Genomic DNA, 72,089 nt, shown 5'->3' with positions numbered 1-72,089 from the left:
CCCGACTGAGGAGAGCATTAATCATTGGAAAATACTTTGAGATTCTAGCAAATTTGCTAGAGCAAGCTGGGAGTAATGGAAAGAGCATGGACTTTGAAGCCCAACCCACAGCCTGCCACTTTCTATTTGTGTGATCTTGGTCTATGACCTCTACCTTGTAGTATCTACCTTGCAGGGTGGTAGTAAAGGGTAAAGTAAACATAGAAAGTATTCCTAGTTCATAGTAGTAGTCATTAAATATAAGCTTCCTGAGGAAAAGAATGAGTCTTCCACATCTTTTAATTCCCCGTACGATAGCATCTTAGTGCACATTGATTGAGAAGTACCAAATGACTAGGTATTGCATTTTACAGTTCTTACTACACACTTTAAAGAAGTATGGAAATATATTGAGTAGAAACTAGAATACACAGAGAAAACATCCCTCCCCCAAAAGTTGTTTCCACAACTACCAAGTGAGACCCTCTAAAACCACACTCATCCTTTGCAATATCAAGTCAATTCTGATATTATAAGAAATATTTAATAAATAGTCATGGTCTAATGATATCAACCCTGGATTAAATGATTTAATTCTGTGTCATTTGGCAATGCAAAGATAATGAATATTGTGAATATAAAACTCAAACAAGAGAAGAAAAAATGGTCAGATACAAAAACCCAGCCACTAAGCAATGTTTCTGTTCATTGTTGAGTCATGCAGTCTCGTTTCCAAATTGTCTCAAACCCCATTCACTGCTTTCGAGTTCCTTTTGTCCTTGGGCCCCATGGCAATCAGACAGCTCTTCATCATCCATAACAATTAGGGTAGAAGTGTCTCTTAATTACTCTAGTTTACCTTTAATAGTCCTTCTCTCTTACTCACTTGTCCCTAATTGGGAAGAGGCTGTTTCCTGCCCAAGAATTCTCATTAAGTGGTCTTTTCTGTTCTGTCAAGAAGAGAGGAAAAATAAGGCTTCCTGTCTCAGAAATTAAAGTAGAACATTGAGATCCAACTTCTGCCCTCGAAGATAGGGTTCAAGCTCCAGCGCGCAGATGAGCAGGGCATGTGCAGGGCAAAGAAGGCATTGGATTCTAATCAATAAGCATTAATGGAAGGGTCTCCGCCTCTCTCTTTGGGTTTCAGCCTTGCCTGTAGGGAAAAGAGAACTTTCATCCCACTTCATCCCCTTAGTGGCCCCTTCACTGGGGAGAAATGGTGAACCTGGTGGTTGGGAGGGAGCCTTCATTATTTCCTTGATAACTTTCACCAGTGAGTGGGGTCAATCTAATGAATCACATCCTATCTCTCACCCACCCTTGATCTGGCTTCCCTGCCTGTGACCTGGTGGCTGGAAGAAGATGGCTCAACCTTCAGAATCTGCTCTGAAGGGCCAGCATTTTAAATTCAAGCCTTCTTTGGTCCTGTTTCTTAGTCTATTCAGGCTACTGAAACAAAATGCCATAGGCTGGGTGGCTTATAAATAGAAATTACTTCTCACAGTTCTGGAGGCTAGGAAGTCCAAGATCAGGGCACTGGCAGATTCAATGTTTGATGATGGGCTGTTTCCTCATAGACATCTTTTCTCTGTGTCTTCACATGGCAGAAAGGGACAAGGAAGTTTTCCCAGGCCTCTTTTATAAGGGCACTAATCCCATTCATAAAGGCTCTGCCCTTGTGACCTAATCACCTCACAAGGCCCCACCTCCCAATACCATCACCTTGGGGGTTAGAATTCAACATATGAATTGTGTTTGGGGGGACACAAACATTCAATCTATAGCATCTTGGGCTACATCTCTTCTCCAATCTGGCTTTTATCAGAGCCCTGTATTGTACAGCAAACTGGCCCCATCATGATTTGAAGTAGATATTGTTTCCCACTGGCTATTATTCCTTATGTGTATGTGTCTTTGCTTGTTTGGAAAAGTACTCTGAAGGAAAAGAATGGGGGAGGGGGAGGATTCAGATATCAAAAGTTCACCCTCACTGAATGGATCCTCCCTGTCAGATTTGCTCACACTGCTGTCTTCCCCCAACTCAGGGAAGGGCCAGTCCAACCTTTCAGTTGCTTAAGGCCCCACGGAATCTTCTTTGACTTTTCTTCTTTTCTATTCCACCTCTAATCTATCAGAAAAACTCATTGGTTTTATCTTCAAAAGATATCCAGGGGCTTCCCTGGTGGCGCAGTGATTAAGAATCCGCCTGCCAATTCAGGGGGCATGTGTTCAAGCCCTGGTCCGGGAAGATCCCACATGCCGCAGAGCAGCTAAGCCCGTGCGCCATAACTACTGAGCCTGCGCTCTAGAGCCCGTGAGCCACAACTACTGAGCCCACGTGCCACAACTACTGAAGCCCGAGCGCCTAGAGCCTGTGCTCCACAATGAGAAGCCACCTCAATGAGAAGCCCGTGCACCGCAATGAAGAATAGCCCCTACTCACCGCAACTAGAGTAGCCCCTACTCTTAGTTGCTGCGCTCACCACGCGCAGCAACTAAGACCCAACACAGCCAAAAATAAATAAATAATTTAAAAAAAAAAAGATATCCAGAAGCAGACCTCCGTCCACCACCTCCACAGTTACCACCCTGGTCCAGCCACAAATACCTGCAGCCTGGAACACTGCAATAGCTTCCTACCTGGTCCCCGTGCTTCCTCCCTGCCCTGTGTTTGTTTTATTCTCAATACAGCCGCCAGTGTAATTCCCTTAAAATGTATGTTGCATTTCGTCACTCTGCTACTCAAAATCCTCCTGGGCCTTCCTTTCTTACTCAGAGTAAAAGCAGCACAAAGAAGCACTCCTTTATCTCTGACTTTGTCTCCCATTACCTTCCCCATGACAAATTCTGCTCCATCCACACTGCCCTCTTTGATTCCACAAATGCCAGGTAAGCTCCTACCTTTATACTTGCTGTGCCTTCTTCCAGGAACACTCGTTACTCAGAAACTTCAAGGCTTACTACCTCACATCCTTCAGGTCTTGACCAGAAGTCACCAGAGGGCCCCCCTTTCTGCTCTATTTAAAATTACAATCAACTGCCACCCCCAACAGTCCCTCTCCACATTCCCCGCTCGAATTTTCTCCATAGAATTTATCGCCATGTGATGTACAATATATACACTGCCTGTTTTCATTTTCTATGGCTGCTGTAACTAATTACCACAAACTTGGTGACTTAAAATAATACAAATTTATCTTACAGTTCTGGAACTTAGAAGTCCAAACTTAGGTCTCATTGGGCTAAAATCAAGGTGACAGCAGGGCTGCAATCCTCTTTTAAATCTATAGGGGAAAATCAGTTTCCTTGTTTTTACTAGCTTCTAGACGCCACCCGCATTCCTTGGCTCATAGTCTCTCTTCTCCATCTTCAAAACCAGCACAGGCAGGTCAAATCCTTCTCATATGGCATCACTCTCGTCTTTCTGCTTCCTTTCTTCTACTTATGGGGAAATGACACTGAACCCATCCAGGTAATCCAGGATTATCTTCTTTTTTTTTTTTTTAATTTATTTATTATTTATTTATTATTTTTATTTTTGGCTGTTGGGTCTTCGTGTCTGTGTGAGGGCTTTCTCTAGTTGCGGCAAGCGGGGGCCACTCTTCATCACGGTGCGCGGGCCTCTCACTATTGTGGCCTCTCTTGTTGCGGAGCACAGGCTCCAGGCGTGCAGGCTCAGTAGTTGTGGCTCATGGGCCTAGTTGCTCCGCGGCATATGGGATCTTCCCAGACCAGGGCTCGAACCCATGTCCCCTGCATTGGCAGGCAGATTCTCAACCACTGCGCCACCAGGGAAGCCCCAGGATTATCTTCTTATGTTAAAGTCAGCTGGTTAGCAATGTTAATTCCACCTGCAACCTAATTCCCCTTCGTAGAGTAACGTATTCACAGGTTAGGGAGATGAGGATGTGGACGTCTATGACAGCAATCATTCCCTCTACACACTGCCTTACTCTTTCCAGTAGAATATAAACTCCATGAGACAAAGATTTTTATTCTGTTTGGTTTATTGCTCTATCCCTAGACCAGCTCAATAAAAGTATAGAAAATGTATAGATACTTGCTATGGACTGAATTGTTGTCACCCACTCTGTGCCCATCTCTCCCCCCACCTACCGCCCAATTCATATGTTGATGGCCTAATGCTCAATGTGATAGTATTTGAAGATGTGGTCTTTGGGAGATAATTAGTGTTAGATGAGCCCTCATAGTGAGAGTAGTGGTTCACATGAAGAAAAAAGAAAAGACAGAGATTGCTGTCTCTCTGCCATGTGAGGACAACAGTGAGTAGGGGCCATCTGCAAGACAAGAAGAGATTCCTCACCAGGAATCAAATTGTCTGGCACTGTAATCTTTGACTCCTCAGCCTACAGAACTGTGAGAAGTAAACGTCTATTGTTTAAGTCATTCAGTGGTATGGTATTTTGTTGCAACAGCCTGAACAGACTAATACAGAACTCAATAAATATATATTGAAATAATTAATGAAAAGACCTCACTGTAGGCATTGCAAGTACTTAATATCTATTAAGCACCTACAATATGCCAGGTACTTGCTAAACACTTTACATGGAATATCTCATTTAATACTCAGAAGATCCCTATGTGGTAGGTACAGGTGAGGAAATTATAGACTAGAAAAGTTTGAATTAACTTGCCCAAGGTCATGTAGCTAGTACATCATGTAGGCAGGTTTTATAAATTTATTTATTTATTTATTTGGCTGTGTTGGGTCTTCATTTCTGTGCGAGGGCTTTCTCTAGTTGCGGCAAGTGGGGGCCACTCTTCATGATGGTGCGCGGGCCTCTCACTGTCGCGGCCTCTCTTGTTGCGGAGCACAGGCTCCAGACGCGCAGGCTCAGTAGTTGTGGCTCACGGGCCTAGTTGCTCCACGGCATGTGGGATCTTCCCAGACCAGGGCTCGAACCCGTGTCCCCTGCGTTGGCAGGCAGATTCTCAACCACTGCGCCACCAGGGAAGCCCTGTAGGCAGGTTTTAGACTGGGCAGTGTGACCGAAGCCCATGGACGTAACCCTCACACTCTCTTGCCACTATCACATGACAATGGGCAACCCTGGCTATTGCCCTCGAGATGCTTACAATCTAGTAAAAGTGACTAGAGAAACACAAATAGCAATAGCACTAAAAAAAGACTATGGGGGGGGGTAGTGTAGAACAGGCCAACACGATTTTGTGGAGCATAGAGATGGGATAGATTCATTCTGGGTGGAGCTGATTGTAGGGAGCTTCAGGGAGGATGCGGCATTTGAGCTGCACTTAGGATGGTGGACCTCGCTGCAGTCGGATGGAAAGGCTGTTTCAGATAGAGGGAACCACCGCAGTAAGGACACAAGAAGGGAGAAAATGCTAGGTGTGCTCTGGAAACCAAGATACATCTAGTTTTCATGCAGTTAGAGGATAAGGGCTGGGATCCCGAAAGCTAGGCTAGAGAGCAAAGGGATTTAATGATTTCTGTTAACGGTTCTTAATGAAGAAAAATTACCTCAAGGAGCTTCCAAAGTAATGTCTGAAGCTGTAACTCAAAAGGCAACAAGTAGAAGAGAAAAATGAACTTCCCGTTGAGCATAATGTTTTCATTAGACTGTTAATTCTGTTTGCTGCCTTATAAAAGGGCAATCATGGACCTATAAATCTGAGTCCAGGGCACAGCCTCAAATATCTGAGACTCAAAAGGTTCTAAAAGAGGGCAAAAATGGATAATGAGAGCAACCGGCCATTCCTGACCTCCGGACAAGTATGGTTTTCACCACTTGCATTTCACAGATAAAGTAACGAAGGCTAGAAGGATTAAGTGACTCACCCAAGATTACACAACTAGTAAAATTGGGACATTGATTCTGTGTCTCATGACCATTAGTGTTCTGTGTGTCCTGATACCTAAGTGGAAAAGGCCACAAGGGTGCATTTGTCCCAGATGACGTTGTCAGCTTTTCGGCTGTTTCAGATATTCCTCTCCAGGTTCCTATGGGACAAGACTGAGGAATTTGGATGGGACCACTCATGAATCTCACTTCCAAGCTTTTCTTGGAAAAAGAGAGAAGCCAGGATCATCTGAAGGATGAATTATAGAGAGACAAGGTGCATGGTAATTAAGAGAATAGTCTTCAGAGTCTGAACGATCCATATTAGCTGTGTCTAATCTCTCTGAGTCAGCTACTTCATTTTGTAAAACGGGGTAAGTAATATAAGTAATCGTATGGACTCAGTGAAGGGTTGCATGTAATGTGCTTGGCAGAGTGCCTGTCACTGTAAGTGCTGACAGATAAGTGCTCGAAAACACTACCTTCTTTTCTTTCCAGCATGTCGTTCTCACATCACCCTCATGTAGCCCCTCCCCCATGAGGGTAAGAGATCCTAGCACCCAGCATGTGTTATATTCCACACTGAATCCAAAAGACTCCCTGTCCCTTGGGATGACATCTCCTGGAATTGGGAACAAAAAGAGAATATTTCTGGTTAGGTTGATACAGGGTGAATAACATTCACATTCCTTGCTCAAGTCAGTGCAACTTATTTTTCATTTTCAGTTCACACTTTATACATTCCTGGTAAGAGGAAAGCCTTGCTGGTCTTCAATCGCATGTGAGGAAAGTCCCAGAAAGATTCTGTTGCCAAACCACTTTGTCACAGCTTCCTCTGAGAGGGTACCAAAAGAGCAAAGGGATATCGGTAAGGTGTCACCATAGCAACGTCATAACAGATTGCAATAGAGTAAAAATGGAGAAAGCATGTTTGCCTAGTCACTGATGAACTTAGACCCATAATCATGTTGCTCTGGAGAGCAGTACTCAGAGTTCAAGGGCTACTCCAGTTAGATCTGGTGAGAGGTAAAATTTTGTGAAAATTCTATTCATTTTGGCTGAGTCTGATTACCCAGTGTCATTGTGCCGCCATCTGCGATTATTACAGGCAGCTTACTAACAAACAGTAGATGTTCTCAGCGTCTTTCCTTTCATCCCAAGCAAGGACAGTTTGCAAATCTAAGTGTCTATGTAACAAATCAAAAGTAAGGACCACTTCCGGCTTACCTACTTTGATTTTGTTTTCAAAATTCTGACTAGTCACAAGGTTGGAGGGATTGTCTCAGAACTCTGTGGGATCTGTAATACTAGCATTTATGTTAATGAACTTTGGGTCCTAGAAATAAATGTGCATGGCTCCTCCTAAGCACTGAAATAATGGTAATTCAAACAATGTATATATTGGGTTGGCCAAAAAGTTCATTCGGATTTTTCCATACTATCTTATGGACAAACCCAAACAAATTTTTTTGGCCAACCCAATATTTCAAGCAATTTCAAACCATGGCAAGAATCCATGTTACACATGTTATCTTTATAATGACACTAGATGTCTATAGTCATTTTCTGTGAAATCCACATTAGACCAACCCCATTTTATAGGAGTGGGACTGAGGCATAGGAAGGTCATAGTTTGAGGACTGGGAAGAACCTATGATACTGTTCAGAGTTATATCAGTGTAGCTGAAACAATGATGCAGTTTGGAATCATAATGGACAGTTACCTGCAACTCCATATGAAAAGAGTGCGTATCCTTTCCCAAGTCATTTTAAGATCAATTTTATTGAAAGGAGACTGTGATCTTTCTTTCTGGTTTTAAGATCTGTTTGTACTTTTCACAGTGACCCAATACTCTTTCAGATCTTCCTAATAGACTGTGGGTTTGGGGTTTTTTAAATCATTTGAATCTTGAGTGAGGGACTCTTCTTCTCAGGAGATAAGCTTGATGTTTTTTGCTCTGGCCTGACACAAGCCAGGTGTGGTACATTTGCGGTTGGCCTCAGCACTTTGAGTAATTGAGAGGAACTGTCTCACCATTAAACAGGTCAGCTTAGATATGATCCAAGGAGGGAGAGTTGCCAGGAGCACCAGCATCTAACGTAGACTTATCTGAAGACACCGTACATAGTCTGGATCCCCAAAGTCAATTTAACAGTTAGATTTGAGTACCTTTCTCAAGTGGGAAAATCAGACTGTTGTGTGCTCAGTGGATCTGGGAAGTTGTGCTCTCACAGTAATTCATACAAAAGGGCACAGGAAGATAGAGAAGAGGCTGCTGTGTCATGGATGCTTCGAACTTGATCACACCCCCCTTCCCTCTTCCAAACAGGAACATAGCAAGGGTCTCAAATAGACTTTCTCTTGAAGGGGGGAAAACACTACCGTACCTTTGTGTTCAGTGCCTACCCACTACCATGGCTGATAAGTCAGTCATTAACTCCCAACTGCCCTGTATGGCAAACCAAGAAGCCGTTGGTGACTATTCAGCTCTCCTTGCATATCTGTGCAAAGAAATGAAAGAAGTAAACTTTCTACTGTCAAACTGAAGGTGCATGGAGGAACCTCTCCCAACCAACCCCTGCCCTCCTGGCATAAAAAATAAACAAGATTTTCCTTTTTACATCATAATTAAGGCAAAACACAAAAGTGAGGGCCTCACTCATCCTGCCCTACGTTAGCCCCCAGATGTTTTACCTACTCAGGACCCTATTTCCTCAAGATTCCAATTAGATACGATACACTGTTCAATATTAATTTCCTCCTAAGGAGCTACATCAACATTTGGAAAGCCCCTTGGGTTGAATAATTATTTAATTTCTGAATGGCCTCCAGCCAACCTCCAATGTGATAGTTTTCATGTCCAATTATATGAAAGAGACTTGCCCTGGGCATTGAACAGCCCTGATGATGCTCTTCTGAGGAAACACATCTCTCTGAAAGGTTTTCCGGAAAGTTTCATTTTAAACTGTCCCTGAGTCTTATGGTCTAATTCTCAGCAGAGTCCCTGCTGGATAATTTCCTTCCTTCTTTCTTTTATTTATTCTTTCCTACTTCCCTTGCCCTTATCCCTCCCTCTTCCCTTCCTCCTTTCTTTCTTTCCCTTCCTTCCTTTGTTACTTTGTTCCAGAGAGGATTTATGGCAGCTAGGTCACTCAGCAAGATTTCCACCCAACGTTCCAGAAGAACAAATCTCCTTTTTTATAAAATTGAATTACACTTTCATTCCCTTTCCTTGGCTTTTTTGCTTTCCTGCATTCTTTTCTGTTTATGTCAGCAGATGCTAAATCAGGTTTTCACTTGAAGTCGTTCCTCACTGCTACTCAGATTGGGGGTACAGTTCTCACCAGAAACCCAAAGGAAAGCACAAGTGAAGAGTTAGAAGGACCTTAGAGCTGGTTTGCCTCAGTGTCTAGTACAGCTCCAGAACTTTCACAGGAGGTGGAGGGCAGGGGATTCACATTTATTGAGTGCCTATTATGTGCTAGGAGCTGTGTTGGGCATTTTCAATTATATTAGCTCCTCTTACCCTCACAATGACCTTGGATGGTAGGTATGAGTCAGCTTTATGTTGGCTTTTCCTCTTTCTTCTCTCAGTCAGCCTGCTCTCTCATTCCTGCTTCTTGCAATCACCTCCCAAATAAACTGACTGCCCTCGAGTCCTTGTCTCAGGCTCTGATCTGGGGGAGATCCAACCAAGATCCTTGGGTTCCTGGTAGACTGGAAATGAAGACCATCTTGTGTGCTGATTAGTAAGGGAGAAGGTTATCGTTGTGAGGTCTGTAAGAAAATAGGCTAAACCAGAGAGAGACCGTGAAGCAGAGTAAACAATTCCAAGCCAGAAATTCTATTAGGAAAATTTCCCTTAAGTAGAGCTTTCTTTGTGAAAATCTATGCAGCGTGTTCATTCAACATGCCTGGGAGACCATACATCAAAACATTAACTGTTTTTCTCTTCTGAGTAAATCTTCAATAGAAGTTCCCCTGATTATCCTCACTTCTCTTTATCTGTCAGTCTTGACTGCACCCTGGGGAATCTCAATTCCCATCATTGGAGATAATGACCTTTTTTTCCTGCTCCTCACACCAGGTAGAAGACACAACCATCATTCTCTACCTGGAAGGTAGCACAGCATGTTAGTTAAAATAAGTTGTGGGCAATAGAGGCAGGTCAAGTTCTAGTCAGCTGGGTGACTAAGTCTAACAGGTGTTGCTGCAGAAACAATCTTCCAAATTCAGTGGCTTAAAACTGTAAGGTTAATGTCTTGCCCATGCACCATGCTCATGTTGGGTGGATGGGGGTGGGTGAGGGGGCTCTGCCCCCGTGGCTCCCACTGCAGGACCGAGGCTGTGGAACAACCACTTTCCAGAACGTTAATGGTCACTGTGACAGAGTGAAAAGGAGGCAAAGCTCACAGTGGTTTTCTTACCTTCCATCTGAAATCGACACACGTCTCTGGCTCAAATTTCATTGGCCATTCGGGTGGTCATGCCTGAGTTCCACGGAAGGGGAAAGTACTATCCAACTTCTCGGTGAGAAAAAAGAGAGAGAGAGAAAAAAGCAGAATACTTGTGAGAAATGTCTATCACATTTGGACAATCATTTAACCTAAGTTTCAGTGTCCTTGTGGTGGACCTTGGGGATACTCTATCTCCAAGGTCGTTGTGAGGGTTAAATGAGAAATTGGCACGTAGCCATTACTCAATAAATGTGGCTTATTTGACCACGATCCTTTGTATACCTGAAATATAGTATTAAGTTTTACTGCAAATAATAGCAAGTTCTTTAACCCTTTTCCATAAATTGCATTTTCTAGTCTTTAAAAATGATTCCTGTGCCCTTTCTCTGAATTTCTCCAAGTTCTGTCTGTTCTAAGGTATGGATTCTAACACTGTGCTCCCAGCATAGAAAGGACCTCACTACTACTAAGAAATGAGAAAGTACTTTTTTTTTCTTTTTGGAAGGGGAGCTATTCAAATATAAAATGATGATCACTGTATTTATTATTTATAGCAAGTATTGTTCTAGAACAGAGATGAAACTCTGCATAAGTTCATTAGAACAGTATGGGTCTCATTAGAAAGAACATATTATTATGATGCTCGAAAACTCAGGCTGGGTATGAAGTTACTATAAAAGGATGGGCTAAAAAAAAAAAAAAAAAGTATGGGCTTCTTTGACCAGTATGTTATTACAGTTTCAGTGGAACCATTATCTTGTCAACAGAACACATGGTAAAACCTGCAGGGTCTTCCTCTGACTTCATGAGAGTGAATAGCCTCTGACTTTCCCTAGGGAAGGCAGGGTCCTGGTAGGGTCTGAGCAAGGGCCTGAGGCACAGGCTGTACTCACCCCCCGCCCCCCAATCCCTCATCATTTTAGCTTTTGGTTTGGAAAGCTGGCATTTTGGGTATCTAGTCATGAGACTTTCTCATTTTCCCACCCCTCCCACCTCCCCCCCCTTTTTTTTCACATCATGGCCATCGACTCCTACTTTTATAAGGTATTTTTTATTCTGGAAGAATTTGGGCCAGGGACTCTTTCTGTTCAGCAAATGGCTTGGCTCACGTGGACTCTGGGGTTGTTTATGTTTTTAGGACCTGCTGTTGCGAAACCCTAGTTTATGTTATGTAGCTGGGTTGCTTTAACCAGAATGAATTCATTTGCTCAAGTTATTTTTAAAATGTGCTTTTTCCTTAGCTTATTAGAGAAGCTCTAGTCTCTTGTTTGTGTGGGTCTAGGCCAGAAAAAAATACCGAGTCTATTGATGGAAGCCAGAGAAAATGTCTAGCCAAAGTGAATCAAGGGACGTTCTCAGCTTTGAACAGAAAAGCCTCTCCTCCCTGAATGCTAGGTTGAAATACTGAGTGGTGCTGGTCCCGGGGCTGAAATCCTTGATGCTTCCAGAACCGAGAAGGTCCTGCAAATGAGTCTCAAACTGCTCCTACAGGTGTGTGGGAGGGGGCTTTCAGGTGGATATCCACGTGGCAAGAAACAGCCGCTGCAGCCAGGTGGAACCTCCACGGTCCAGCAGCAGGGAGACTGCTCGAGGCGGTGGGGCTGTAGAGACACAAGCCCTCTACCTCCTCGCGCCACATGGGCTTATTCATCAGACTACCTTGGAAACATCTTTTGTGCGTGCATGATTTTTCTCTCCTTCTTTCCTTTTTTTAAAACAAATTTATTGAAGTATAGTTGATTTACAATGTTGTGTTAATTTCTGCTGTACAGCAAAGCGACTCAGTAATATATAAATACACACATTCTTTTTCATATTTTTTCATTATGGTTTATCACAGGATATTGAATATAGTTCCCCATGCTATACAGTAGGACCTCGTTGTTTATCCATCCTGTATATAAGAGTTTGCATCTGCTAACCCCAAACTCCCAATCCATCCCTCCCCCTTGGCAACCACAAGTCTGTTCTCTGTATCTGTGAGTCTGTTTCTCTTTCATAGATCAGTTCATTTGTGTCATATTTTAGATTCCACATATAAGTGATATCATATGGTATTTGTCTCTTTCTGACTTACTTCACTTAATATGGTAATCTCTAGGTCCGTCCATGTTGCTGCAAATGGTATTTTCATTCTTACTTATGGCTGAGTAATATTCATATGTGTGTATATATATATATATATATATATACCACATCTTCTTTATCCATTCATCTTTTGATGGATGGTTAAGTTGTTTCCATGTCTTGGGGCTATTGTGAATAGTGCTGCTATTAACATACGGGTGCATGTATCTTTTTGAGTTATAGTATTGTCCAGATATATGGCCAGGAGGTGAATTGCTGGATCATATGGCAACTCTATTCTTAGTTTTTTGAGGAACCTCCATACCATTTTCCATAGTGGCTGCACCAATTTACATTCCCACCAACAGTGTAGGAGAGTTCCATCTTCCTCCACACTCTTTCCAGAATTTGTTATTTGTAGACTTTTTAAAGATGCCCATTCTGGGGACTTCCCTGGTGGTCTAGTGGGTAAGACTCTGTGCTCCCAGTGCAGCGGGCCCAGGTTCATTCCCTGGTCAGGGAACTAGATCCCACATGCAGGCCACAACTAAGTCTGCATGCTGCAACTAAGACCTGGCAGAGCCTAAATAATAAATTAAAAAAAGAAAAGAAAAGAAAAAGATGGCCATTCTGATCGGTGTGAGGTAGTACACACATTGTAGTTTTGATTCCTTGCAAACATTTTATTTCACAACTAGTTTTTACATATAACTCTTTAGGACATAGATTCCTACCTTTGAGGGGAATCAGAAACCCCTCTGAGAATCTGATAAAGGCTATGACCCCACCACCCAGAAAAATATACATATGTACAAACTTTTGCTTAAAATGTCAGTGGTATCATTGGGATAACACCCAAGAACTGCCAAGAGGGGTCCATAAATCCCATTGCTTCAGAATTTGGAGAAACTTCAAAACTGAGATTAACGGTATGTGGATACCATTCATTCTTTCAGAACTTGCTGAGTTCCTGTTTCATGGCAGGCACTATGCTGGAAGCTGGGGACACAATGATGTACAAGACAAGGACCCAACCTCGTGTGTGAAGCTCACAGTCTAATGGAGACAAACAAACCCATGATAATGGTGATAATAATGAGTTAAGTGTTTTGCTAGGCCTATAGGCATAGAGACCTACAAGAGCCCTGAACAGAGGGTAACTAACTCAACATATAGTTAATAAACGTATTAAGTGCCAGACAATTAGGTGTAACCTAGTGCACAGACATGGTCCTTGCCTCAAGGAGTTTAAAGTCTGGAGGCTCTAAATCCAAACTTGAGGGAAGGGACTGGAAAAACAGGACACGAGCCACAGGTAAATCCTGACGGACAAGTAAGTTCATCCAGGTGAAGGGCGTGAGTATTCCAGGCAGGGAGAGCAGTGATGAGAGGAAGGTGGGTGGGGAAGTACAAACTTCATCAGGGCCCCTGAATGAGGGGATGAGTGGTGAGAGAGAAGGGTGGAGAGGTTTGCTGCGGTCAGATCCCAAAGGCCCTTGTGTTTCACCCAAGGATGGCAGGCCTTACATTGTGTCAAAGCTTGTCCCGGAGGGTTTTTTTAAAGCAAGCGAGTGAGGTCAAAGAGGAGATGATATTAGAAAGATCACTCTGCCTTCTGTGGAGAAAACGGATTGGGGCGGGGGAAGGGCATGGAAAGGAGGGTGGTTAATGGGTGAAAAGATCAGAAGTGGGGAGCTGTTGATTTAATGTGGATGAGAAATAATGGCAGTGGAACTAGAGCGGAGAGATTTGAAAAACAGGGTGAATCGTCCGGATAGTACCTTTCATGGCCTAGAATAACCTTCTCCGTGGGCAATGCTCTGCTCTGTGCGATCACGCAGTGATGGGTTCACACTAATAAAATAATCTGGCTACTGAGGTGGTATCACCTCGAATCACAGCTGTAGAATTGTTGTGGTTTAAGAATCAGATATGGGAACTTTATATTCAGTTGCTTACTGATGCTGATAATGACACGGATACCATTGACAACAGCTGCAACTAGATTTTATTGTTCACTTGCTCTGTGCCCGTTACCCTTTCAGGCGTTCTGCATGTATCAACCCACTTATTTTTTCAAACAATCCTATGATGGAAGTTCTTTTATTCCTATGGAATAGAGGAGGATATTGAGGTAGCACAGAGACGTTCAATACCTTGCCCAAGGTCACACAGCCAAGAAGTGGAAAAACAGGGATTTGAGCCTTGAGGTCTGGTTCCAGGACTCACGCTCCTATCAACTCTACTCTCTGCCTACAATGACAGCTATAGTGTCTTTTCCCATAAAATTCAGTATGAGCATTAAAACGGAGTTTTTCAATTTGTTCTGAACACTGTAATCACAAAAAAAGGTTTCCATGACACTCATGTCCTCTAGAAATGTAGTAGAAGAGGTACATGAAACAAAATGCTGGGTGTGAACGTTTTTGCAGATTCAGGTTCCAAAGAACAGAAAAGCAGAAAAAAACAAACAATGGTGTTTTTAAACAATGAATGCTGTTTTCCTTTAGCCACAAGGGAGTTTTAAAACTTGACAAATCCATTCAGCTTTCAAAGCATTCCACATTCCCCACCCACAAGCAAATGCCAGAAGGTGCCAGTTTGAGCCAACTCTGAGCTCAGGAATGATTTTCTAAATACTGGATCAGATTTCTTGAATGTCCACGTTCCACAAATGGATACCTACCATTGTCCTAATGGGTCTGATGACAACTGCTTAGCAATTTATCAAGCTATTAATTTAAAAAGAACATTTCAGCAAGAGATGAGATAGTGAGACACAAATGCAGAAACAGAAAATGACACGGTCTTACTACTTTGAAGGGATTGAAAATCACTGCCTTAAGATCTTTGAAATTTTAGAGCTGGGTCATGCATAGGCTGAGTTTTAATGGACTCTCTGGGGGAAAAAAAAGCTTCTGATTACAAAAGGAAAGCAACTTCCTTATTTTGCAAGAACTAATTTTTTTGGAGAGGACAAAGAAAATAATATTTAATAAACTCATTATATTCATTGAAGTAACTTTTTAAAAAGCATGCCCTGTGCCCAATACCATGCTAGACACTGAGATACAAAAATGAAGAAGACATGTATCTTGTTGTGTAGCCTAAGTGGTGGAGAAAGAGAAGCAAAGAAATGGTGTATAATAGACACAACAAAAGAATGCACTAAGAAGTTAGAAGTAAGATAGTGAAAAGTGAGGTTAGAGGGATGAACAGAAACTGTGTTGCAAAGATTTTGGACTTAAATTTGTGAGTGATGTACAGCCACTAAACAGAAGTGATCATCAGATTTAATTTTAGAAGGATCATGCTGTTATCAATATGAAGAATGGGTTGCAGAGGGGAGACATCAAAGGCAGGATGAGTTCCAGTCTTCATAAATATCACTCCACTACATTCTGATACATCCCTTTCTGTTCTCCAATCCATTTCCTTTTATCCCCCAGATACATGATTTAGAAATTATCTAATCTTTTAAAAGTGCTATTTAGTTTCCAACTATTTGAGGTTTTCCCAGATATCTGTTATTGATTTCTAATTTATTTCCACTGTGGTCAAGAGAACATACTTTGCATGACTTGAATCCTTTTATGTTATGGAGACTTGTTTCATGGCTCAGAATGTGGTCTATCTTGGTACACATTCCATGTGCTCTTGAAAAGAATGTGTAATCTACCGTTGTTGGGTATGGCTATGTTCTATAAATGTCATTTTCATCAAGTTGGTTGATAGTCTTGTTCAAGTCTTCTATATCCTTACTAAGATTTTTTTTTCCTGTTAAGTCTTTCATTGAAATTGAGCCTATGCATAATCTAGCTCTAAAATCTGTGTCTTCTTATTCTATCAAACATTGAAAGAGGTTTTCAAATCTCCAACTATTATTGTAGATTTGTCAATTTCTCCTTACAGTTTTATCAGTTTTTACTTCAAGTATTTTGAAGCTGTTTTTAGGTGAACAAGCATTTAGGATTTTTGTGTCCTCGTGCTGAATTTGACTCCTTTAGCATTATGAAATAATCTTTATCCCTGATAAAGGGATTGCTCTGAAGTCTACTTTGCCTGATTTTTTTCTTAATTTGTTTTTATTGGGGTATAGTTGTCTTAAAATGTTGTTAGTTTCTACTGTACAGTGGAGTTCCCTGTGCTATACAGCAGGTTCATATTAGTTATCTATTTTATACATATTAGTGTATATATGTCAATCCCAATCTTCCAATTCATCTTCCCCCCTGCTGCTTTCCCCCCTTGGTGTCCATACATTTGCTCTCTACATCTGTGTCTCTATTTCTGCCTTGCAAACCGGTTCATCTGTACCACTTTGCCTGCTATTAATATAGCCACTCCTGCTTTCTTTTGATTGATGTTAATATGGTATATCTTTTTCTACCCTTTTACTTTCAATCTGTCCTTTACTTTCAACATGTGTTTTTTGTTGGTAGCATATAGTTGGAACTTTTTTTATCCAATCTGACAAGTTCTGCCTTTTAATTGGGGTATTTAGAATATTTATCTTTAAATCTCTTGAAAAGATAATTGACTGTTTAAGCAAAAATAGTAAGTGTGAAGCTTATAGCATATGTAGATGTAGAATGTGAGGCCCCAACAGCACAAAGGCAAGAAGAGAGAAATAGAAGTCTTTCATTGTAAGGTTCTTAAACTGTACGTCATGTGGTATATCACTTGAATGTAGACGGGTATGTTAAAGATGTATATACTATAACCCTAAAGCAATCACTGAAATAAAAGAGTTACAACTAATAAGCCAACAAAAGCCATAAAATGGAATCATGAAAAAAATACTCAATCTAAAAGAAAGTAGAAAAAGAAGAAAAAAAGAACAAAGAACAAATGGAACAAATAGAAAACAAATAGCAAGATGATAGATTGAATCTAACCATATCAATAATTACATTAAATGTAAATGTTCTACACACCCTGATTAAATGGTAATGATTGTCAGATTAGGTAAAAGAGCATATGAAACACTCATCAGGTACTGAGCTAAGTACCTTACATAGTCTCATTAAGTCCTCTTTTTTTTTTTTTAATTTATTTTAATTTATTTTTGGCCGTGTTGGGTCTTTGTTGCTGCGCGTGGGCTTTCTCAAGTTGCGGCGAGTGGGGGCTACTCTTCATTGCAGTGTGCAGGCTTCTCATTGTGGTGGCTTCTCTTGTTGTGCAGCATGGGCTTTAGGCGCATGGGTTTCAGTAGTTGTGGCATATGGGCTCAGTAGTTGTGGGTCACTGGCTCTAAAGCACAGGCTCGGTAGTTGTGGCACATGGGCTTAGTTGCTCCACGGCACGTGGGATCCTCCCAGACTAGGGCTCAAACCCGTGTCCCCTGCATTGGCAGGTGGATTCCCAACCACTGCGCCACCAGGGAAGCCCTCATTTAAGTCCTCTTAACAATCATGAGGTTATCATCGTGTCCTCATTTCAAATATTTAACAAATGAGCCTCAGAGAGGTTAAGTAACTTCTCCAAGTAGCAAAGCAGGGAATCACACTTGGGCACTGCAGAGTGCTAGTAAGCCTGTATGTAATACTTGCTTCCTTCCCCTCCCTCCAATTCAACAGCATTGAGTACCTGCTACATGGAGGAACTGTCCCAGGAGCTGTGCCACAGGACAACTCTGATAACTGTTTGGGATGAAATCCAGCTTAACCAACTGAGTGACCACAGGCTATGTATGATACTTCCTTAAGCTCTTGTCTCCTGATTTGTAAAATGGAATTAAGCATACCTGCCTCATAGTGTTGTTGCGACGATAGATTCAGAAAGTCCAGTGGATAGTGTGTGTCACGTGGGGGTGGTGAACTGCTTTTGGTACTTTAACCTGCACCCTGCAGATCACACAAGAAATATCAATTTGTACAATTCCATGTAAAAACCAAAATAGTATTAGAGAAGAGTGACATTCACTGTCTTCCTGTTTGACCTGCAGCATTACAGAAACAGACCATAGAGGTCTCATTTTTAATTTGCAGCATTATATGAAGTCTGGGTTTCTTTGAGAATCTTAGCAATGCAATGAATCAGTCTTCTTCTAGAGAAACCTTTCAACTCAACTATTACATTTATGAATTAATTTTGTTTTCCTGGAGTAAAAGTGTCAATCTTATTTGTTTTCCAGATTAAGGGGTTTAGATTCCTCACACTTTCACTTTCATACTGGACATCTATACTGGGGACCTGGAAGGAATAACTTCAACTTAGGTTGTATTAATACTATTATAACAATAATTTAAAAAAAGAATTTACACAAGCATTATCTTATATCTGATATATTAATATAGAAATTAAAAAATCAAAACGCAGTCCTGGGAGTTAAGCAGACAAAAAAATAAAAAACAAAACAATCAAACCACATATGATTCCAGCATCACACAGAACCTTTAAATATATTTTCTTTCAAAAGAGAAAATCAATAAAAAAAATTGTTTAGATACAACATGACTGTCAGCAAAGCAGGAAGCCAATCAGTCTTTCAATATCATAGCACTGCTTTTCTAAGCAAATAACTGAAAGACACAAAATTTCAAAGATATTTTATTCAAAATTCTCCATCTAGGAGAAAAGATATATAACAATGTGCACACATGCTTTAATAACTTATTTCACTGTACAACTTGCATCCCATACAATGGTACAATAAATCAGCAAAAGAAAATAATTAGCACTTAAATAATCTATCATGTAAATAGCACTGAATACGGGGTTCAACAAGGTGGAATCTGTACATTTTTTCATGACTGAGCCAGAGCATCTGTCAATCTAGTTGAGTATGTGTCTAAAAATCGAGATGTCTACACCTTTCTTATTAGTGATGTGAAAGGCTATTAGGACCTATGTTGGTTTTGGTTAAATTTGGTGGGTGAGGGCGGAGGGGCTCTATCACTTTTATCCCTTTCTTATAAATACTTTTTCCCTTTTATGTTACTTCCACAGTTTTAAATAAAAATATATTTTATGCTTGTGTATACTATTTTGTCAATACTGTTCTAGCACAGAATTATGTTAATTGGTTATTTTATAGCTAGCAAAATGGTCCAAACACATGAAGGAAACAAAAGAAATTGACCACTTAGTTCTGCCAAAGTAGCACCTAGTAAAACAGCACGTCAGTAACGTTTCTCCTGCTAGTCCTCCTACATGCAGGCAAAGAGACGTGGCAACAACTTCAAAAACACGGGCAGACATTTAAGGAAGAAGATACTATTCTTGTTCCTGAAAAAAAATCTTACTAGTTAGTATTTCTCTATTGCATTTAATAATCTCGGAGTTATAATGATTGCTGAATCAGAGGAAGACTATACAAGAGGAAAACAAGATAAAAAATGAGTGACTAGTGAAATCTGAACTTCTTCCAAGAGATTATATTTTCCAAGAAAAAAAAAAAGGCATAGGAGGTATACATTTCAATTTGGCTCAAAAATAATGAAAATTAACTGAAAAAAGTTGGCAATAACCACTGAAACATAAAATCCAATTCTCTACATTTTCTGTGACAGAGCTCAACAAACAAACAGAAAAACGCCCTGATTGTGGTTCACCATAATCGGGACTATACATACTGCCTGACGTTTCTACACAGACTGAATCCCAAGGACTAAGTCTGCAAAGTAGGATCGAACAATTGATTTCAATAAAACATCTGCTTGATCAATATTTTCTTTCTAAAACTTAACCTATGTTCAAGCTAACTTCCTTTTGTGGAACTGAAACGATTTAAATGCTCTAATTTTTAGCTGATTGTAAAAGTATTACAGTAATCCCACATACCGAGGAACACCAAGAGATGGAAAGTCAACTAGTATTATATCTGTGAAAGCTAACTCAGATTTCACTTGGATACTTGTAAACCATGAATCATAAGTTTCAAAAAAACAGTAGTTGTGGTCAAGTTTATATCCTATATCTTTAAAAGATACCAATAATATTTATTATAATTGTAAACATACGTCTGTCTCCCAAGAGAGCACATCCAGGAAAAGGTGCATTTATTGTAACTGCACCTAACATCCCCTTACAGGCTTTCTGTGACAACTGCAGTGTCACTAACTACCATTGCTGAGTAGGACTCTAGGCCACAACCCGAGGGAATCATGTTTCCCCAATACCACGGAGCTACTTTACCAGCAATTATGATCGTGACGCAACATTAACAAGTTACACATTTAAAAAGTCATTAGAACATCTCGTTCTTGGACACTAGTATAGAAAGGTCTTCCAAAGATAAAGGAATGGAGGCCTGGTTTAATTTTCTCAGCTAGAGCCATTATTATGTTAAGATCGCCCTCTGCTGTTAAATCAAGGTCTATCTTCAGGTTCCGAAGCGATTTAAAGGGCTTTTTCCCCTTCTGCCTACAAATAATAATAAAAAAGAAATTATAATACAGAAAATGTCCAAAGGGAACAAAACAAAAGCAACGTATGAAGGTTCTTCTTCCATTTAGGAGTCTGACTTACGTATCATCTTCTATATATTTTATTAGTGTCAAGGCTTTTCTGTGAAGGACGAGCAGAAACTGTGCAAGGAAAGTACTCCTGAGAGAGAGACCGGGTTTCAAATGAAAGACCTGCAGGAGAATGAAGCGTTTTTATAAATAATTTGCCCCGTTCTACTTATACACAGCATGTTTCTGTCTCAGCGCTGACAGTGCCTGGCAGATAACTCACGTTAGAGCAGCTAACCACTTCCACAGATGTGCCCTGACACACAGGAGGAGGCGGAGGTATGGGTCTGGGAGTCACCTAACAGTTCTGTTTTATCGTTAAGAATTGACTCAAATTTTTCCTTCTGCCTTAGACTATATCCGTGTTCATTTTATTTGTCATTAAAAATCATGATATAAGTTACTTCTAGCTGTGTTACTTAACTTTTCTCTGCCCACATCTTCAAATAAAATTGGAGCTACCAGAGGTGAGCCGTGCTTAGACTATGGGTTTTTTTTTGTTTTTTGTTTTTAATAAATTTATTTATTTATTTATTTATTTATTTTCGGCTGTGTTGGGTCTTTGTGGCTGCACGTGGGCTTTCTCTAGTTGCGGCGAGCAGGGGCTACTCTTCGTTGTCGTGTGTGGGCTTCTCATTGTGGTGGCTTGTCTTTGTTGCGAAGCACAGGCTCTAGGCGCGCGGGCTTCAGTAGTTGCGGCTCGCGGGCTCTAGAGCGCAGGCTCAGTAGTTGTGGCGCATGGGCTTAGTTGCTCCGCGGCATGTGGGATCTTCCTGGACCAGGGCTCGAACCCGTGTCCCCTGTGTTGGCAGGCGGACTCTTTACCACTGCGCCACCAGGGAAGTCCTAGACTATGGTTTTGAGATATTCATATTTTTCTATTCTGGGGGGGTGGGGGTACATGTGTAGTGGTAGAAGGATTTTATTTCTGCTTGGGAAGCATGGAATTACATGACTTGGGATTATCTTTGAACTCTGTAATATGTCACAGACCACATAGACCTGGATCCAAAATTCCTAGTCAACCTAACAATTATGTTATTTCAAAGCTGCATCTATGACACTGTTTCTTGGCCTAATCCCCAGAAAGATAATTATGACAAATCTCTGTTATCTTAAGAAATAAGACCCATATAATCTAAAATTTTCTTCAAAATCTAGATTTTTTTCAAAGGAATGAGACAATAGAGATGCTATCATGTAAATAAGTTTTAAAGACATTGTTTGCTCAATTAAGGCAAATAAACATTTGTACAATATCTCCCGTACCAAAAGAAAACACCCTTGGGTTATAAGTTAGTGCTTAGAATTAAAACATTTATTATTTGAACTGGGGGATGCTGCATCTTTGTTAATATACAGGCTACTCCCCTCTAACAATTCAGAAGAAAAATAATTTTGACACTTTAGAAAGATCAGAGACTCTACAAAAGGACTTAATTCTAAATTATATATATAGTATAGGCAGTGTGGGATATATGGAAAAAGAAAACATGTCATACCATTCACTCTGACAATCTCAGGTTTAACATTTACCTGATCCAGGAAGGCTTTTACTAGAGTGTCTCTGTGTAAGACATCTTGAAAAATATTCCTATGAAGAAAACAGGCCAAATGTTGAAATGATTTCCACAACCTCTCACACCAGCCAATAAATTAAATTCTTAGAAGTGGTATTATAAACATATTTATAAGAATTAGATATCTATATATTTGAAAATATAAAATACATACTCATTTTTTTTTTTTTTTTTTTACATACTCATTTTAACTCAAGGATACATTTGTCTATTACTGGAGTTTGTCAGGCCATAATGTAATTATTTTCTCTTAAACAGTATAAGCAGTCCCAGGAAGGGTATGTATGTATCTATCATACACATTATAAAAAAATACCACGAGCCTTAGGTGATTCATAAATATAATTACCAATCCCGCCATCTCAAAAATATAGAACAGCAACAAAAATAAACACATACCACTACCACCAAAAACCAAAACAAAATAAAAGGTTAACTTCACATACTAATAACTTCTAATAAGTAGTTTAGGAAGAAAAAAAGGTAAGAGGACGAATGCTGGGTAACATTCAAGTGGGATTAAGGAACACACACAGATGATTATCTGCAACGTTTTGACCACTGGGTTTGTATCCACAAGCCCATCATCTGGCAAGTAACATGAATCAGCTACCTAAGAAAATGTCAGCTACATTGGCAATGAGCAGAGTAAGAAGTTAAGTTGTAATTCACACTTGAGATAATGTTTATCTACCACACAACCTAGGATATAGTAGGTTCTTAAAAAAGACTGTCCCTTTCCCAACCCCCTTTGATCTTTTCTCTTCTTCCTTCCCCTTCCTTGCCTTCTACTTCCCTAAGGAATTTACTGGGATGCTAGGTTATACTCAAGTCAGAGGGTAATATAACATTTACTAAGGTAAGCAATTTTTAACTGAAAAGAAAGACTGAAAATAGTAGGGATCATCATATAACTGACAGGAGTAGCAGGGAAGGAGGTGTGTGCGCAGAGGTAATAGGAAAGTACCTAAAATTTCCTAGTTTTAGGAGATGGGTGTTCCCTACTACAGAAGAAGGAAACTCAGAAGGGGGAAAAAATCAGCATTTCACGATTACTGGCTGTCCAACTGGTGGCCAGTGTGGGCACTGACAACAACCTTTCTCTGGCTTTGGAGAGAGAATTCAGCTACTTAAGTCTAGTGTTCTGAACATATCTGTTTCATAAATTGATTGTATTGGTCATATGTGAATCAGGTGAAGCAAAGTGTTAAAAAATTCCCCCAAAAGCGCTCTCCAGGAACCCACCAAAAAAATGGAAAAAAAAAAACCCAAACACTTTGGGAAAGAAGAAAATGCTTGAAGGATCAGATTAATTTTGAGAATTTTGACGTGTGCGCCAAAATTACCTATATGTGGAAAACTTAGGGACCTGAAATTCTTATTTTGACCAATTTGTTTTCTAAACCAATTCCCCTAAATCTTTCAAAGGACCCAACAAGAACACCAGAGAGCTGGGAAAAGCTGGGTCCTAATGAAGCCATCTTTCTGCACCTAGAGACACATGAGGCTGGGGATCCCTTGGACATGGTGTTTCCTTGCTATGCTTTTGGGCAACACCTTCTGTCTGACTATTGGTGCTTCACATGTCTGTTGCCTCAGCTCAAAATTTTTCTTCAAGACACAGGACAGGGTTGCTTGCTCCAATTTTACTGCTGCCTTGTACACTCAAACCTGGATTATACTAGTTAACATTTATTGAGCACATTCTATGTGCCAGGCACTTTAAACTGAATAAAGAGAACCATGATAGTATACTACAATTTCTTTTCCTGATTTCAGAACATCATTTAAGTGTTTTATAATTCAGATTTATCATCTTTTTTTTTTTCTAGTTGAGTCCACATTCAACATGTTACTATCATTACTTTTTTACTTGTTAATTTACTGATCAGACTTTATGGTAAGAAATGAATAACAATATAAAATGCAAAGTAAAAGAATGCTCTATTAATATATTTTGACAGTTTTGCCATATTTTATATTTATATATCAAGGAAAAACAGACTTAGAATTACCTCTTTAGTTAATAAGGTTTAGTTAATAAGCCTTTTATGACTCTTACACACTAGTCTGTAAGCAATGTAAGGAGCTAGGGCTGTCTGGTTGGCCACTATTAACCTTAGCATCAAGTACTGCACCTAGGGGCTCAATATACATTTGTTAAATAAATACTTAAATACTTATTTTTAAGGACTAATCTGACCTATCTTATGGGAAACACAATTATATTAAGAAAAGCTGACATTTAAGAAAAAATGCTTGATTAACCAAATACTTCTTCCAGTATAATTCTCCTAGTAATATTTCTTTCCTTTTAAACACCAAATTGTTTGTTTTCTTTCTACTCATAAAAGATACAGTTTCCTAATATTGCTTAATGACAATATCAAAAAGCAGGGCACGACATACAAATCAGGAGTGAAGCTTTCGTCCGTGTAGATGATGGTATCCTGAGCCATGTCTTCTTCTGAAGTGGCTCTCCAGAATGCTGCCAGCTCTGATCTCATGTATCTACGCTGATTATAAATATGTTCGTGACAGGGTGGCATCTGCTTGACGGTGTTGACATCCACATCTATGTGCGTGGTGGGATAGGGCGCGTACATGACTTGCCGGAAGGGAAGCACAAAGCTTCCAGTGGAATCCTGTTATAAACGAAAAGAAAATTTACTGAGAGAGGAACCAAGATGGCAGAGTAGAAGGACGTGCTCTCACTCCCTCTTGCGAGAACACCAGAATCACAACTACCTGCTGGACAGTCATCGACAGGAAGACACTGGAACTCACCAAAAAACATACCCCACATCCAAAGCAAAGGAGAAGCCACAATGAGACGGTAGGAGGGGCTGAATCACAGTAAAATCAAATCCCATAACCGCTGGGTGGGTGACTCACAGACTGGAGAACACTTATACCACAGAAGTCCACCCACTGGAGTGAAGGTTCTGAGCCCCACGTCAGGTTCCCAACCTGGGGGGCTGGCAACGGGAGGAGGAATTCCTAGAGAATCAGACTTTGAAGCCTAGTGGGAATTGACTGCAGGGCTTCGACAGGACTGGGGGAAACTGAGACTCCACTCTTGGAGGGCACACACAAAGTAGTGTGCGCATCGGGACCCAGCGAAAGGAGCAGTGACCCCAGGGGAGACTGAACCAGACCTATCTGCTGGTGTTGGGGGGTCTCCTGCAGAGGCAGGGGGTGGCAGTGGCTCACCGTGGGGACAAGGACACTGGCAGCAGAAGTTCTGGGAAGTACTCCTTGGCGTGAGCCCTCCCAGAGTCTGCCATTAGCCCCAGCAAAGAGCCCAGGTAGGCTCCAGAGCTGGGTTGCCTCAGGCCAAACAACCAACAGGGAGGGAACCCAGCCCCACCCATCAGCAGTCAAGTGGATTAAAGTTTTACTGAGCTCTGCCCACCAGAGCAACAGCAAGCTCTACCCACCACCAGTCCCTCCCATCAAGCCTCTTAGATAGCCTCATCCACCAGAGGGCAGACAGCAGAAGCAAGAAGAACTACAACACTGCAGCCTGTGGAACAAAAACCACATTCACAGAAAGACAAGATGAAAAGGCAGAGGACTATGTACCAGATGAAGGAACAAGATAAAACCCCAGAAAAAGAAAATTTACTGTCTTTTATGCCAAAAGATATGAAGAACTATCTTTTAATTAAAAAAAAAAAACTGGCTTTAACTTAGCAAATCCAGCTCTAGAATTTTATCCTGGAAAATGAATCATGATTGTGTGCCAAATTCCAGTGATGTGTGTGTTACAGCACTGGGTTAGACAGTAAAATGCCAGAAACAACCTAAGTATCCAAAAAGAGAAATGATTAAATAAATAAAAATGGTTTATTGTTTAGCTGCTAAAAATTAAGTTGCCAATGTTTATGTGTTGATATTGAAAGATGTTCACAATACACTGTGAAAAAGGAAGTTAAAACATGTAAAGTGTAATCTAATTTTTTTGGGGGGAGGGGAAGATATGAAAAAAACACTAACAGAAGAAAAAAAGATCAGAAAGAAATATGCCAAATATTAACAGGGCTTATTCATTGGATTATGAGATTACAAGTGGCTTTTTACATTCTTCTTGATTATTCATGTATTCTGTTAAGTCTCAATGAATATGTATTTTTATAGTAAGTAAAAAATGTACTTCTTTCCAGGTATAGTCAGTTGGGTAGCCAGCTGCCATATAACAAGTACCTACTGTTATAATGTCAAAGTATTCTCTGGAAAGCTATACAATTTAAACTTGCATGGAAAACTCTTAACAAATATTTTTTCATTAAATTATAGTTTCAAGTTTTCCACTATGCATTTGGTATAGGTCCCTTTTAGGGATAAAATTATACAATAAATGAGATGATGCTGAGGAAATAAAAGTACTAAGTACCTTATTACACCTTTGATAGGAGAAGTTCTAATTTTCAGATTTGTACAATTCAAATCAAAAATGAGTTCCTCTTAAGTAGTTTCTGTATTTAAACACTATTATTCTCAGCTCAGAGCACGCACATTATTGAAAATGTAAAAGCTGAAAATAATTTTTATTTGCAACAATTTTGAGTATTTTTTTCTTTCATTTTACTATACCTATATCCTCAAGAAAGTATTCACTCTGAGAGACTCACATAGCCATTAGGAAATCTACTTCTTCACACCTTTGACTATAATTGAAACATCAATAATAGATTCAATAAAGTGAATAACAATTCCCCATAATTATTGAAAATAATTGCTAATTTATATTTATCTGTTTTGCTCCTTGAAAAGCAGACTCAAGTAAATAAAGGAAAAATATAAAATAATTTTTTCTTATGTATATATGTGTGTGTGTATACACACACACACACATACATATATCCAGGAATTGCTCGAGTCCTGTACACTGTTTCAAGATAGGAAGCAGCTTAACATTTTTTCAATAAATGAATATGGTACTTTAAACATAAAATGGTAACATCAAAATTCAAATCCATTCAGTAAAAAAAGAAATGTTCCCATTTAGTTATGGAACTTGATTCAAGCACATATTAAAAAAAAAAAAAATCCTGAGGCCAGACAGGCAGCTACAGGAAACCAGAGAGAAACACAAAGAAAGCTATTCTGTGATGTTTCACTGATACTAACTATAAATTCATACGACATATACTCCATGTTCAGACCTGTGTAAAGGAAGTCAGCTCCTTGGCATATAAACATGAGACACATAAATGCTAATGTTCAAAATATATGTATGAAGAGTCTCAAAAATGATTTAAAAAAATTGGGTTCACCTGTGATAAATGGACACTATACCTTTAGTAGGCCTTGTACAAAGAGCCCTGACTCGTATTTAAATGATGATTCTGCTTCACATAATCTGGAGCATTTTCTCTCTGCTGGAGTCAGAAAAAGGCATAATGTTCTTACTATCTGTAAGTGAAAATATTTTAGCATTAAAATATGAAGTAAAAAGGTCACTGGTTTGCTTATGAAAGAGATCTGAATAGAAATTTCAATTGTTATTGTCAATAAAATCTATTCTGAGAAAGAAGTATGCCATAGTCAACTGGAATAGTCTATGGGATATCACACTTGTTGCTTAAAATAGGTATTCTGTGGTCAAGTAAGTTTGGGAAATGTTAGTAAATTTACTGTATGGTATCTCAAAACCTTTAACATTTGAATACATATTGTGACTCTCCAGGTGACTGAAACAATATGCAGACTTTCTCAAACTTACTTGACCATGGAACCCTTATTCCTAATCTTATATTAGGAAATAATGACCTAATATAATTATTGATTGTATCTCCACCCAGCAACAAGTGTGTTTCAAACAAGTAAACAGTTTGGACGAGAAAACTAAATGCAGTTAAATCAAGCAGAATTATGGCTTCTGTTAATAGTTCTACATGTAAAATCCCATTACAATGAATATCTAAGTGTCTAACTCCTTCAACAGAATGAGAATTAATTCTTTCAAATTTAATTTAAAATAAGCTAGCCATTGGTTGGGGATTAGAAACCTATCATTCTAACAGGATTTGATCATAGTTCTATTAGGAAAAATAAAAAGCCATCTAACTACCTTGGAATTCAGACTATATTCAGAGTTTTTATATTAAAGCAGTGGTTTTCAAACTAGTGATGGCAACCTTTTCTTAAATTAAAAAGAGAAAAGATAAAAGAGAAGCTATTAAACTAAAAGAGGATGTGGGATGAGAAAAATGTTTGAAAAACAGAGCCCCAACCATGGAGGCTTTCTCCCTCCAAGAAGCAACTGGGAAGGCCCTGTGGAACCTGACGGCTTTGGAGGACACAAATTGAAAGCTACCTTCCTTGGGTAACAGAAATAATAATAAGTCACTAGATGTAATATAATAACAGAGGTAAGCTAACCTGTCATAAATGGTTGTACCAGAAATTTAATTTTGGTAAATCAAGGTTCAAGTAATTATACAAGGTAGCTTATTATATTACAGAAAAAAAAATTATGAATATATTTGTCAAGCAAATAATCATTCCTAATATATTTCCTGTGTAAAACTTAGAAAAATTAGGTTTGTTTAAATTGATAGATATGTGCACTTTTCTCTCTCTAATTAATGATCAGTGAAGAAAAGTACAAAATCCCTTAGTTTATTACCTAATGCTTGGAAAGGTAACTGTTCATTAATTATTTATTAACTCATATAGCACTAAAAGAAATGCTCACAAATGTTACTGAATAAGATATAACCTCCATCGATCACTAAATAGCAATAGGTCCCTAAAAGGAATAGATTTAGGGGGAAAAGCAAGATAGTGAAATCAAGATGAATGATCAGATACCATTTCTTTGTAATTAGTACCAAAAGTACATGGCTATCTTCACATTTATTAAAGATAACATTAGGAAATAGAAGACAAATATTTTTAAAAACATCTGACTTTAAAATATTCTCAAAACCATTTATACAGTACTGAGACTAGTATTTATGAATTATCACAATGAAACTGATAAATGACTTCCTATTCAAATAGTTTACTTTAAACTCATTTTTGCCACAGGGTGTCACAGTAATTTGGTCAGATTATATTGCCTCCTTATACTATTAGATCATCTTGACTGCAACCTAACCTTTAAATTACAATCCATAATATGTTAGCAGTTTAAAAAAGTCAGATCATTTGCTGGATTATAAAATAAATTACCTTATTTACTTTCTCTGCACTGCTACCTACTACAACAGAACAGCCACACGTCTGCAAGTGGGAGCTGATGGCACTATAAATTGAAAAAAAAAAAAAAAAAAAAGATTAAAAACACTGAGTGTAAAACAATTTCACAAACTAAAAAAAATAATAATAACGACAAGTGAGCGTCAAATAACTCTGAATAGCTTTACATGATGAACACCAAAGCTCTGATTATAATGTCATCTTTTATTTCTATAGTACTTTGCATTTTCCACCACATGCCTGTCACAGATTCTACTTGAACGTTAAAACAATGCAGTTAGTAAAATATTACCATTTTATCGTGGAAGAAACTGAGGTGTAGAGAGGTTAAGTGGTTAATTTTAAGTCAAATGGGATACAAAGTAACATGAATGGCTGACACTGAGCAGAGTCAGGACTAAAGAGCTCCTGATTCAAGCCATGTGAGGCCTGGAGATTAAACAAGCTCACGCCTCTAAGACTCCATCATGAACCTAAAGGAGAAGACTGTAGACATAAAAGCAAATACTTTATTCTTTCACTCCTTATTTTTTAAAATAAAATTTTGTGATAATCTGTAATTGTAAAGAAACACTCAAGTAGGAGATGAGATTATACGTGTAGACGCAGTACTTAGTTAAGGGACTTAGCACATAGGCACTCAATAAATACTGGCTATTATTATTGTTATTATCACTTTCTTGGAAGAAATATAAATAGAAAATGTAAGCTATTAGCTATTATTATGTGCTTATATGTGCCATGCACTGTTTTAAATGCTTAATATGATTTATCTCACTCAAGGCTTACAACAATCCTATGAAGTAGGTACTACTAATATTCCCATTTTATAGATGAGGTAATGGAGGCACAGAGAGTTCAGGTGGCTTGCCAGGAAGTAAGCCAGGAAGTAAGCAGTAAGCAGAGAGTTCAGGTGGCTTGCCCAGGGTTACACAGCAGTAAGCTAGGAAGTCTGGTTTTAGAGCTCACACTTTTAAGCACTAAAATCTATTGTAAACTGGAAAGGATCAGTACAAATATGAATAATTTTCTTTTCTAGGCCGAAATAAGTCTATCCACAATGCAACTTAATTTGAAAGGATTCTTAGTTTCAGCTTTAATGAGAAGAAAAACAAGAAACTGGAACCAAACAAGGGTCCAAGAATTCTTGTCTGGGTACTACGGAAATTCAGCTTCTTTAAATATTAAATAGAGTAACATCAAATATATCATAGGCATGTGATAAGTAAAGAAGTAACACAAAGCTAAGCAATAGTTCAGATATGCATTTTGACCCTAGAATAATGAAGGCAGGCATTCTGTTATTATTTTCTTCCTTCCCAATCTTGTCACAGGTGAGCGTAAGATTTGCATCTGCTTCATCCAGCTTTTACAAAAAGAAACAAAATTCTTACTTGAGAAGAAAGCCTTCATGACAACTGTCACCAATATCATCATCATTGAGAACTGTATCAGCTATCTGAAATGCACCAAAAAAAAAAATTTATTCTGGCTGTAACAAAACGCTGAAATAACACTTTTAATACACAAGTTTTCTGAAGTCTAGGCTCAATATAACACACTGCCCTCATTTCTGAGCATCACAAATCCCCATAAAACAATCTGTGTGCATCACTACAAACTTGCAGAACAAATGATGTGAAAGCTGGTCAGACAGCTTAAGCAACAATGCTTACAAGAACAATTTCCTCTTCTGAGCCGTCACAATCAGGAGACACATCTTAATTACAAAGTCAGGGAGCAACAAAAATAGTTTCCTAAAGATTTCTCTATACACGCATAGTGTGTAATTCCTAATGTCCTCAACAAATGAATGATTAAGGAAATCAGATTAGTGAAGGTAAGTGAACTTCCATTAACTGCCAGTGATTTGTACACTGCTTTGTTACAAAAAGTACTGCATTAAATACTGATTGATTCTCTAAGGTCTGAAATTCTCTCACTTAGGAAATATAAAAGTGGAGAAATTAACTTAATAAATTTAATTTTATCATATTACCATTACTGACCAAAAAGCCTCTGGCCATAAAATTCAGGATTTTAAGTGTGTTTGTTAAAGTGGCTAATAATTCATATGAATAGTATATATGACAAAAAAATGTATATTACTAAAATTAGAATATTACTAATATACATCATAGTACTATAACTCAAGGGAACTGATAAAGCGTACCATTGCTCCCATTTAACATTACAAGTGAGAACTTACATCTATTTCTTCAGGGACACTGTGGGATTTCATAGATGAAAGCAGTTCCATTACAGGAATTACTTCCCCAGTAAGCATTGGAATAATACTCTGACCCTGCATAAAAAAGTAAAATGAGGTGAAGAAAAGTCACACAATATAGGATAAAGTGGGCAATAAAAAATCAAAAACTGAAAGCAAAGAATAACACCCTTTGATAGAAATACTTGATAACTTGTTCAAACACAGCCCCAAACAAGTCTACTACTCCAAAATATTTCTATTTCTAAAGGATTTACATGCTGTTTAAAACTCCTTTTCATTCTTCCAGGAATAATTTTCTTTTTTTCGGCTGCACTGTGCGGCATGCAGGATCTTAGTTCCTCAACCAGGGATCGAACCCATACCCCCTGCAGTGGGAGCACAGAGACTTTTTTTGTTGTTGTTAATTAAATATCTTTATTACGGGAAAGTTTCCCATATCCCATACTATGCCTAGAATATGTTAACTCATTAAAAGTATACAGTTTTTTTTTTTTTTTTTTTTTTATTGGGGCTACAGTTGTTTTACAATGTTGTGGGAGCACGGAGTCTTAACCACTGAATCGCCAGGGAAGTCCCAGGAATAACTTTCTTTAGTCAGAATGGAATCATTGGTTTATCATTTACACGAAATAATTAAATCACCACACCAAATTTAGAAAGGATCTCCTTTGAAATTTTATTTGAGATATAAGAACTTTTGTTAATCAAAGGTCACTGATGCATTTTATATTAAAAATGAGGAAAGCTAAGCATAAAAAGGCTTTGAAATGCTCAGCAGATAACTCAGTAGTAAAGTGTGAATCAATACTCAATCTCAGGACTTCCCTGGTGGTCCAGTGGTTGGGACTTCGCCTTCCAATGCAGTGGGTGCGGGTTCGATCCCTGGTCATGGAGCTAGGATCCCACATGCCTCGCGGCCAAAAAACCAAAACATAAAACAGAAGCAGTGTTGTAACAAATTCAATAAAGACTTTAAAATTGGTCCACATCAAAAAAAAAAAAAATCTAAAAATAACCCCTCAATCTCTACATTCATAATAAGGTATAATCTGCCCAAATGCAAATCAAAGTCATAACGTATATTTTTAAGAATCAATAAAGCAGACAAATTTTCTTCAGTGTTCCTTCAAGGAACTACTACTACTTATTACATCTCAAAGATGTAATTTTAAAATCTGTAGTTTCTAGAATGAAATTGAAAATTCAATACAGAACACCACACACGTAAAGTGTCTCAAATACAGATGCTCCCTCATTTATTCACTGCCACCACCACTCCCCCAAAATGTTTTGCCCATCCTGAATATGTAAACTTTTAGAGAGGCAGATGAAATTGTCACATGTCTATCAATTTTTAGCTACGCATGTTTTAAAATCACATATTATTTAAGATCTAACAATAAAACTTTTCCCCTCATTCATGTTTTATGAAATGATTATATTCAAACTCACTACATGCATATTCAAATTAGAACCTCTGTCATCCTTACAGTCAGTCCTTTTTTTGAGTGACCAAACCTAGTTTTCAGAGCCCCTTATCATATAAGTTGCTTCAGAATTTAAATGTGATGCTGTCTCTGGAAATTTTATCCTAATAGGCACCCTTGCATCACACAGGAGGTTTTATTATTTAAAAAAAAAAAAAATCCATCCTGTAGTAACATAAAACCACTCATTGTTTTCACTTTTCAAAGTAATTTTTTAAATGTCTGCTTACAACAATCAACACATGCAACTCAAGAAGATTAATAACTGAAGCTGCGTTAAATTTGCTTCCTTGTAAAACGATTTTATCAGATGACAGCTATAAGCATCTAAAACTAGCACTGATTAAAGTTGTTTTAGACTAAGTATCATCCTCACACAGTATTTATTGTTCAAAATAAAGTCACTGCAAACACATGATATGAGATTTGCAAGAACTCGATTATCAGGTGACTCCTTTTCAGAAAGGATAGTTATGGGAAAATACCTTCCCTTAGGTGTAGGCATATATAGTATGTCATACACAGCATCTCAGACATTTATCATCATAAGCAAATGGATATGCTCATTGAAGCTTAACAACAATGACAAATCCTAGACAGCTGAACACAGAAGAGGCTCTAAAAGAAAATGCTTCCAGTTATTTCCTCCTTGGACTTCTCTAACTTGAACTTTTCAGCAGGTGAACGTTTCCCCTTTAAAAACCTCCAGTTTGTCCAAGTATACTTTCCTCCTGACATAGAAGGGATAGGATAACATTTTCAACAAAAGCCCTTAAACGAGAAATAAACCTTAATGTTAATAGTGGTCAACTTTTTAAGTACAGGTTTCTGGTTTGAAAAAAAAATCCCAGAAAAAGGAGAATTTTACTGGGTCCTAAATTTCGTTATTTTGAGATAAGTCTACTAGTTACTCCGTAACTAGCAGGTACATCTAGAAGCTGGTGAAAGTCATCCCATTCCTTGGCACCCTGCTTACTCACCAGCAAGCAAAGGCTGGGCTTCTCTGAGTAAAGGGAAACATTTCCTTGTAAGTCTTAGAACTTGCCCCATAATTACCTCCTTCTGACTTTTGTAAAAGTTATTTACAAAAGTACAAACATAACAATTTTGTAAAGAAGATCATTTTATAGGGTTTTGTATTTCCCTTGTTCATGTTCCTGTAGTTTGACAAACTTTTAGAAAAAGTTCATTGTTTAAAATATCATTTGTCTCAGGCAAGCTAAAGAGAACCAGGGAGAAGGCCAGTTTAGACTGGAGTTTTAACAGAGGAGCAAGGAGGGTGGCCAGAAGCAACGAGAGTAAAAGCAAAGAGCACTTTCTCCTTCGGGGATTTGCCTTCTGAACGTCTCTGCCCTAGACTGAAATGTTTTGCAATTAATTTCCATAAGGGAAGCCATACCCTCGCAATCATGCTTCTCAAACCCTGGTGCCTGCTCCCTAAGGATGTTCAAAACCATGGGATAAACACAGCATGTTTTCCTGGAGACTTGACACCACTGGAAGCCCGAGTGGTAAGAAGGTGAGGAATATCACTGGCAAACTGTAATATTAAAACAAAAAGATATATCACGGAATAAAATGTAAATTGCATGAGTTTTAAAGATACAACACGGGACTTCAAAGAAATATGATGCTTAGAGCTGTGTCTGTACCCCCAGATACTTTAGGGGCACTCACTCTCCTGTTACAACTACTTCTGTGGAAATGTTTGAGAAGCAATACCTTAAAAAAAAAAAAAAACTCATATGGAATTTTAAATTTTTACTATGAACAAGTTATCCAAAACTTATCCCATGCAAACAGAAAAAAAGGGAAGCAAAATATTAATTTGTGGATGCAATTATTATTATCCTTTATTTATTTAACTCTTCAGGTCTAAGATATGGAAGTTTTCATCCAGTTTATTCCATTTATCTTCATAAAGATTCTGTTCGTGCTCAGGCTCACTCTGTCAAACAAATATGTCTTCAAGGCCTTAACAGAAGCAGCCCTTAGCTTTATACAGACATATGTAGTGGGTTTAGCAGTGTCTGGTAATATGCAATCTGCACCTTACCTGATCTTCCATTCTCTCTGTGCCTTCCAAGATGATCTTCTGGACATTTTCTTGCCTTTCCTGAGCGAGTGAAAATTCATTAAAATAAAAAATCCACAACATTTTGATACTTGTTTATTTTTCACAATACAGTTAAATGGCAGACATCTTCTTGGGTAATTTAGTTCATGGGAAAAACACGTTCCACTTTAGGGCAAAAAAAAAAAGTGTGTGGGGGGATTAACCCAACAAATCCATGCTCTCATAGACAATACGAAATAAAATAAAAACACCCTTTTTGTCTGCAGTTAAAAACAGATAATGTGACAGAAAGAGTCAATGTAACATCTGCATAGTTTCACAAAGGAAACTAATGATTTGTACTTTTCAAATTAGATAAGATCTAGATGAATCTAGTGACTATACAGCTTCCAGATTTTAAATGATTTTCATAAGCATGTGAGAAATAAGGAGGCAAGCCTGCAAACACAGTAAAAAACTCTTCTTTTAAAAGATACTATTTTTCCTTGCTATTTGGTAAAAGCCTTATAAAATCAGTAAGGCTTAGTGGACTTCCATGTTAGTATCAAACTGCAAAGCAGAAAGGAGAATTAAATTTGTTCTTCTCATCTGCCAAAATTACAGTATATGGAAATATAATTATCACTATATATTAAACTATAAGATTAGGGGACAACAATGATTTCCTCTAGCTCAATCTACAAAATTAAAAGGAATATCTCCTGAAAACCATTTGGTCCAATTTCTTCATTTTACAAATTTGGGAACTTGGCAAAGAAATTAAAGGGACCAAAGGTTATTTGGGCAAAGGGTTACGAAACTATTGTTCTGAACTGCTTACACCCACACAGTGGTAAGTGAAAGACAGGGTCATGCAATGCAGAAACAAAAAGCTTTTAGAGTCAAAGGCTCCCAAGACAAATCCAGACTCTAAAATTTATGTTTCCTTATTTCTCTAAGCTTCTGGCTTTCTATTTACAATGTGATGCTATCATCTCCTACTTTCCAGGGTTAGAAGACCACAGACATCAGCCTAGATCTATCCGTACCTAATAGGGTAGAAGCAAATAACAGCTCCTGTTTGAAGTTAATTGCATATAATTTCTAAAAATTAGATAAAAATGTATCAGAAGGTAAACTTTCAGTGGCTAGGTTAGCATACTTAATAAGCTTCCAAACCCACTCACCTTGTGCATCCATATCCTTCCCTTCCGGATAATGTGCGTTAATCTATCCACACACACTCTGTGAAGTGGGAGATAGAAACTCAGTTCCGTCTGGGGAAGTATAATTGATAGTCCATAGGTGCTCCTATCCCCATTCCAGTTTCCATCGAAGATTAATGAAACAATAATTACTCCTTTTTCAGACAAGACGAAAAACTTTACGTCTATCGCCCCACTCTCTGCATTTCGAAGGATTTCTCCATTGAGGGTATGGTTGGCAAGAAAAGTTATTTCTCCGTCGCTTAGAAGTAACTGTTCTGTCTTTGGAGCCCAAATGTGCCTTACTCTAGGACCAAGAATATTGTCCCAGTAAGCAAAGGTTGCTGCTAATAAAGGGGATTCACCACTTAAAGCAATCTCTGTCTTGGCAACAGCTGGAGAAGGTGGTGGACAGAGAGTCGACATCACTGCATCCCAACTGTCACATTATCCAAAAGCTCGAGGGTTATCTGAACAATGACATACAAAACCAGTGATTAGGTTCAGCGATTTTAAGTCATCCATCAAAAATGCAAATTTTGGGACTGACATATATACACTACTATATATAAAATAGATAACTAATAAGGACCTATAGCACAGGGAACTCTACTCAGTACCCTGTAATGACCTATATGGGAAAAGAATCTAAAAAAGAGTGGATATATGTATATGTATAACTGGTTCATTTTGCTGTACAGCAGAAACACAACATTGTAAATCAATTTTAAAAAAGAAATAAAAGGCATTCTAAGGTCAAAAAAACCCCCAAACCCTCAAATGATTTACGTATACGTGGTTTTCTCCTCTTCAGTCAAAAAGATTTGGAAGCATGTCTCCTACATGAAAGAGACATTAAACTAGCATGGCAGGTGCATATTAAGTGTTTGCGATATGATGATTGCAAAATGTACTACCATACATAGTAACATGCCACTTATACTCAGGGCATACACTTAGAAATCCAAAATAATAATGGCCTTAAAAAAACCTCTGAACATTAATATAAAATATTATATACTAAAGCTCATAGAATGGATCCTCACTGTTTCTAAATATCCAGCCTATATGCAATTCTAATATGATAGGATATTTGGTTCCTAAACCATAGGAACTAAAGGGAAACAAATTGAGAAAGGGAGGGCTCAGCTAGAGACCATGACACTTGTTGTGGGCTGAACTATGTCCCCCACAAAATATATGCTCAAGTCCTAACCCCCTGTATCTGTGAATGTGACCTTATTTGGAAATAGGTGTAATCAAGTTAAGATGGGGGTCCTAATCCAATGGCTGGTGTCCTTACAAGGAGAGAAAGATTTGGAGACACACAGACAGGGAAAACAGGGCCATGCGAAGATGAAGGCAGAAACTGGAGTGATGCAGCTACAAGCCAAGGAATGTGAAGGACTGCTGGTAACTATCAGAAGCTAAGAAGAGGCAAAGAACGATTCTTCCGTGGAGCCTTTAGAGGAGCATGCCCCTGCCAACACCTTATTTCAGACTTCTAGCTTTCAGAACACAGAGAGAATACATTTTTCTCATTTTTACATCACCCAGTTTGTGGTACTTTGTTATGGCAGTCCACACCTGACAGCAGAAAACCTTAAAAGCTGCTAAGAAAAGAAAAGAAAAAAAAAAAAAGGCAAAAGCTTGCAAGAATACAACAATCTAGAACCATAAGAGAAAATGAGCAAAAAGTCCTCAATGCACTCAATGATTCTCTTTGGGTAACAGGATGCTAAAGCCCAATACTGGTGTTTAAAATGACAGATAAATACATTTCATATGCTATTCAAGAAAGCAGCGCAGCCTTTTATCATTGCAAAGAGAGTTATACTAAACGGTTAAAGTAAAAAAGCTTTAGTTATTTAAAACGTGTAGAGAACTAAATGATTGGATGGGCCCGGTCAACCTTTCAATCTACTGAGAAAACAGAGAAGAGGAATTGCCCAAGGTCACCAAGCCAGGCTGGAATCCAGGTCTCTTGTATATCTTAACCCACCCCATTGTATCACTCTGAAAGTGTACATTCAATGTGATGTTAATGTAAAATGAATCATTCCTGCCTAATATTAAAATTGAATACCTATGCATATTCAATACCAATTTCATTTAAACAAGTCTAAAATTGTGGAATCTATTCATCATATAATGGTAAAGGATAGTAGTTAATAATAGGTGAACTATGATATATCTATCTTTGCCTGTATGATTGCTTTGGGAATTAACATTTTATCTGTAACTAAATTCATGTCAAAGTAAACCATTTTACTTAAAATAAAGAATTTGATCTACATCTTGTCAGGAGAGTTCAGAGACTGATGAAAAGCAAAAAAAAACCCCAACAAAAAACGACTCTAATTTTAGAGTACTGTATGAGCACTTTTATCATGATGTCAAGAATAGTTATAAGTGCTTGGCAAAACGCTTTACAGTAGGTATGTGCAGAAATGGTTTAACACAAGAACAGTTCTTGTGTATTTTTTATTTTAGAAATTCATTTAGGAAATATTCACTTTTTAAATGTGTTATATCAATTTAATAGACTTAAGAGACTACACTGGGTATAAGTTGTATAGTTTGTTTAAAATATCCACTGTTATGGATACAATTTAAACAGTCAGTTTATAATGACAGAATATAGGAATATAATCTGAATTGAAACTGTAATGATGCTATGATAATTAACAACAGCAAACTGGAGGCCAAGGAGACGAATTAAGTAAACACAGAGCTATACAATTATATGGTAACATATTCTTCTTTTGTTCTTCCTTTTTGGATAAAAAAGGTGAATAATCATAAAGGCAATACTGCAACTCAAACATTTCATCATTATGTTGAAAATAAAAACACTTCCTTAAATGGAATTGAGCCCTGGAGCAGATATGGTTAGATTATGGGACAACTTTTTACCTGATTGTGAAAACTCAACTATTATAGACCACTAATTACATTCAATCTCATTGCTAGTATCATTAGAAAGAGAATAAGGGACAAAGATTACGCTGAATTGTTTAGCTTTAAATCCTGCCAAAAGTCACAGAGGAGTACAGTTAGGAGAGTAGTAAAATGAGTCTACCAACACTTAAAGTCATCATCTTTGGTAAAGAAAATCCATACATACAGACATGGCTCAAAAAAATCAGTTCAAAATCAAGTCTTTTATCTATATATCTTATTTACATGTAGTGCTGGCTACACCAGAGAGTTATCAAACAAAAGCCGTAAGAGTCTTTGAGGGAAGCCAGGATTCAAATTGGGTGACACAGTGGCTTGCCACACTCCTGTAAACAAAAAACAGGGTTCATGAGGATGTACCCAATATACTTCCTGAAAATCATCCAACATATGCAGATGTAGAGCTTATACTAATTATCACCTGTTAAAACTGTTAGCACACGGGTAGTTTTGAAGTTTTGCTTTTTCTTAAACCTTTGCTAAAAATCAGCCATCTCTTCTCTGATTGATATTTAGAAAGTTGGTTGGTCCACTGCTGTTGCAAATCAGAATTCAACCCTCATAAGGCCCACACTTCTTGTAACCATGTTTTCTGTTTATTTTCTCCCAGCTCTAAGAGAAGCAGGATCCTAAACCAGCCCACCTTCCAAAACAGGAGCTGCCCAGACCAACTTTATTGACAGTGATCTGCTTGCAACACCAGATAGTTCACAACACTTTTCAAGACTCAGAGGTTAAGTTCATCATATCACTATCAGACCATCTCTCACAGCTCCAGTTTCTCAAATAGGCAGGCTAACCTACTACTCCTTAGAATTACTTAATTAAAATAGAGCCCAAGGGCAGGCTTCAAAGATAGGAGTCTCCTCTGGTTTTCTCTCTCTCTGAAAGTAAATTCTGAACTGCTAACAGGGCCAAAGAAAGACACTATTTTATCAACTTTATAAGGTGGGGAAAAACATTTTAGCCCCTATGTAACTGTTTCCTTGGAGCAGGTTAGTTCTGGCATAGTGCACAATCTGCAATGTGGTCTATCACTTCTCTTGTTTTTGTTTCATGTGCGTAAAGAGAACAGGCATCATGAGGTAGTTTCCAACTGATTCAGGGCTTTCCTAGACTGCCAAGGTGCTGGCAACAGTGTCTGTGTCACATAACACCATCATACTTCAAGTACTCTGACTCCATATTATTAATTTCCCATATATTGTATTCTTGCTTCTGTGATGTTCCCTTTATGTTAAAAGTTTTCCAAAGTCTAAGATCGTATCTAACAGTATTTTCCACTCTCTTTGTACAAATTAAAGTGCCAGACGTATTGTGTCCCCTTGCTTTGCATCACAAGAGAGATGAGAACAGTTTGAATTGAAATTTATCCACTAGCCACAACCAGACTGTTTTAACTAGAGCCTAACAATCTTCATTGTTTCTTAAAGGGCCATCTCTCTCGGGCAAGTGCATGACCTCCCGGTCTCCTGAATACAGAAGCCTGGTGGAGTTCACCGGGGCCAGTCAGACCCTGAGTGGTCACAGCAGACGCGTAATCAGTGCACTTCTTTTTGCAACCGATACCATCAGTCAAGTGATGCCCAAGTCATAATGGTCACTTCCTTTAAGTAAGTCTGTGTATCCTCGGAGAAGTGAAGTAAGCAGGTCATGAACCACAGAACGGGAGCAAAAGACAGTCTAGAATTGCTGCCCAAATTTACAAGACATCAGCAATCCTTAGAAACTTCAAGTCCTGTAGACGAGTAGTATTACCCCACGCCACGCCGCTTTATCCCCTCTCGGACCCCGACTTGGTACGGAGCAGACGCGCGCCGCCCGCCCTCTGGTTTTCCCCGGGCCAGGCCTCTCGGTGCCCGAGGCTCCTTTTCCTTGAGTCACGGCACGGGGGTCCGACGAGTCCCTCTGAGTGTCACGCCGGGACCCCGAGAAGGAGCCAGCTCGGAGGCTGTGCGCGGAAAAGCGAACCGATCCCTATCCCCCTGCCTCTGCGCCGCCACTGCCAGAAAGCCCGGATGAAGGCAACTCCACTGGTCGCCGGGCTGAAAATCCCGATGCCGGCTTTCGATCAGGGAAGAGAGCGGCAAAGAGAGGACCAGCCGAGCAGAGCCCTGGCGAGAGCCTCCGCCGCCGCCCGCGCGGTCCCGGCACCCGGAGCCCAAACAACCACCTACACGCCGGCTTCTCACTCACCTACTCGCCACCGCCTGCGCCTCCGCCGCTGCCGCCGCCACCGCTGCGGGCATAGGACCGCAACCGCAGTCCCGCCCCCGCGGCCCTGGCCCCGCCCCCGCGCGCGTTGCGTCCCCGAATCCGCTTCACGCCGTGGTCGTTTCCCGCCTTGTGCTCTTCTCCTGGTAAATTTTATCAGATCTTTCCTCATTCACGCTTAGCGAATACTGTGAGAGCAAGGGGAGGAGAGAAAGGGCGGGAAAAACAAAGCCACACACCTCCTAAACACACCCCCTGCTCTCTCTAGGCCCCGCCCCCTTAAAGAAGAAACCGGGCAGCAGGGATGGCTGACGCATCAAGCGCCATCTTTCACGCGGGCGGAACAAGTCGCTGTTGTTGCGCTACCGTTTCCTCGTGGGACACCGTAGGTACGCCTTGGTGTTTTTGAAATGCGATTATACGTAAACGCACGAGATCTGCGCAAGGCGGGGGTCGGGGTCGGCTTGCTCTGTCCCTTTGGTCAATGACGCGCTCGGTAAATTTAGCGTAAGCTGATAACCGAGATAGTTCAGTTCTTAACGGGGAAGACTCCTGGGCCCCAAGAAAGCAAAGAAGAGTTGGTGGTTGTGAATGGTTTTGTTTGTGCTTGGCAGGTAGCAGGCGCTCTACAAATAGTTGATGAACGAATGGATTTGGTTTTTTTAATGGCACAATTCAGTACACTGTAACTTCACCCCAAGCCTCGTTAGTTAATTTTCTTTCCCACAATATATAGTCACAACAATTTTGTCTTCTTTACATGTAAGCATTTTCTTAAGGATGATTTTCTTGTCTTTAAACATCCTATTAGCTAGTTGCACAATGTGGATGAGTTGGGTGTTTTTTTTTTTTCCACCTTTGAAAATGTACTTTATTGTTTTGTGATGTGCTGTAAGATTTTTTTTTTTAATCTCCAGTTAAGTCAGCTTTTTGGTCTACAAGTGTGTATTTTCAGGTTATTCGCTACAGATGAGTGGCACTTAACATTTTTCATCTTTAAAAATCACGTAGGACATCTTTATCATTCAGAGGAAGAAATACACAAAATGACTCCCTCAAACCTATACCCTCTGCAGAAATAGACCCCTTACCTATGCTTTATACTTATACCAAACACCAAAAAATCTACCATTTATCTAATTCCTACTGTGTCTTTGGTATTGTGCTTCTCAGCCTACATAAAGAATTACGCTCGGGGCTTCCCTGGTGGTGCAGTGGTTAAGAATCCACCTGCCAATGCAGGGGACATGGGTTTGATCCCTGGTTCGGGAGGATCCCACATGCCACGGAGCAACTAAGCCCATGTGCCACAACTAGTGAGCCCACGTGCTACAACTGCTGAAGCCCACCTGCCTAGAGCCCGTGCTCCACAACAAGAGAAGCCACTGCAATGAGAAGCCCGCGCACTACAACTAAGAGTAGCCCCCGCTCGCCACAACTAGAAAAAGCCTGCACACAGCAACGAAGACCCAACACAGCCAAAAATAAATAAATAAAATAAGTAAATTAAAAAAAAAAAAAAAGAATTACGCTCAATCCTCCTAACACATTTAGGATATAGATATTATCATCCCTGTTTTACAGAGGATATGACCGAGGTTCAGAGAGATTATTTATATCACACAAAGCCACTTAGCTAGCTGATTCAGGCCAGTTTTGTGCAATTCCAGAGCCCACTGAGTCCTGAGGACACCAGGCTGGTACTGAGTGGATGACAGCCTTTCTCAGAATACCTATGGGGGACAGTACCAACACCTCCAGTTCAGAGTAAGATTGGGACTTAGATTAAGTGCCCAGGAGAGGAATACAGTGCCAAGAACGGTTTTTCCTACTTCAAAATTCTGCCTAGGGACAAAATTTCCCTTGTCTCCAATTCTGGTTTTGTGCAATATCAACCCTAGAACAACTATGCTTCCTAAGAGAGAATCAAACACCAAGGCCTAAATTCTGCATGACCATGAGAATAAGATACATATTGAAAGTGGCTCTCTATGCATGATGCTTTGTAGTTAGTGAATGTGCATTTTCCCCCTCACATCTAATTGAACAATTGTTTAGGCATTGTGTAGCAGTAGCTTGTATGTCTTTCAGTGGATCAGAGCAGGAAAAATCCAGTCGGAGGGAAAAAGTAGTTGTGACTTAGTACTGTGGTTCATAGTATTTTCATGCTCAAAGGTGTAAAATAGGAAGACAGGTATCCTAGCACACATTGCTTCTTCAGGAAACGAAAAAAAAAATGATGTTAAGTATGTAGTAATGTGATCCATACTAGCAGCACCAAAGGATGGCTTGGGAGGACTTTAACCCTTAACCCCTCCAAATTCTGTTAATCAGTCCAAATAAACCACCCCAAATAACTATACTGTTTAAGTGAAAATAGGTTTTGCTATTGAAACATATCTTCAAGCAAGAGCCTTAGTTCCCCATTTCCAACCAGGATCATATCCCTAAGACCCTATTTAGAAATGCTTGAGCTAACCACCAATCCACATATAATTAATGAGCAATTATACAAAAAGGCTTTACCCTAGGGAAGCCGTGGGGCACATGTTTAAGAGCTTGGGCTCTGGCATCAGAGTTGTTGTAAGTATTGTCTCTGCCTTTGATTAGTTATGAGACTTTGGGCAATACTTCTCTGTGCCTCAGTTTCCTCAGCTGCAAAATGGCAAGCAGAATAATTTCCCGAAGGGTTGTTGTGAGGCTGACCTGAGATCAAGCAAGCTAAGAATTTAAAACAGACAGTCAAGAAATTGGGGCTCTAATCTCAGTAACTATGCAGGGGTAACAGAAGCAATAACAAATTACAAACCACGTAAACAATGTACATATTTATAATTCCAATAAATAGAATGTCAGAACTCAGAGAACCTTCTTGCTACATCACAAATGTCAGTTATGGTCAGAAAGCCTTTTCCCCATCCTCTCTTTATTAATGTATTTCAGAAATGTGTTATGTGTTGCTTCGGAGCTGGAGCTGAGGACTTGTTGATTACTTCCTGTTTACCAGGATTACAGCAAATTAGATTTAACTGTGACTGGCACGTGAACAATCTGACTTTGGACATGGATGAGAAATGTTGCTGAATAAACCACAGTGAGTTTAATTTCTTTTAAGTAATAAGATTTTATGTGGTTGCCTTAATCATTTCCGACTTATCAATATGCAATTTATGTTACCTTTTGGTTGGAATATGAATGACCCAACACCCAACTGAGGTACTTCCAGTTGGAATCTTGGTTCCTGGATATATCAAGTTAGTGAGCTAGTGTGATATAAATGGTTTAGAAAGCTGTAGTGTGTCCATGATTGGAGCTAACAGTCTATAGTTCTAATAATGCTTAATGTAAGCAGTGCCCCTGCAAGAGAACATCATTAGGATCCAATATATATTTCTTTTCGGGTCCTCCTGGGACTCACCATTCTATAAACAAGTCAGTAAGCCTCTCAATGGGAGGAATCACATTCTTGGCCAGGTATTAACCTCTGTTCCTTCCATACCGGTGATCTGCAAGCAACAGTTGTGAGTGATCTAAGGCCTCAGATAAAGAGTCTCCAGGGGAAGAAATTCCTAGTTCACTGCAGCCCCATGTAACACACAACAAGAAAGACAACAAGAAGTAGGAAGATAGGCCGACCATTTTCTAAAATCTTAAGACCAGATCATTAGCTAATTTATTATAGAAGACAGATTATGAAGTTTTAGCTTGATGAGTTTATCATATGTTGATGGAATTGGGGTGGAATCAACAGTGCACAGTGATGGTGCTGGTGCTGCACTACCAGAGGCCTGAGTTGCAGTGGACCAGGAGCAGATGACCGAAAGCACTCTCAACGGCAGTGACTCCCTCACTAGCCATAAGCTTCCCAGACCCACCTCAGAATATGACCCGGAGCACATCTGCCTGTGGTTACCCCTCTGCTTGCAACTCTCAGCATTTTTTTGTGTTTATACTTGTACTTTATTGTACTTACTAGGATGTTGCTTTGTAAGTGGGTTCCTTATTTCACGTGTGACTTCTGCCTCTCAGCTTTGTCCCAGGCTATTTGAGACCCAGGGCAGTGTGCTTAACAGTTTCATGTTCCGACTCCTTTGTTTTTAGCTCATATCAGATGATGGGCAAATGCCAGGTGGCTGATTGAAACTTCGCTCCAACTGTTATTATCCTTAGGCCAGGCTCCTGTGGTGTAAGTGCTTCTTTTGAAACTAGCTTTTGTCTTTATTTAAGAGTCGGGGTCGTTCTGTTTAAGGATCAGGGTCACTCTGATGTAAAGTGGATGAGGAGCTGTGAAGGAGACCATTTCTTTTTTGTCATCTGGGTCATTTTTCCTATCTCCCTTCTCCACACTATTTCTTTAACCCAGCAAAGAAATATAAAACCACAACTAATGTCTCTGAGCCAAAATCACAGGTCACTAAGTTTTTTTTTTTTTAAATAAGTTACAGGTGTACAATATAGTGATTCACAATTTTTACCGGTTATACTTCATTTACAGTTATTATAAACTATTGGCTGTATTCCCCATGTTGTACAGTATATCCTTATAGCTTATTTTATACATAATAGTTTGTACCTCATAATCCCCTACCCCTATCTTGCCCCTCCCCCCTTCCCTCTCCCCACTGGTAACCACTAGTTTGTTCTCTATATCTGCCTCTGTCAGGTCACTTAGTTTTAAAATGTTTTAACACCTGGGCAGTTTTGACAACTATTCTTTTTCTTCTTCAAAATCATCTTGACCAACTTGGTCATTTTTCTTCTGTGAACGTGAGAACTGACTGGCCTGTAAACTTCCACAAATAACCTTTGTGAGATTTTTATTGCTGTTGCATAGAATTTATAGATCAGTTTCTTGTCTTTCCATTTATGAGCATGGTCTGTCTCTCTACTTACAACTTCTCTTGTATTCGTTAATTAGGTTTTATAATTTTCTTGGAAAAGACACTTCACATCTTTTTTTTTTTTTTAAACATCTTTATTGGAGTATAATTGCTTTACAATGGTGTGTTAGTTTCTGCTTTATAACAAAGTGAATCAGTTATACATATACATATGTTCCCATATCTCTTCCCTCTTGCATCTCCCTCCCTCCCCCCCTCCCTATCCCACCCCTCTAGGTGGTCACAAAGCACCGAGCTGATCTCCCTGTGCTATGCGGCTGCTTCCCACTAGCTATCTATTTTACATTTGGTAGTGTATATATGTCCATGACACTCTCTCACCCTGTCACATCTCACCCCTCCCCCTCCCCATATCCTCAAGTCCATTCTCTAGTAGGTCTGTGTCTTTATTCCCGTCTTGCCACTAGGTTCTTCATGACTTTTTTTTTTTTTCCTTAGATTCCATATATATGTGTTAGCATATGGTATTTGCTTTTCTCTTTCTGACTTACTTCACTCTGTATGACAGACTCTAACTCCATCCACCTCATTACAAATACCTCCATTTCATTTCTTTTTATGGCTGAGCAATATTCCATTGTATATATGTGCCAAATCTTCTTTATCCATTCATCCGATGATGGACACTTAGGTTGCTTCCATGTCCTGGCTATTGTAAATAGAGCTGCAATGAACATTTTGGTACATGACTCTTTTTGAATTATGGTTTTCTCAGGGTATATGCCCAGTAGTGGGATTGCTGGGTCATATGGTAGTTCTATTTTTAGTTTTTTAAGGAACCTCCATACTGTTCTCCATAGTGGCTGTATCAATTTACATTCCCACCAACAGTGCAAGAGGGTTCCCTTTTCTCCACACCCTCTCCAGCATTTATTGTTTCTAGATTTTTTGATGATGGCCATTCTGACTGGTGTGAGATGATATCTCATTGTAGTTTTGATTTGCATTTCTCTAATGATTAATGATGTTGAACATTCTTTCATGTGTCTGTTGGCCATCTGTATATCTTCTTTGGAGAAATGTCTATTTAGGTCTTCTGCCCATTTTTGGATTGGGTTGTTTGTTTTTTTGTTATTGAGCTGCATGAGCTGCTTGTAAATCTTGGAGATGAATCCTTTGTCAGTTGCTTCACTTGCAAATATTTTCTCCCATTCTGAGGGTTGTCTTTTTGTCTTGTTTATGGTTTCCTTTGCTGTGCAAAAGCTGTTAAGTTTCATTAGGTCCCCTTTGTTTATTTTTGTTTTTATTTCCATTTCTCTAGGGGCTGGGTCAAAAAGGATCTTGCTATGATTTATGTCATAGAGTGTTCTGCCTATGTTTTCCTCTAAGAGTTTGATAGTGTCTGGCCTTACACTTAGGTCTTTAATCCATTTTGAGTTTATTTTTGTGTATGGTGTCAGGGAGTGTTCTAATTTCATACTTTTACATTTACCTGTCCAATTTTCCCAGCACCACTTATTGAAGAGGCTGTCTTTTCTCCACTGTATATGCTTGCCTCCTTTATCGAAGATAAGGTGACCATATGTGCGTGGGTTTATCTCTGGGCTTTCTATCCTGTTCCATTGATCTATATTTCTGTTTTTGTGCCAGTACCAAACTGTCTTGATTACTGTAGCTTTGTAATATAGTCTGAAGTCAGGGAGCCTGATTCCTCCAGCTCCATTTTTCGTTCTCAAGATTGCTTTGGCTATTCGGGGTCTTTTGTGTCTCCATACAAATTGTGAAATTTTTTGTTCTAGTTCTGTGAAAAATGCCATTGGTATTTTGATAGGGATTGCATTGAATCTGTAGATTGCTTTGGGTAGTAGAGTCATTTTCACAATGTTGATTCTTCCAATGCAAGAACATGGTATATCTCTCCATCTATTTGTATCATCTTTAATTTCTTTCATCAGTGTCCTATAATTTTCTGCATACAGGTCTTTTGTCTCCTTAGGTAGGTTTATTCCTAGATATTTTATTCTTTTTGTTGCAATGGTAAACGAAACTTCACATCTTTTGTGAGATTTTTCTGAGTTATGTTTTAATTGTGTTGCTATTGAGAATTGTTTCTTCTAAAAATGACATTTTAAATTATTTGTTGCTAGTGTTCAGTTTACACTAGGTTTGTATGTTCATCTTGTTTTTGGCAACCTTGCTAAATGTTCTTATTGGTTGTAAATAATAATTTAAAACAACAAAACAAAGAAGTAAGCCTCAAACAAAAAGGTACTAATCATTTCACTTTCATGTTCTTTAACTTTCAGCAGCTGCCCGTATTTTTTATAGTGTCCAGCGTCCTTAGTATGGCTCTCAAGGCTCTCCCCAGTCTGCTTCCAGCTGACTTTTCAAGACTTCATTCTTACTGCCCTTTCCCCTCATTGCTTTCTGATGCACGAGTGTTCACTGCTCTGTAACCACTCAGTTCTCTCAGCCTGGAATACCCTTATCCTTCCAATTCTGTGCAAGGAAATCTTGTTAATTGCAGCCACATGTTGCCTCCTTCAGGAAGGAAACGATGTGTCTTGTGTACCCATAACTTCCACTATTAATATAAAAACTAAACACCTTGTATTTATACTTTACATTTTTAGGGCAAATAATGGTCATATAATATTGAAGTTAGAAACTTTTGGAGATGGTCACAGCAACACATGTAGGGTTTAAAGGTATCAGCTTTTAGGCTTGAATCAGCCAAAGCTTGAATCCTGGCCCAACCACTTTGTAACCTTGGGTGAGTTACGTAACATCTTTTTTTGCTTTTGTTTTTTGAAAAAGGGTTTCAGAAATAGGTTATAGACTAAGAATTGGAACAAGAGATTGCAATATCATCCCACATCACAAAAAAGCATTGTTTCCTGACATCATGAATTTGGCTCTGTCACAGCAAACACCAAACTGACCAAAGTTAAACAGGTGAGGAGGACTTTGTGCAGGCTACTCCAGTAGGGAAGAGAGACAGAAACTCCATTGAAACAAAAGTTGGGAACTAAGGAGCTGGCGAGCCACAACTAAGGAGCACCTGTGCCGCAACTAAGGAGCACACGTGCCACAACTAAGAAGCTGGCAAGCTGCAACTAAGGAGCCCCCCTGCCACAACTAAGACCTGGGGCAACCAAATAAATAAATAAATAAATAAAATATTAAAAAAACACAAACTGACATGGTACTTGTAGAAAAAAAAAAGTTGGGAAAGTTTTTAAGAGCTGAGGTCTTTAAGACCTGAGGGGTAATCTTAGGTTACCTATATTTGTTAATTGGCAAAAGGTAAAGCAATCATTCTATTATCTTTATGACAGAAGGTAGTTTTACATCCTGGAGCAAGGCTGCCTGCCTCCTGAAGGTGGGCTCCTACCTTCCTACAGAGACTGGGAGATGGGCTGCTATCTTCCCTGATGAATATATTTCAAAGGTATGATCCCAGAAAGACATTCCTGTGTTGTAAAACTTGCAAGAGGCTTTTAAAAATTTACATCTCAGAAGGGAAGATAGAGAATTGACAAGTTTTCTAATGTAAAGACTCTAAGAAAAGGGAGATCAGGGCCTAGAGTTAGAGAGAAGCCAGTTTGAAGTTTAGTCAAGCTGATGGAAACATTAAGGCCATCTTCCCATCTTGATCAACTCATAACAGCATTACTCCTTCAAAGTAGAATGAGGGAGATGGAATCCAGTTATGCTCCTGCAAAACAGACTGTTTCTGAGTATAGGTGTGTGTGTGTGTGTGTGTGTGAGAGAGAGAGAGAGAGAGAGAGAGAGAGAGAGAGAGAGAGAGAGAGAGAGGAGAGAGAATGAGATGGAGATAGAGACAGAGTTATTTTGAGATAATGGGCACTACTTCCAAATAAATATAAATCAGGATGTTAGTAAATACCAGCAAACCAAAACAAAGCAAAGAGCCATTGAAATGATTAGAATTCTTGAGATCCAGAAAGACTTAAGAAAATTTTCCTTTATATTTACTAGATCTGATTAAATTAATTACTAAATAATGTATTTGTCAACAGGTATAAGTTTTTCTAACAATCTTTTCAAAAAAATATTACCATTTCTTTTTCAGTCTGTCTCCGAAAGAAATGGTATGTCATCCAATCTTAATGTAAGCACTGACTATACCACAAAGAAGGAAGTAAATTCAATGTCATTCTTTTTATCCCCCTCTGTGGAAATGTGTGAAATATCTCAACATAATATTTAGTTTGACAAAGACGCAAACATTTTCATTGTTAAAGTACGTCTAGTTTAAGTGATGGTGACTTTTTTTTTGCGTATGGAGGAGAGTAGATTGTTTGAAGTGTAAAAGTAGAACTTCTTGAAGATAGAACACCAAGGTTAATGACATTATCCTTTTTACAGACCTCAGTTTATATAGCAACACACACAAATATGTTTATTTGTTTATTTATTTGTTATAGGTGATGGTCACAATTTACTAGGCAATAGTACACTATTTTCTTATGTTTCTTAGTAATGCACTGTGTTTATTTAATCCTTTTTTAACCTTCGACCCACTTCACCCATTTCTCCCACTCACCACCTCTGGCACCCACATAATCTTTTCTTTGCATCTATATGAACTTGTTTGTTTGTTTTTTCCCAGATTCCACATATGAGAGATAATACAGTATTTGTTTATCTTATTTCATTTAGTATAAGGCCCTCAAGGTCCAACCATGTTGTTGCAAATGGCAAGATTCCCTCTTTTTTATGGCTAAATAATATTCCATTATATATATCCACAATTTCTTTATCCATTCATCCATTGATGGACACTTAGGTTGTTTCCATATCTTGGCTATTGTAAATAATACTGCAGTGAACATGGGGGTGCAGATGTCCTTTCGAGTTAGTGTTTTCATTTTCTTTGGATGAATACCCAGAAGTGGAATTATTGGATTATGTGATAGTTCTATTTTTGATTTTTTGAGGAACCGCCATACTGTTTTCCACAGTGGCTGCATCAATTTACTTTCCCACCAACAGCACAGGAGGGTGCCTTTTTCTCCATATCCTCATCAACACTTATTTCTTGTCTTTTTGATAACAGCCATTCTAAACAGCTGTGAGGTGATATCTCATTGTAGTTTTGATTTGCATTTCCTGATGAATAATGACGTTGAGCATTTTTTCATCTACCTGTTGGCCATTTGTGTGTCTTCTTTGGAAGAATGTCTATTCAGATCTTCTGCCCATTTTAAAAATTAGATTGATTTTTTTGCTATTGAGTTGTATGAGTTCTTTATATATTTTGAATATATACATATATATTTATATGTATCTTAACCCCTTATAAGACATATGATTTGCAAATATTTTCTTCTGTTCACTAGGTTGCCTTTTCATTTTGTTTATGATTTCCTTTTCTGTGCAGAAGCTTGTTAGTATGATGTAGTTCCACATACTTATTTTTGCTTTTGTTGCTTTTGCTTTTGCTGTCCGATTCAAAAAATCATTGCCAAGACCTTTGTCAAGGAGCTTACCACTTGTGTTTCCTTGTAGGAGTTTTATGGTTTCAGGTCTTATGATCAAGTCTTTAATCCATTTTGAGTTAATTTTTGTGTATGGTATAAGATAGTGGTCAAGTTTCTTTCTTTTTCATGTGGCTGTCCAGGTTTCCCAGTACCATTTATTGGAGAGACTGTCTTTCCCCATTGTATATTCCTGGCTCCATTGTTGTAAATTAAATGACCATATATGTGTGGGTTTATTTTTGGGCTGTCTGTTCTGTTCCATTGATCTGTGTATCTGTTTTTATGTCAATATCATACTGTTTTAATTACTATAACTTTGTAATAGTCTGAAATCAGAGAGCATGATACCTCCAGCTTTGTTCTTCTTTATCCAGATTGCTTTGCTATTCAGGGGTTTTTGTGATTCCATACAAATTTTAGGATTATTTGTTCCGTTTCTTTGAAAAAAGCCATTAGAGTTTTGATAGGGATTGCATTCAATCTGTAGCTTGCTTTGGGTAGTGTGGACATTTTAACAATATTGGTTCTTCTAATTAATGAGCACAGAATATCTTTCCAGTTGTGTCTTCTTGAATTTCCTTCATTAATGTCTTATAATTTTCAGTATACAGGTTGTTCACCTCCTTGGTTAAATTTATTCCTAGGTATTTTATTCTTTTTAATGCAATTATAAATGGGATTGTTTTCTTTATTTCTCTTTTTTAAAAAAATAAATTTATTTATTTATTTATTTATTTATTTATTTATTTTTGGCTGTGTTGGGTCTTCGTTGCTATGCGCGGGCTTTCTCTAGTTGCGGTGAGCGGGGACTACTCTTCGTTGCAGTGTGTGGGCTTCTCATTGTCGTGGCTTCTCTTGTTGTGGAGCATGGGCTCTAGGCACACAGGCTTCAGTAGTTGTGGCACGTGGGCTCAGTAGTTGTGGCTCGCGGGCTCTAGAGCTCAGGCTCAGAAGTTGTGGCGCACGGGCTTAGTTGCTCCGTGGTATGGGGGATCTTCCCGGGCCAGGGCTTGAACCCATGTCCCTTGCATTGGCAGGCAGATTCTTAACCACTGCACCACCAGGGAAGCCCTCTTTATTTCTCTTTATGATAGTTTGTAATTGGTGTATAGAAATGCAGCAGATTTTGTGTATTGATTTTGTATCCTGCAACTTTACTGAATTTATTAGTTATAATAAATAATAATGAGACAAAGATGGCATTACATGATGATAAAGGGGTCAATCCAACAAGAGGATGTAATATTTATAAATTTTTATGCACCTAATATTGGAGCACCGAAATATTTAAAGCAAATATTAACAGACTTAAAGGGAGAAATGGATAGCAATGCAATGATAGCAGGAGATTATAATATCCCATTTATGTCAATAGATAGATCATTCACACAGAAAATCTATAAGGAAACATCAGCCTTAAATGACATGTTTGAACAACCCTATATAGAACATTCCATTCAAAAGCAACAGAATACACATTCTTTTCAAGTGTGCATAGAACATTTTCCAGGCTAGATCATGTTAGGCCACAAAAAGACTTAATAAATTTAAGAGGGTTGAAATTATGTCAAAAATCTTTTCTGCCCACAATGTTACAAAACTAGAAATTAATTATACAAAGAAAACTGGAAAATCCACAAGTATGTGGAGATTATATAACATGCTGCTGAAAAACCAATGGGTCAAAGAAGAAATCAAAAGAGAAATGTAAAAAAATACCTTGCAATAAACAACGGTAGAAATACATCAAAATTTGTGGGATGCAGCAAAAGCAGTTCTAAAAGGGAAGTTCATAGTGATAAATGCCTCCCTCAAGAAACAAGAAAAGACTCAAATAGGGCTTCCCTGGTGGTGCACTGGTTAAGAATCTGCCTGCCAATGCAGGGGGCACGGATTCGAGCCCTGGTCCGGGAAGATCCCACATGCTGTGGAGCAACTCAGCCCGTGTGCCACAACTACTGAGCCTGCACTCTAGAGCCCGCGAGCCACAATTACTGAACCTGTGTGCCACAACTACTGAAGCCCATGTGCCTAGAGCCCGTGCTGTGCAACAAGAGAAGCCACCACAGTGAGAAGCCCACGCACCGCAACAAAGAGTAGCCCCTGCTCACTGCAACTAGAGAAAGCCCGTGTGCAGCAACGAAGACTCAACACAGCCAAACATAAATAAATAAATACATTTTAAAAATAAATTTAAAAAAAGAGACTGAAATAAACAACCTAACTTTATACCTCAAGAAACTAGAAAAAGAAGAACAAATGAAACTCAAAGTTAATACAGGGAAGGAAATAACAAATATTAGAGCAGAAATAAATGAAATAGAGACTAAAGAGACACTAGAGAAGATTAATGAAACTAGGAGCTGGTTCTTTGAAAAGATAAACAAAATTGACAAATCTTTAGCTAGACTCACCAAGAATAGAAGAGAGAGGACTCAAATAAATAAAATCAGAAATGAAAGAGGAGATGTTACAACTGATACCACAGAAATACAAAAGATCATAAGAGATTGCTATGAACAATTATATGCCAACAAACTGGACAATGTAGAAGAAATGAATAAATTTCTAGAAACATATAACCTATCAAGACTGAATCATGAATAAATAGAAAATTGGAACAGATCGATTACTAGTAAGGTGATTGAATCAGTAATCAAAAACCTCCCAACAAACAAAGTCCAGGACCAGATGGCTTCACAGGTGAATTTTGCCAAACATTTAAAGAATTAATATACCAGTTCTTCTCAAACTCTTTCCAAAAAAATGGAAGAGGAGGGAACTCTTCCACCTCATTTCATAAGGCCAACATTGCTCTTATACCAAACCTAGACAGGGTTGCTGCAAGAAAAGAAAATTACAGGCCAATATCACCGATGAACATAGATGCAAAAATCCTCAAAAAAATATTAGCAAACCAAATTCAACAATACATTAAAAGGATCATATATCATGATCTAGTTTTATTTATTTCAGGGATGCAAGGGTGGTTCAACATCTCAAATCAGTCAATGTGATACACCACATTAGTAAAATGAAGGATAAAAATCATATGATAATCTCAATATATGCAGAAAAATCATTTGACAAAATTCAGTATCCATTTATGATAAACACTCTCAACAAAGTGGATATAAAGAGAACATACCTCAACATAATAAAGGCCATATATGACAAGCTCACAGCCAACATCATATTAAATGGTAAAAAGCTGAAAGCATTTCCTCTCAGATCAGGAACAAGACAATGATGCGTCACCACTTTTGCTCAACATAGTATCAGAAGTCCTAGCCAGAGCAGTTAGGCAAGAAAAAGAAATAAAAGGCATCCAAATTGGAAAGGAAGAAGTAAAACTCTCACTATTTGCAGATGATATATTATATGTAGAAAACCCTAAAGACTCCATCAAAAAACTGTTAGAACTACTTAACATCTTTGAATGTCTGTTTTTTCCTCTTGAATATGGTATTTCTTTGAGGATTAAAGGAGAGATGATGTATACGTGCTCATTCATGTTGGCCACTATGATCATATGGTAGATACTCAATTGGCATTTGTTGAATAAATCTATTCCCAATTCCTAGTTTACAGATGAAGATATTGAGAGGGCAAAAAAGAGACCTTCTCAAGGTCATACCTTTAGTTTAGGGCAGATCTGTAGCTAACACTTTTGTGTGCTAACAACTAGGTGTGGGCTCTTTCTGCTTGATCAACAGAAGGTGAACATAAGTTTATCTCCTCACTAGACTAAGCTTCCTGAGGGCAGGGAGCTTCTCTGGTTCACCTTTGTCTGCCCCTTGCCTCCAAGCACAGTGCCTTGCTCATGTAAGATTCTCAGTAAATGGTGAATACAATTTAACCTAAGAAAATTCCCATCAGGAACAAGAATAAATTAAGAAAATTCCTTTAATCAGTGCATAGATTTGACTTTGAAGAATTTTGCTAAGCTCCAAATATAGCACATTATCAGGTGATCTTAATAAGGAAAAGCTTAACTTGAATGTTACTGCATTTTTAGGTGACACAAACAGGCCACTTGCACCAAGATTTCTAGAGAAACATTTCATATACTGCTAAGTGAAAAGGATGAGAAATTCAGACACGTCATTTTTTTTTTTTTTAGACACGTCATTTTAAACTGGCAATTGTACCCATGGCATTAATCATCAGTTTAAAATTTGATTATGAAAGATGAGAAAGTATTGCCTTGATGGAAGTAATGGAATTTGATGAGTTGTTGTCTTTGTGAGAGCAAGTAACTGAGTCACAGGCAGTAAGTCTGTTTTCAAAAACATAAAAAGGAATGAGTTATCATGTCACTGTTTTTCATCTTAAAATATGTAGAGAGATAGTCATCTTTTTAGTAGCTTGCCTGGGAAATTACAGAGTGTCTTTTTTTTTTACCATAATTAAGATTTTGCAAATTTTCATATAAATTATAAACATACAGACATGCATAAATCATTTAGTATAGAACAATAAACTAGATGGATAGATGAGAGGTAACTTATTACTATGAAATCAGAGTATTAGTTCTCTCCAAATTTATTTTCCTGCTCAAAAGTGACATTATTTGCTTGCCCATATTCCATGTGCAGGGGTATAAAAGAGAAATAGTGCTCAAACATTGCTCATTGCATCTCTTGACTATCACCTGCTTTTACAAATAGTGCTTTAAGAATGAAAATGCTGTATGATAAATGGCATAAGGATCTAATTCTAAAGCACTTTTTCCACTAATGAACTGTACATTATAAGTCAGGCGATATGCACGTTTCTTTTCTGAACACGGGAAAAAGAAAATAAAAACAAGTGACCCCTTTGATGAATAGCAAATACCTATTACCCTTCTGGTTTTGCTATACCAAGATCCAATTATCTCCCACATTTCTTAACAGTTTTTACAAACTGCTTGTGTATTCAAGTAGAATTACAAGAAAAAAATCCAAATGAAAAAAAAAAAAAAGAACAAAAGTAAAGTTGCAGTCCGTATGATTTTAAAGGCCTCAACAATGTCATTGTGAAAAAAACACCATAAAAAGTGCAGTTCAAATTCATAGTTGGTCTAGGGCAGCTTGTATACGGGCCAGCTCAGTCTTCCAAGTGCTTGTTAAATTAATTATCATACAGCAGCTTTCACTCTCTAAGTGGAACTCACAGAAAATGTGCTTAGAGTGGAGAAATGTAAATTGGGTTATGAGGTAATTTTATGCTCTAGGGACAGATTTTTTTTCATTACTTCATGTTGGAAAAGGTTCATTATTATTTAGAAAGCCCCAAAGCCAACCCATCTCCAACCTCATTGTCACTTTCTGCATTCCAAACACCACTAAATTCCCAAATGAGTAGGCTAATTCTTTCCTTACAGAGCCATAAAACTTGCTTGGGGTATTACTAACTTAGGTGACAGCACTTTATTCAAAATAATTCTTCTCCAGGAAAAGCATTCATACACCTTATTTCTATGTGGCCATAACTCTGGTGGAAGATAAGTAGGCTCGTCTCCTGATTATCACTACTGAATATTGTTTCTTTGAGCACCTGGGTCCTACAAATGATGGGAGCTATTCAGGTACTTCAGAGTGCATGCTTAGAAGACAATTAGCATTCTACTTATCATTTTACATGTTTAAGATGCACTACTGAAAAATGTTATTTTTCAAGTGAATTTGATCAACTAGATGATTAAATGGTACATTTAATATAGTATGCTGTAATATCCTATTTTGCAATTAATCTAAACATTGTTACCTAATTAATTATTTTAAATGCAAAAGTGACAAAGGTTTGTTTAGACCCCAATAACAACAACAATAACAAAAACATTACTCATTCTCTGGATGAGTTCAGCAATGGGACTTTTTTCTCTTCTGATCTAGAAGTAATTTTCCTTCAGTATTTGTTTAGCTCTATTCTACACTATTGATAGTTATCTCTTTTTTTTTAAACTTCTATATTTGTGTATGTTTTATTTTTTAAATTAATGTATTTATTTTTGGCTGTGTTGGGTCTTTGCTGCTGAGTGGGCTTTCTCTAGATGTTCTTCATTGCGGTGGGCGGGCTTCTCATTGCGGTGGCTTCTCTTGTTGCAGAGCACGGGCTCTAGGCACGCAGGCTTCAGTAGTTGTGGCACGCAGGCTCAGTAGTTATGGCTCATGGGCTTAGTTGCTCCGTGGCATGTGGGATCTTCTCGGACTAGGGCCCGGACCTGTGTCCCCTGCATTGGCAGGTGGATTCTTAACCACTGCGCCACCAGGGAAGTCCCAGTTTCAGTGTTTTGATTCTTTCTTTGATAGTTGAATTATTCATGTATTTCCATGATGCAAAAAGATATGTTTTAGCATAAGCCTAAAATAAAACTGCATATTTTCAAAATTATCTGTTAATCCCCAAAGTCTCCGGGGCACACCTGTTAGGCTGTGCTAGGTCAGGAATTGGGGCACCTGCGGCCGTGAACAGACAAGCAGGAGCATCATGGGGCTAGGTATTGAATCTGTGAATCTGTGATAAGGTGTCTATGACTGTGTTGCTCAGGCCAGGAGGTGACGCCAGAATTAGGAGGGGGACTGAGGTCTTAGCCAGGTTGAATGGGAGGGGCATCCAGTAAGAACAAATATAGGACTTTGAATGAGGTATAAGACACTGCTCACCAAAAAGCTGACAGGTTATTTCCAATGTTTTAGCAAGTTAAATCTGAGAACAGCATGCTTTAGCAGAGTCTAGTCTATAAGTGTGGACACAGTCCCTTCTGCTTGAAGCTGCTGTGGGATTGTATGCCTTTAAATTTTAAATTAATAGCATTCTTTTACAGTTTGCTTTTTTCCCATCTCAAGATGCTTTTGAGATATGTCAGGATAGTACATATTGTTTGGAGGTAGAGAGAAACAAAGTAAAAGAATAATGCATGACCCAGACACATACCCACTGGGAGATGGAGGGGAAGGAATGCAGAGGGTGGGAGTGGAGCTTTAAATCTGGGTTTAACTTGGTTGTTTTAGTCTCTGTACTTTCCTATGTAATTTATATCTTTTTAAATTTTTATTTTTAATTGTGGTAAAATACACATAATATAAAATTTACCATCTTAACCATGAAGTGTACAGTTCAGTATTAAGTATATTCACATTGTTGTGCACCCAATCTCCAGAACTTTTTCATCTTGCAAAACTGAAACTCTGTACCCATTAAACCAGGGGTCCTCAACCCCCGGGCATGGACCGGTACCGGTTCGTGGGCCTGTTAGGAACCAGGCTACACAGCAGGAGGTGAGTGGCGGGCGAGCGAGCGAAGCTTCATCTGTATTTACAGCCGCTCCCCATCACTTGCATTACCGCCTGAGCTCCGCCGCCTGTCAGATCAGCGGTGGCATTAGATTCTCATAGGAGCGCAAACCGTACCGTGAACTGTGCATGCGAGGGATCTAAGTTATGTGCTCCTTATGAGAATCTAATACCTGATGATCTGAGGTGGAGCTGAGGCGGTGATGCTAGTGCTGGGGAGCGGCTGCAAATACAGATTATCATTAGCAGAGAGGTTAGACTGCACAGAGACCATAATAAATCAATTGCTTGCAGACTCATATCGAAACCCCATCAGTGAGTGGCAAGTGAAAACAGGCCCACTGATTCTGCATTATGGTGAGTTGTATAATTATTTTATTATATATTACAGTGTAATAATAATAGAAATAAAGTGCACAATAAATGTAATGCACTCAAATCATCCTGAAACCATGCCCTCCTCCGTGATCCATGGAAAAATTGTCTTCCATGAAACCGGTCCCTGGTGCCAAAAAGTTGGGGACCGCTGCATTAAACCACAACTCTCCATTCCCCACCCCACTCTCCCAGCTCCTGGCAACCACCATTCTACTCTTTGTTTCTATTAATTTATTGAGGTATAATTAACGTACAGCACTGTATAGGCTTAAAGTATACAGCATAATGATTTGACTTACATACTTCATGAAATGATTATCACGGGAAGTTTAGTGATAATCTTTTATCACTAAACTTAGGATTTACTTTCTTAACAACTTTTATATGTAGCATATAGCAGTGTTAATTATATTTATCATGTTGTACATTAGATCCCTAATACTTGTTTATCTTATAACTGGAAGTTTGTACCTTTGACCACCTTCATTCAATTCCCCCTCCCCCCACCCCCCCTCCTCTGGTAACCACAAATCTGATCTCTTTTTCTTTGAATTTGTTTGTACGTTTGTTTGTTCTTGACGTATGTCTGACCTACAACACTGTGTTAATCACTGTTACACAACATAGTGATTTTTTCTATACATTTCAAAATAACCACAATACATTTAGTTATGATATATCACAAAGATATTACTTAGTTATGGACTGTATTCCCCACACTGTACATTTTATACTCATGACTCATTTATTTTGCAACTGGAAGTTTGTACCTCTTCATCTCCCTCACCTGTCTCTTTCCTCCCCATGACTATCCTCTCTTCTGGTAACCACCAGTTTGTTCTCTGTATCTCTAACTCTGCTTCTGTTTTGTTATGTTTGTTAATTGTTTTGTTTTTTAGATTCCACATATAATTGAAATCATACAGTATTTGTCTTTCTCTGACTTATTTCACTTAGTGTAATACCCTCTAGGTCCATCTATGTTGTTGCAAATGGCAAGATTTCATTCCTTTTTTATGGCTAAGTAGTGTTCCATTGTATATATGTACTACATCTTCCTTATCCATTCATCTATTTATTGGCACTTACGTTGCTTCCATATCTTGGGTATTGCAAATAATGATGCAATGAACATAGTAGGGCTGCATGTATCTTTTCTAATTAGTGTTTTTCTTTTCTTTAGATAAATACCCAGGAGTGGAACTGTTGGATATATGGTAGTTTTCTTTTTAATTTTTTAAAAATATAAATTTATTTATTTATTTATTTTTGGCTGCGTTGGGTCTTCATTGCTGTGCATAGGCTTTCTCTAGTTGCAGCGAACGGGGGCTATTCTTTATTGAGGTGCCATGGCTTCTCTTGTTGCAGAGCACGGGCTCTGGGTGTGCAGGCTTCAGTAGTTGTGGCTCGCAGGCTCTAGAGTGCAGGCTCAGTAGTTGTGGTGCACGGGCTTAGTTGCTCTGCAGCATGTGGGATCTTCCCAGACCAGGGCTCAAACCCATGTCCCTTGCATTGGCAGGTGGATTCTTAACCACTGCGCCGCCAGGGACGTCCCTCTTTTTAATATTTAAGGAACCTCCATACTGTTTTCCACAGTGGCTGCACTGATTTACATTCTCACCAACGGTGCAGAGGGTTCCCTTTTCTCCATATCTTTGCCAACACTTGTTATTTTGTCTTTTTGATAATAGCCATTCTGTCAGGTGTGAGATGATATCTCATTGTGGTTTTGATTTGCATTTCCCTGATGATTAGTAATGTTGAACATCTTTTCATGTGCCTGTTGGCCATGTGTATGTCTTTTTTGGAAAAAATGTCTGTTCAGATCCTCTGCCCATTTTTAAATCAGGTTCTTTGTTTTTTTGAAGTTGAATTGTACGACTTCTTTGTATATTTTAGATATTGATCCCTTATCAGATATATTGTTTACAAATATCTTCTCCCATTCAGTAAGTGGCCTTTTCATTTTGTTGGTAGTTTCCTTTGCTGTGTAAAAGCTTTTTAGTTTGATGTGTACCCATTAGTTTATTTTTGCTTTTGTTTCCCTTGCCTGAGGAGAAATTTCCAAAAAATATTACCAAGACTGATGTCAAAGAGAGTACTGCCTCTGTTTTCTTCTAGAAGTTTTATGGTTTCATGTCTTACATTTAAGTCTTTAATTCATTTTGAATTTATTTTTGTGCATGGTGTAAGAGAGTTGTCCAGACTGATTCTTTTGCATGTAGCTGTCCAGTTTTCCCAACATCATTTATTGAAGAGGCTGTCTTCTCATTGTATATTTTTGCCTGCTTTGTCCTAGATTAATTACCCATATAGGTGTGGGTTGTTTCTATTAATTTGATTACTCTAGATACCTCATATAAAAGGAATTCTACAGTATTTGTCTTTTTATAATTGGTTTATTTCACTTAGCATAATGAGTACAAGGCTCGTGTGAGTAGTTGCATGTGTCAGAAATGCCTTTCTTTTTAAGGCTGAGTAATATTCCATTGTATGTATAAACTACATTTTGTTTATCCATTCATCCATCGATGGAGACTTGGGTTGCTTTCACCTTTTGAAAGCTATTATGAAAACGCTCCTATGAGAATAGGTGTACCAAATATCTCTTTGAGACCTTGCTTTCAATACTGAATAGTGTAATTGCTGCATCCTATAGTAATTCTGTTTTCAGTTTTTTTGAGGAAATGCCATACTGTTTTCCACAGTGGCTGCATCATTTTACATTCCCACTGATAGAGCACAAGGGTTTCAATTTCTCCATATGTCTGCCAACACTTGTTATTTTCTGTTTTGTTTTGTTTTCTTTGAATAATAGCCATTGTGATGGGTGTGAGGTGATACCTCATTGTGGTTTTGGTTTGATTTCCCTGATGATCATATATCTTTTTTGAAAAGACTGTGTTGTGGACTAGGGTGAGGGAGATGTGTGGGACTCAGCCAGTGCTGAGGAAGGGGTGGAAGAGACATGGGCCCAGTTGGGCAGGGAGAGGGGAGAGAGAAAGGCTGAACCCTTCTGTGTACTCAGCAGATGCAGAGGTCTCTATGAGTGATCAGGACCAGAGTGAGCTGAGTGAGGAAAGAAGTGGGGCAGAGACTGGAGGCATTGCCTGAGATAAGTGGGAAAGAATAGTGCTGATGCAGGGAAGGCCAGGGAAGCACTGTAATTCCTGGTCGTTAGTTATATTTTCAGTGAAATTGAGTTCAAGGGTGTTGCTTGGTAACTGCCAGTAACAATTAGGCTCCTTTCATAAGTAGAAACCAGTTATCATCTACTCTGGGGTGCTTGGATCCGTCAGGCTTGTATGATGATTAATTTAATGAAATAGTTTGGAGGATAAAAAGGTGTGTACTGACAACCCTGTCACAGGGTCTGTGCATGGGGTAGCTGGGGCAATGACTTGTCCCTGGTACACGCTCTGTCTTCTGTGTTCTCTGAAGAGATACACTTCCACCTGTCACTCAGAGACAAAATAAATGCCTAGAGTTTACCAAAGAATGAGTATTTTTCAATCAGGAGGGAATTGGCTGCTTCTTGGTGGGCATTGTCTCTAAGGGTTTAGGAGTTGTATTATCTGTTGCTGCTGTAACAAGTTACCGCTAACTGGATGGCTTAAAATAACAGAAATGTTTTCTTTCACAGTTCCGCAGGCCAGAAGCTCCAAATCAGGGTGTGGACAGGGCCGCGCCCCCTCTGAGAGTCTCTAGGGGAGAATCCCTTCTAGCTTCTTCCAGCTTCTGATGGCTGTTGGCATTTCTTGGCTTCCTTGTCTTGTGGGCACATGGCTCCAGTCTCTGCCGCTCCAGTCCCACATCACCTTCTCCTCTACTGTCTTTTTAAAGGTCATTTGTCGTTGAATTTAAGGACCACCTGAGTAATCCAGGATGACCTCATCTCAAGACCCTTAACTTAATTACATCTGCAAAGACCCTTTTCCCAAATAAAGTAACATTCTTAGCTTCCAGGGATTTTGACATGGACGTACCTTTTGTGGCGGAGGCATTATTCTGCAGGAGTATAGAGCCTTTTGGGGGAATAATAGCCCTTACCCACTGACATAAATATACTCACTCTGGCAGTGGGAAGAGATATGGGGGCCTGCGTGCCTTTGTTCAAATCTTTAACAGATATCACCCAAAGTTAGTGGCGGAGCAAGCACGTTTGGCACCTGAGTCAATTTAATGTCCCCACACATGTTGGTAGGTGCTAGAATTTCAAACAGATGTTTTCAGTGCTCCCATTTTGACTGGTTCCTAGGGACATAAGTCTTCTTCTGCTCCATCCTTTTCTCATCGCCCCTGCCCAAAGCCCTACCCATTCACTGTATCCTCTCAGTTCTGTGTTGGGGGCAGGAAGCGTGTCATACTTATTGAGCCTTTCCTGGTCCTCAGTAACCAGGGAAAGCTGAGACAGAGGAACCCAGCGTCCATACTCTTGCACTATCATATTAGAACCTGCTTACCGAAGAAAGTCATTCCCAGTTGTGGGTGTCTTCTGAGCGCTGCCATGGCAGGACCAGTTATGTGTGTAAGGGCAGTAAGTTTACAATTTTATAGAAACGATTTCACATCAATAGAAACATCATTATACAGCACAAGATCAATATTTCTGATTTTCATGCTTAGTGATATTGTCTGAGAATGGCCAGAAATTGTCATTTATATAGAGCTGTGTTCCATTTTGATAATGCTAGAGAACAGAGAATGACTTGGGAGAACATCAAGATGAATGTTTCTAGGGTCAATATTTACCCCCTAGTCAATGTAATATTAAATCCACTAGTACAGTTTACTCGAAGGGAGAATCAATCCTCTCACCCCCATTTTTTTTGGTCAAAAATAGTATATTATAGGAAGTCCTATGTCTGTTTCATTTACTTTGTAAACTTTTTAAATGGAAGAGTATAACACATATTCAGAAGTAAGTACAGTTCATAGATGCACAGCTCAGTGACTTATCACGAAGTAAACACACCTGTGTAATCACCATCCAGCCTAAGAAAAAGAATATTAGCGGCCTCCCCCGCCCCAGGAGGGACCTTCAAGCCTGTTCTCTGTCACTAACCCCCTCCCATCACCTCCTCACTGAAAGTAGCCACTGTGTTGACTGCTAACAGGTTAGTTTTGCCTGCTTTGGAATTTTATGTTGCATATATTCTTGAAGCCTTTTCTAATCAAAGCATCTGGAAACTATTCCTTTCATGACATCCCATGTCAGAGGTAGAATAATTGTCTCTTTGTAGGTAGCTCTGTCAGGAAGATGAATAGCTAACCCCATAAATCATTATCATAAAAACATTTGTAATTTACATGAGAAGTCAGCATTGAAGAATAACATCATGACCTTGTTATCTAATACATGAACACAAATGGAATTATTAAAAACAAAGATAAATGAGCACCGAAATTTTCAATTTATGAATTAGCTGGTTCTCCTTGCTCTAGACTTTCTCTCTTGATAGTAAGGTGACTCTAACCTTAGGGACATAGTAGCATTCTTTTGATCATTTAAAAAATTTTTTTCTTTCTACTAACTTGTTCTCTTGTTCAAACAAATTTTCCATAACAAAATGTTTTAGTATTTAATAGTTTAAAAAGGAAATGACTTCAAAGCCAATAATATCTAGAGAGGCTTATATTTGGTGACATACTTCTAAAATGAAGACTGACCCTAATTCCTGTGAACCCATGTGAGCATTATATTTACTCAATTCCAAGGGGAAATCAGGTGTGAGATGCAATGAAGAAGGAAAATGAGTGACCACATGGAATGTACCAGTCAGGTAGAAGGTATCATCCAGTTTCAGAAATGTTGAAATGTGTGTGCATTGGCAGAGAAAGTACATCTTGGAATTCAGGAATTATATTAGTGCCATTTGATGATATCAGCAGATGATATTGGCCAGAGGTGGTTTGATGTTGGTAGAGTTTCCTCTAGAAATAAAAAATTGGAAAAAAATCAAGAAGTCACTCTGGAAATTTATACTGCTGTCCATCAGCTGCCACTGAGGGTAGGAATGAGGTACACTTTAGAGGTAATGGGGACATTTGTGCAAAGTGTCATTTCAGGAGTTCTACAGAAATGCCACTTGCCCTCAAATGTTTGTCTTACTGTCTACCCTTCTTTCCTGCCACCTTAAGAAACATCCACCTTTTGAGTCCGTCTTTGAGTACTGTTTATATAAGATGTCTGGGAAGGGGAACGGGCTCCCGGGTTTCTCCCCTAGCTTTCTCTTAGTTCACTTGCACGACTTAATTGTATGTGTTTGCTAATTGTCACTATTAAAAGCACAGATCCTGACCTTGAGGGAATGAAGTGCAGGATAGATAGCTCTTAATTTCCCAACTGCTGTCTTAGTTTACTGAGAATAGAAAACTCCGTCCAAGGCCTGTGAGTGCTCCATTAACATAGAGGGAGTTTCCCAAGAGTGTCAAAGAGGAAGCCCAACAGGCCAAGTAAGCTATTTCCCTACGTTGTAGGTCTAAGTTTGAGTACTACCTCTTTTTCATGAGCTTTAAGGAGTGATCAGTACAAATAACTTATTTGAAGCTGTTTCACTTTGACTTACCAGTAAACGGATGTATTTAATACTCATTTGCCATATTTATAAACATCCAAGCTAATACTTTCTTAATATTTTTCTTTAAATCAATGTTAGTTTTTCAGGAGTAATTTGTTTTCAAGGAAGATTTAATTTCACTTTTATAAATGGAAAAACACTATCACTTCTCATAAATAAAAGTTACATATTAAATAAAGGCATATCTTTAAACCATCTCCTACTTTGGGAAATGGCTTAGAAGAGTGAATTTGGGGTTTTGGAATCAGAGGACAAGAGTTCTCATCTCATCTCGGCTACTTACAAGTTCTTTGGTTTAGGGAAAATCACTTCTTTGAGTACCAGTCTCCTCAACCAAAAAAAAAAAAAAAAAAAATGGGGGGAAACAATACTAATGCCCTTTGCAAAGAGTTATGAGGATTAGAAACGACACATAATAACTGGCACATTTTAAGGGTAGGGACTCAGAGGTTGACAACTGTTTTTATAATTATGCCCTTAGTATTATTAGTCTATGAACTTGTTATTTATCCTTGCTTTCTTCTGCAGCTTTGCCTTCTTTCTTATTCTAAGCAACATTGGCTAAATCAAGCTACAAAGGAAAACAGGTGATTTCTTTTACTTTTAAGCCTAAAGTCAAGCAAGTATGTGGCAAATGGAGTTCACCTGAAGTGCAAATGCCCATTCATGCGTAGTGGTGCCTGGATCACTTTATCGAGAAGGGTTGTGATAACAGTGCTGTGATTTTTTTTTTTAAAGGACATTCTTTTTTTCTTATTTTTTATTATTTATTTATTTATATTTATGGCTGTGTTGGGTCTTCGTTTCTGAGCGAGGGCTTTCTCCAGTTGCGGCAAGTGGGGGCTACTCTTAATCGCGGTGCGCGGGCCTCTCACTATCGGGGCCTCTCTTGTTGCGGAGCACAGGCTCCAGACGCGCAGGCTCAGTAATTGTGGCTCATGGGCCGAGTTGCTCCGCGGCATGTGGGAACTTCCCAGACCAGGGCTCGAACTCGTGTCCCCTGCATTGGCAGGCAGATTCTCAACCACTGCGCCACCAGGGAAGCCCCCAGCTAATTCTTGTTGATGAGAGAGAGAAGAGCCGCCCATGTAATTATGGCTGTTCTATCACTTTCCTCGCTCTGTGATATACCATAAAGGTTTAGCAGGGACTTGCAGGTCCCCCTCGCTGGGGCAAAGGAGAAGTATGTGAAGCCTGCGCTCCAGTTAGTGCTGAGGTCTCTGCAGCAGCTTGCCGAATGCTCATTTACTAGGCTCTGCAAATAGTTTTGGGCAGTGCTACCAGGAGTGACACAGTGGAAAATTATGGAACATAAAGGACTACTTAGGACACTTCCCTTTTTTCCAGCTCACACCCTGAAATGAACCAGTAAACAAATCATTAAAACAAGAGCAAAATTCTTCTTCTGGGGTTTAAGGCTCTGTCCTAGTAGGAAAAGAGCACTCTAGAAAGAAACTTGACAAAGAATGCTTAGAAGAACTTAACTTTTAAATGATGTTTTGATGCCAACAGATTCTAAAAGCTGACATTGACGTTTCTAGTATTTGTCCATTACTGTTTAATACGATAGGTTAAGTGTTTTTTCAGGGAGCTTCAGGGGTTATTCACTTCCAAGAAGTGAGAAGATGCTTGCTATTTTTCTTATTACTTCTCTTTAGAATTTGCATTGCTCTTGTTGTCCAAAAACTGCTCCTTGGTCATTTTTATTAGTAACGAACTCATAACCTGATTGGCTTTTCTTGAAATGGAGGGTATTGAGAATTCACTCAGGATATAGATATAGTGCTGATGGGATCAATTAAAATGAGTCATAGCCCAGGGAAAGGTGTTTTGTGGAGCATTACAGTGTGACAAAGATGAATTTAGAAATAATCGCTTGTTTTATGACCACATTTCACAATCTTGTTCACCCAGATATTTGTGACAGTCGCATTCTGGGCCAACATAAAGGGTGAGATAGAGGAAGACAAACCGTCAAACATTACGATTTAAAAGAATTGATGTTTATCGATGAGCGCTTCATTATTTCAGGGAGCTTTTAAGAAAAGGCATCTTCTTTTGTAGACAATGAAAGGGGACTGTTAATTCAGATGGCATCATCCAAAAGCTTTTCCACACCTCCTACTTACTTTACTTTCCATTTTCTTATTCTCCTCCCTATTAGAAATCACAGCACCTCTGTGCAATTGCATTTGAAAATGACAAAAAAACTTTGACTAAAGGCCAAGGTTAATTGGATGTGTGAGAATGTGCTGTTATTTTTTTATTGAATTGAATGGCTGAGCTGTGTATAGTTTTGTGGTATTATTTGGGAATCTGAATTTAATGATTATGTGAGAATCTTCTAACATGATGAGAGGTTTAAGTAACTCACTATTGGAATTTTCTTCTGTAACTTCAGCTTTCATCCCAAATCTTCTTTACTCAAACTCTTTCAAGGGGTTGCCTTATTTCTGAGGAACTCTGCCTGGCTTTAAAGACTCAATCTCCTTGCATCCCCTCTGTCTTTCTCCTCCTCCATCCTCATCAGGCTTTCTCTGTAATCTCCCCCAAAGTGCATCTTCTCCTCCTCCTGTTCCCTTTCTTCCTTCTCTCTCCACTTTCATTCCACCAAGCCATTTCCCAGATTTGACTTGGTTTTTACTCTCTCTGCCTCTCCAAATTCAGCAAGACCTATTCAAGGTCCATTTCTGCCAGGGGACCCAGATTACTCCATCCTCTATAAGTTCCCATTCCTCTGAAATACCGCTTTTAAAGCCATGTTATCTAATAGAAGTAAAATACAAACCCTATATGTCATTTTACACTTTCTGGAAATAAGTTAAATGAATTTTAATAATACATTTTATTTAATATTTCCAAGATATTTTCATTTCAGTCTGTAATCCATTTAAGATTATTAATGAGACATCTTCACTTTTTTCCCTAAGTCTTAGAAATCTGGTTTATATTTTATTCTTGCAGCGCGTCCCAGTTTGGACTAGCCATGTTTCAGGTACTCAAGTTGGTGAGTGACTACTGTATTGAGCCGTGAAGGCTTTAGAGTCTGTACTACGTTCTCCAGCTCTCAAACATGCACTTCCTTATTTCATATCTTTTCACCTGGACCAAATTGCAAACAACTCCTTGGAGGTGGAGGCCACATTTTATACTTCCTCTGCCTTCATACTTCATTCCTGAGTGGACTGTAAGCTGTTAGTCATTGCCTATTGATGGATTGGTAATATTATTCTTATCTTTGACCCCTGTTTAAGTAAAACTTACTTCCACTACGATGTCCTCATGCTTGAAATTTCCTTCCTCTTTCCTATACATACAGTATGATTCCATTATCATATTACCTCTGTTTTGTTAGATTTGAAGCTTTGGGGGTATGTTGGATGGGATTATAAGAAATAGATGTGCATTTTTTGCAGTTCTATTGCAGTAGAGAGCAGCATTTTCACAGAATACTCAGCATTCCAACAACTCAGGCAAAATAGGATTTAGAGCTGAAATCAATGGAATAATTGCCCCCATTGTTCTGTTTTACTTTCCTAGCAGAGACTGGCCAAAGACTCACAAGAGCCTCCTGGTCACGGGACCCAGCCAGGACGCAGAGGCTCTCCAGTTTGGTTACATGATGGCAAAGACACAGTTTTACAAGCTGAAACCAAATCACCAGGATAGAAATAGCTTGTAAAATTGCAGGGAGGGAAGGTTGTGGGGAAGAGATGGAAACCCTAGAGAGTACCAGGGACAGATGGGGGATCTGTAGTAGAGAACAGGATGAGAACGGTTCCAAACTCTGTCAAGGATGCTAAGATGGGGGGCAGCAGCAGGAGATGACACACCTCACCTATTCCACAATTTTATGAACAATGTACTGTTGTGTATTATTTCTAGACCTCTCATCAGTTTAATTCAAGGCAAAGGTCTCAAAGATAGAATGCTGGAATTATAACTCCAGAACTGTGCCAATAAGCAATAAGTCAAAGTCCATGATTTTTCTCATCACATAAAATTGTCATATTAAAGTTACAAACGTTATCTCCACGCAGTCTAATGGTTAACACGTCTTACAATCTTTATTAAGAATCTGTCAATTGGTTCCTACATGACCTAGTTATTTAATTCTAACGTCTTGTTTCTGTTTCTTATTGGTAATATCAATCTTAGTTCCCTGTTGAATTTCTCTACATATGATAGCAAATGTATCTGCTACTGGACAGAATTGCTTAGCTGGGCTTAATTTTACATTTTAAAAATTTCCACATTTCAAACCTTTGGTACCTTCACATGTTAGTAGAATTTTGACAGTAAGGTCTTACTATCACAGCTAATTCCATGAAAGCAGAGGTACAAGTCAGGACCCACATGGCTTCAAATGAGGGGCTTGGGAGTTTACCGTGACTGAAGTGTGAAAATTCTGTCAAGCTTCTGTTGCTGACATTTTTCTCTCAGGACTGAGCAGGCTGCCCATGGCCTGGATGACTCTCTAATCCAGAGAACAGGCCTGGACGTGTGTATGCTGACTTCTGAGGGGCCTGGGAAACACCCCTGTCTCAGTGCATGCATACTAGCCAGCTGATGCCTGGCACTCCAAATCAAAGGCAGCTGTCCATTCATTTACATATTTTGTCAATGGCAGTGGAAATGCCACAGGTGAAAGATTTTGCTTCTTAGTAACTTATGCCAGTGTTTGGTAAAGCATAGTCTGCAGACTGAGCCCTGTGATGATTATCTTTTTCTACATTATGTTTGCTTCGATTTTACTGCTTGAAATGTAATTTTAAGTTTCTTAAAGCCAATAATAAAAAATTAGGACTCGTATTTTGTATATCTTTGATTTTTAAATTTCATTTTCTAGTAATTTGTTTTTATTGCGTTTTACGAAAGTACTGGTCTTCAATGGGCCCTTTGTCATAGATAATTTGAGAAACACTGATTTTAGTCTTTAGTGTATAGAGGTGACACGAGATTTTTTTTTCGCCCTGAGAGTAGATTTTGATATGGGACAGGAGAAAGGTGACACAGAGCCCTGGAGGGAATAAAGGAGAGAGAGTAATTGTTTCACTGAAAAACATGGCTGCCCTCATTATTTTGCCTGAGGCTAGCGCCTGCATCTATTAGCAAATGTACCATTCTGCAAGCTTTTATTGAATGTGAAATGTGTTCTATATTCAAGGCATTGTCCTTGGTGCTGCCTTTTCCTCTTGCTAAAGCTCTAGGCCAGTGGTTCCTCCAAACTTGGCTGCTGTACATCAGAATCGCATGGGAAGCTTTATAAAAAGTATAGGTTCCTGGGCTCCACCTGAAAACCCACTGAGTCAACATCCTGGTGGGTGGCATCTCTGAAGTTGCATCTTCAAAAGGTGATTTTGATGCTTGGCTTGAGTTGGGTAGCACTACTTTAGCCCTTGGTCATCCCTTGAAATGAGGTAAAGTGAGATTAGCAACTATTAGAATATGAAAACTGTAACAAAGCATTTATTCAGTACTTTGTTCTCCACATGATGAATACAAAGAAGTTGTACTAGCCAGGATAATAATGCTAGGTGCTATAACCAGAACGCTCACATCTCAATGGCTCAATATAATAGAACTTTATTTTTTGCTCTTGTGGCATCCAATGCAGATGTTGCTGGTCAGCTGTTCTCCTGGTGAGTACTTCTCAAAACAGTGAATCAGAAATCCAGGCTCTTTAAACTTGGTACCCAGCCATCCTTAGCACATGGCCTCTAGCTTGCCCATGAAGGGGAAAAAAGAGGAGGATCATGCCTGAGCGATATA

At 38.8% G+C, this 72,089-nt stretch overlaps 1 protein-coding gene across 2 annotated transcripts; it reads right to left on the bottom strand.

The window, feature by feature from the left end:
- Positions 1-18,844: 18,844 nt before the first annotated feature.
- On the bottom strand, positions 18,845-41,874 carry C9orf72 (C9orf72-SMCR8 complex subunit). Of its 2 annotated transcripts, XM_057549275.1 has the most exons (12): positions 41,713-41,874; positions 39,742-39,842; positions 36,538-37,025; positions 35,351-35,410; positions 31,784-31,879; positions 30,969-31,033; positions 29,548-29,620; positions 27,667-27,783; positions 24,775-25,010; positions 22,322-22,379; positions 20,799-20,908; positions 18,845-20,693 (listed from the first exon to the last, which is right to left on the bottom strand). In XM_057549275.1, exons 3-12 carry the CDS (start codon positions 36,979-36,981, stop codon positions 20,507-20,509), a joined length of 1,446 nt encoding a protein of 481 aa, XP_057405258.1. In that variant the 5' UTR covers positions 36,982-37,025; positions 39,742-39,842; positions 41,713-41,874; the 3' UTR covers positions 18,845-20,506. The 2 variants fall into 2 exon arrangements, with proteins under 2 accessions (XP_057405258.1, XP_057405257.1); XM_057549274.1 differs by lacking the exon at positions 39,742-39,842 and having other exon boundaries at positions 41,713-41,873.
- Positions 41,875-72,089: the final 30,215 nt, after the last annotated feature.

The sequence above is a fragment of the Balaenoptera acutorostrata genome, chromosome 6 (genome assembly GCF_949987535.1).
Source record: "Balaenoptera acutorostrata chromosome 6, mBalAcu1.1, whole genome shotgun sequence".
NCBI classification, from domain to species: domain Eukaryota; kingdom Metazoa; phylum Chordata; class Mammalia; order Artiodactyla; family Balaenopteridae; genus Balaenoptera; species Balaenoptera acutorostrata.
Note: the sequence above shows the minus strand (reverse complement) of the source record. Positions and strands in the feature narration are given on the sequence as shown.

Excerpts from the sequence above, each read along its gene's own strand:
- C9orf72 (XM_057549275.1), bottom strand. The coding sequence starts at position 36,981 with ATGTCGACTCTCTGTCCACCACCTTCTCCAGCTGTTGCCAAGACAGAG. Across the intron at positions 31,034-31,783 it reads GTGTCCCTGAAGAAATAGAT|ATAGCTGATACAGTTCTCAA; the intron begins GTAAGTTCTCAC and ends GGTGCATTTCAG. Across the intron at positions 27,784-29,547 it reads GTGCAGAGAAAGTAAATAAG|ATAGTAAGAACATTATGCCT; the intron begins GTAATTTATTTT and ends TTTCACTTACAG.